The sequence below is a fragment of the Solanum stenotomum genome, chromosome 12, assembly GCF_019186545.1.
Source record: "Solanum stenotomum isolate F172 chromosome 12, ASM1918654v1, whole genome shotgun sequence".
Taxonomy (NCBI): Eukaryota; Viridiplantae; Streptophyta; class Magnoliopsida; order Solanales; family Solanaceae; genus Solanum; species Solanum stenotomum.
This window is the reverse complement of record NC_064293.1, coordinates 31,504,061-31,565,230: the sequence shown is the minus strand read 5'-3', so window position 1 is coordinate 31,565,230 and position 61,170 is coordinate 31,504,061. Positions and strand designations below refer to the sequence as shown.

Genomic DNA, 61,170 nt, shown 5'->3' with positions numbered 1-61,170 from the left:
TGGTGGGCTATTGTTCATGTAAATAAAATCATGTATTTCAAGAGTACTAAGTCCAACCAATTCCAAAATCCATATAAATCAGCCCACCAACAACATACATATATATAAATCAACCTTCATAATTTGATCATGGAAGCATGAAAACCATAAACATCACATAATAATTCCATTTCATGATAATATGCAAAATTGACCATAATAGGGTGTGTAGTAGTAATTCCATACTTCAAGAGTTCATAAATAACCATAAGGACTCATAAACTTGAAGTAAAAATAGAGGATAAATGGTTGGACTTGTGGAAAGGAAGGTTTCCACAATCAAACCCACATACCTCAGCTTTGGAGAATCCTTGATGAAGATTGGAATGGAGAATTGAAGCTTGAGATTGAGTCTTGAATCCGGAATTAGAGCTTGAGATGTTTGAATTTGGTTGAAGATCTTGGTGGAATTTTGGAAAGGGCTTAGAGAGTGTTTTTGAAGTTAAAAAAAATGACTAAGTATGGGACATTTATAAAAAACGTCCCCAACCCGCCAAAAAAAAAAAGCTCACTGGAAATTGCAAATCTGCACAGACAGGTTTTACGAAAATGGTCATAACTCCCTCATCCTAACTCGGAATGAGGTGAAACCAAGTGCGTTGGAAAGCTAACTCAGAGAGCTTTAATTTAATAGGTTGTGGCCCTTCCAGTTTCTTGTGTGCTAAGAGATATGTCCCTTTAAAATTGACCCTCCAAATCGCATTTTTTGCGATTTTTGAATTTTGATACCGTTGCTCTAAAATTCGGGTTAGACCCATTTCCCACTCAATTTGCCCCCTGAATAAGAATATGAAGTCGAATTTCTAAAATCATGCACGAATTTTGAGATATATGGAAATTACAATTATAGGTGTTTCCGAAGCACATATTCGGACATTTTTGGGGTCATTTCAGAAGTGGTCAGTAACTTCTTTGACCATCTCTTACTGTGGTGCCACAATTGAGGTGAGATGAATAGTATGCCAAGCAGCAGAATCAACATTTATCTGTGGTATCCTTCTACTATATATCGGGTTTTCAAGTTTTTCCTCATCTCATCGATCTACTGCAATGGTGTATTTGAGATTCACAAAAGAAATTATTTTTCAACAACTAATCATCATGTATCTTATCAATTTTTTGGCAAATTTGAATCTGATTTGAATGATTAGTCGATGAACATGAGACGATGAATAGAGAGGAAAAAAATGAATTTTGAACTTGTTGATTCCGGAAGAATTTGCGTCTGATTGAATTGTTTGAAGCTAGGAGGATTTAGAAGAGAATTGAAAGAAGAAAAATTGAATTTTGAATTAATTGAAGATGTTACCATTTGAGAAAGATTGACAATAAATTGATTAGCGTGATTTAGGGAACTCACATTCAAAATTGATTCCCTTTCCTTTAAAAGTGTAACTGAATTTGTTTTAATGTATTGGAATTAATGTATCTGACTTATTTGCTATGTATCTGAATAGCACTGATTTTGAAGGAATTTTCGTAAATTGAAAAAAAGTAGGGATAGAATGTAATTTAGATCTTTACACTATGGGATTTAGGTAAGTTATACTTTTTTTTTTGGTAAGTTTATACACATTTTGAATAGATCTGTCAATATGGACTAGCCACCTCATCCGGGCTAACCCATACAGACTTTGAAATTTGACGAGTCAAGCCAGACTAGCCCATTTTTGGTGTGGGTCAGAAAATGGTCAGCGCAACCCATACGTAGATGGGCTACAGGCTTGCTGGGCCAACCCTCTTTTCTTAAAAATATATTTGTTATAATTTTTTAAATTAAATTATAATTTAAAAATATTATCATAAATATTGACAAGATAATATTACATGATGTTAGTGTTACTACTTGTTAATCAAATCCACAAATAAAATTATCTTTATAATATTTATTAAGTTTGATTTCAAGTAAAAACATAAATAGCTAAATAAAAATATTAACTTAATTGTTTTCCAATGATCATAATAAAACACAAACACTATGACAATATTCCATAGGCTACGGCTAGGGGTGTTCACGGTTTGGATAAAAACCGATCCAAATTGAAAAATCGAACCAAACCGATAAAATAAAACCAAATTTATTTGGATTTGGTTTGGTTTGGTTTTAGATTTTTGAAAGCCGATAGTATTTGGTTTGGTTATGGTTTTATTCGAAATAAATCAAAGAAATAACCGAACCGAATCGATGAATTATATGCATATATTTTATTAATATATATTTTTAATATATTATTTTTATAAACAATTTTATAGATCTTATACATATTTTCATTAAAATTTCTTTATAATTTACTTATTGAAAGCAAAAATGTCCAAGATGAAACATTTATCTTATTGATTTCACGTATATGAGTGTCTATGACAATTCTTTGTGGGACTGAAAATGTTATTGTCTCTTCTGTCTAGATCAATATAGTGAATTTTGAAGCTTTATTGATAGTAAATTTAGTGATCGAAAGTTCAGTAATTTAAGTCATTCTAACTATTTTTCATTTTGAATGGATTGTTGTCACTTTTTTCACATTTTGAATAAATTGTTTCTTTTATTTTTGTGTATGGTTAATAACCGAATAACCAAACCAAACCAAACCGAAACCGAAACCGATAACCACCAAACCGATAAATGTATATTATATTATATTTGGTTTGATTTGGTTTTGATAATTTTAAAACCGATTAAGTTGGTTTGGTTTTGGTTTTGATCAATAACCGATCCAAACCAACCCGTGAACACCCCTAGCTACGGCCTATTTAGTAATTCCTAGAAATTTTAGGAAATTTTTATTTTATGTAGTACATATTTCATAAACATAATTTATATTTAAATTGTAATATTTCAAACTTTAAACAGATTTTGAGATTAGACTCTTGTTATTTTTAATACTCTATTTTATTTTTATTTTTTAATTAATTTTTATTTGGCCCACGAGCCAGCCCTATCTATATTTCTCAAGCCCCACAAATCGGCAGACTTATTTAGGCCGAGCTAAAAAACCCTTTTCTTAAATAGGCTCCAAAAATCATAGTCCAACCCTATCAAATCACGGATTAGGCCAGACAGGTCCAATGGACCTAGCCCACATTGACGGCTCTAATTTTGAAGATGTTTGGATTCATCTTTTTTGTTTTAAAGAGACATATAAAAGTGAAAATAGACCAATAAAAAATAATTAAGAGAGTAAGCTTTCTAAACTTTATCGTATGTAATATTTATTAGACCTATCATATTAAGTTGACATATAATAATACATGAAACGCTTCGTAACAAGTTAGTTAATTAGGAATATTTGAAATACAGAAAGATAACATGTAACTTCATGTCCATCAAAGGACTTCGAGATGCTAATCAACAAAAAAGAATACGAAAAATTCAAAAAGAACTCATATACGAAACGAAAAAAACTTGTGTAAAAAAAAATTCTCCATAACAATAGAGATGTGAGATTCTATAAGTAACTTAGTACAATCATTAAAATCTATTGAAATGAAATTCAAAAAGAATACAACTTAGTCATGATAAAAACAACTCTAGATTAAGTCTTGGTTGAGCTATATATAGTCAAAATATATGAATGGACTAAATATACATGACTTGTTAAAATCACCACATCAAATAAAACAATTAATGGGAAATCAATCAATCAAACATTCAATTTTTCCAAAATTATTCCATCAAAAGAATCAACCAAAAAAAAAAAAACTTCTAGAAAAGGTGAGGAGTCTCATCAAAAGAGATCAAGGTAGTCAAGTCATTTTTGGGTTGAATACTGAGTGTATTTTCATCAAGCAACCAATTCTCTAAGATAACAGATAGTGGCACTTCCACATCATGTTCATTTTCTTCCCTCTTTATTTCAATTTTAATAGCCTCAGGGGTTGCTGTTTGAGACAACTCATCTGAACTTGATGATTCAAATGACTCCAAACCAAATAGTGACTCAAATGCTTCCATCAACCCCATTCCACCTGTTCAAACAAATAGTAAATCTTTATTTAAATAGTCGATTGAATTTACTGTTTACTTTTTTTTTAGTCAAGATATAATAAATTATACCTATATTATGTATAGATCAATCATACACATTATTATATGAAAAGTACTATAAATCAGCAATGCTAATTATTCAAAATATTTAGTGTTTGAGAGAATCTTAGTTATAGAAAAGTTTTATTGTTACTAAAATCCATTGAAATGTTGCACTGAAAAATATCCAATGGATATTCCATAGATCTTATTGTTAAATCGGTGAGAAAATAAAAATTAATAACGTTTCACATGAAAAAAATTGAAAATAGTATTTCAGTGAGAATCTGCTTTCCACGTACTATATGTTTTCCCAATGAACTAGTTCGGTGGAAAAATCATATTTTATAACAATAAAATGTTTCAGTGATTCGCGATGGAAAAGGTCTATATTTCTAGTAGTGATAAAAACAAAACAAATTGAAAAAAAAATAAAAAGTCATGTGCTCTATGACTTTAATTATGTGACAGTTTAAACTTTTAAATAAGATGATCACGTAATTCAGAACTCACCTTTGCTTTCAGCATTTGGAGTCCCATCACATGAAGATGAATCAGTTGTTGCAATGTTGTTGGATGAAGTTTTTGAATTTTCAGAATTATTTGTGGAAGAAGTACTTGATCCCATCCATCCTTGTAGCAATCTAGCTATATTTTCAGTACTTGATGCATAGGTAGTAGTTGTAGAAGAAACTTGTGGATTTTCTTGTTTAATATAATTGTGTGGGCTTGTTGGATTTTCATGTGACAAAGCATTATGTAAAGCCTTTTTAGCCATGTTAATATCAGCTTGAAGTGTCCTTTCCCATTGTCCCCTTGAAGTTGATGAATTTGAAGATGATAAATGAGTAAGCCCATTTTCTAAAGAAAATAGATCATTTGATCCATGGCATTGATCTAATTGATCAAGCTTCTTCATCTTTTTCTTTAGATGAGTATTCCAATAGTTTTTTATGTCGTTGTCTGTTCTCTCTGGTAGATACGAAGCTATTGCAGCCCATCTGTTCCAAGGTCATAACAAGTCAGAGCGGAGAAATTAGAAATTTCCCTAAATTATTCATATTTTTTACTTAAACAAACAATTTAATTTTCTGACAACAGATTCAAAAGTTTCGAACTTTGTACCAAGTGAAATAAATACTAAAATAAAATTAAAGGAGGTAAGTCGTAACGCGAAATGTTTTACACTAAAGATCAATATGTCAATTGAAGATCTAGAAGTAAAGAGAATAATAGTTGGAATTTTGTTTCAATAGATGATTTCAGGATATTAATGCGTTCAGAATGAGTGTGATCTTATCGTACATACTATACATTTTAATTTTTAAATATTTAGGAGTATGTTTAATGTGTTGAAATTAATTAAAAGAAGTGATTAAGAGCATATATACTTGTTTCCTAAAAGTGCTTGAAGCTGGATAATCATTTTTTCTTCTTGATCTGTGAAGTTACCCCTCTTTATCCCTGGCCTAAGGTAGTTTGTCCATCTTAGCCTGCAGCTCTTGCTACACCTACGCAATCCTGCAAATCAAAAATCACACACATAAATAAAAATAAATCCTCATTAATTAATTAAATACTCTTAGTCAATTTTTTAATTATATATATTAGTGATATCTCACCTAATTAAGAGTGTATTACAAACTATGTAATAATCATAAATAACCTAGTTCTCTTTGGTTCTTATTTTCTTTATGATTGTTAATCAGTAGAACTAGGAGGCATAATGAGTTTGCCTATAAAATCGATTATTTTAGAGGTATATATTGTATGTATCGCATCCTCTTGATTTTTTTTCGGGTGTTTACTTTTTTTTTTATCTAGATCCCCTTTGGTAAAAAATGATTCTGGCTCCGCTACTACCTTCATATAAGGACAAATTCACATATCTAGTGTGTCATTTAAAAATGTAAACATAATATATATAAGTATATAGAGTTAGATAGAAGGAAGAATAGAAACCTGTTTTAGTGGGAAGTGCCCTCCAATTGCCTGGACCATGTTGTTGCACATAAGAGACTAATATTATATCTTCTTCAGGAGTCCATGGTCCTTTCTTCACTCCTACTTTATCACAACAAGGGACTCTACCCATTGAAACACAACTTTTTTTCTTTTTTTTGCCTTGTTTGTGGATTTCAACTTTTTTCTTCTTTTCTTGGAAAAAGCAGAAATAAGTGTCTTAAAAGGGCTAGGGTTTTTATTTTATTTTATTTTATAAAGATTAGTGAAAAGGGTGAGAGTGCATTCAATGGGGACTGAGAAAAAGTCATCAAAACCGCGTGGTATTAAATGTTAACATTTACTTCTGCTTTTAATTAGCAATAGTAGTAGTAGCAACACTTTCTATTCTTTTACAGAAAAGGGTCAAAATTGCCCCTGAATTATGCGAACTACACCACTTATACCCTTCATTACATTTTGGGATCAAAAATACCCTCGTAGTTATCACAGGAGACCAAGAGTTAACACCCTAATTTTTTAGTGACGTGGCAAGCCACATGGGACTAATCCCTCCACCTAAGCATTGCCAACTAAGATTCACTACAAAAGAATTTGACTTTTAGTGGCGACAAAGTCGCCACAAAATCCCAAAATATTGCCACTAAAGGTTATGAGTGATTTTTAGTGGCGACTAAGGCTCCAACAACCATTCGCTAGTAAAACCTATTTTTTCAACAAAAAAATATGATAATTAATTTTCGATTGCGACCTAATTTTCTAAAATAAATAACTTGCAATATTCATATTAAAAACATCCAATATTATTACGAAAAGTAATCAAAATTACTTCTCGATTCAAATCTCCTACTCTATATATATATAATGCATCATTGTACATTTTATACATTTACATATGACATAAAAATAAAACATATAGTGTCTTCAAACTCCTACTTAATCGATATCATATTTGGTTTTTTAAAAACAATGAAGAAAAAAAACACAAAATTAGAATTTAATGTTAAAAACTTTTAGTGACGATTTTCTGGGCTTTTGTGGCGACTGTTGTTGCCGCTAAAGGTCTAGTTCTTTTGTAGTGAATCCTAGTTGGCAACGCTTAGGTGGAAGGATTAGTCCCACGTGGCTTGCCACGTCAACAAAAATTTGGGGTGTTAACTCTTGAGGGTATTTGTGGTCTCTTAGGATAACAGCAGGGGCATTTTTTATCCCAAAATGTAACGAAGGGTATAAATGGTCTATTTCATATAGTTCGGGGCAATTTTGACCCTTTTCCGATTCTTTTACTACACCCCCTGCTTCATCAAGTAAAGCTAGTGGGGGAATCTAATTAGTAACTGTCTCGATTCGAAATTTTGAGTCATGATGATATCTATTACAATTTATTAGTAGGTAAGCCAATTCATATCCGATAACTGGTAAGTAGAGGTGGCAATTTGAGCTCATATTAATGAAATGAGTCCATTTTATTCATATTTAATGACTTGAATCACTCATATTTTAATTGGTTAAATATGAGTTTCAAGCAATTTTAAGAGTCTCTACAAATATGGTCAAAATGGGTTAAATATGGGTATCCATATTGACTCATAATAGATCACTTAGTTTTCACTTCCACTCAAAATTCTTAATTGTGCTAAAAAAATAAAAAAATAAATATTAATTTTCAAACTTAATTGAAAAAATAGATTTTTTTTTTGTTTTTGAAAAATAAAAAAAATTTAGGAGTAGGTTGGTGGAAGGGGGGCGCCCTGGGGGTGGGGGGGGGTGCCCAGGGGAGGGGGTAATTTATTTTTTTTTGAAAAAATAGATTTCTTTTGTTTTTGGAAAATAAAAAAAAAATAGGAGTCGGTTGGTGGAAGGTGGGGGTTCCCGGGGAGGTGGTAATTTTTTTTTAAAAAAAAAACATAATTTTTTTTGTTTTTGGAAAACAAAATAAAATTAGGGGTAGGTTGGTGGAAGGTGTGGGGTGTGAGCGGTGCCCGGGGGAGGGGTTAATTTTTTTTTTGTTTTTGGAAAANGGGGGGGGGGGGGGGGGGGGGGGAGGGTAATTTTTTTTTTCTTTTTAAAAAACAGATTTTTTTAAATGGGTTAGAACCATTTTACCCAAACCATATTTGACCAAATCAATATTTACCCATATTCTATTTGGGTGATTTGTAATCCAAACCATTTTTGCTCAATCCATCCAAATTCGATCCAATCCAACCATTTGCCACCCCTACCGGTAAGGACGAGTAATAGACATATCAGGTAGAAACAATAACCAACAAGAGAAAATTGAAACGATCAAACGAAAGCAACGGAAAATAAAATTAATAGAATATAAACAACTCAAAGTAAAATTATAGATCCAATCCCACAACCACGAATCTGCTCCAAAAGAGACGACTGAACTCAGTGACGGAGCCAAAAATTTATTGAAGGGTGTGTAAAATTAAATACACACTCATAATAGATAGTAACATTTAACTTTTGTACACCAAACAATTTTCCAGCAAAGAGTGTGCACCGTACCGGACTACCCTTCGCCTAAGGTGGCTCCGCCCCTGACTGAACCTCAACATAGGCTAGAACTCGCCTGGGATCCGAAATATCAAGTTGAATCATCCTATTGGCTAAATATTGAATGTCTAAAGCAAAAGGTCGCTCTGAAACTGAAAGAACGCAATAAAAAGAAAATGACCTGGAGGGTCATTATTTGTTAATAAGTGTTTGATTCTCACTTTATAATCCTCTCCTTCGTTTCCCGATCTCAAATCGACTTCAGCCGATTTAGGTCTGCTTCTTGCACTTCATTATATTTTGATTTGTATGAGCATGTTTATGGAGATAATTCAAAGTTAAAGTGTTAAGCTTTCTACTTTAATTTCTAGGATGTAATGATATTGTATAGCATTATCTTTTTTTTATTATAGATCGATTATCAAATCTATGTATTAAAAAAAATGCAAGTCATTTTGTACATTATGGTTGTAGCAAATTTGATTACAAGGCAGTATAGGGGAGTACAAAACATTAATCAGGAGGCAGGACCCTCCACAGTCCATTTAATGAATATGATAAAAGGATAAATACTGAGCATATAACCTTTTAAAATTATTTGGAGTGTTACCCACGACCATATTTAATTAGCATTAATCCTCAAAAAATAATTAATGATGTATAGAGTAAATCCCATTACTTGACAACATTTTACATCCTTGTTACCTTTGATTTAAAGGATTTTTTCACTAAAATTTGGTGTTTTTTTATTTTTGAATTTGCGTCCTTCCGCCATAACAAGTAGAATATGAACCATTATATATATATATATATATATATCATCACTTCAATCTTATTTCTGTGTATATGATTAAAAATAATTGAATTAATTCATACTACCGTTATTCAACAAATATTTAGATTTAAGAAAAAATTAAAAAAAAAAGTAGCTTGATTGTTTTGATAATAACTCAGACACCACTTACAAAATATTATGTGTACGCTACAAATTTATCCTAATTAGTCATTAGATCGAATCGAGCATTTGAAATTGAAATAAATTGAGCAGCGAAATTAGCTAAACATTATTAGTGGTGGTCCATGATTGTGTTGGTGCATCAAATTACAAAAATTGAGATGTCACAACTTGGTAAGCTAGCCACATTTAATTTGCCTTGTCCATCTTTTGCATTCACTATAGCAAATAACAATATATGAAGTAATTGATTGCATCAAACTTATTTTCTTTTTCTGCTTTCATTTTCAGCATCTTCATGTATAGTAATATTTTTAATTAAAGTATGATCGCTCATTGTATGTTTTAGAAAACATACACATTTGTCTGTCTACTTGTTTTGAAATATAATGTGCCCACACAATGACCTCAATAATAAATATTGTGTGCCCCAAGTTTTAGTATTAGATAGTGACTGAGAAGGGTACGTAAGTACAACAACAATCACGGTTAGAAAAACAAGAAATTAATGATGATAAATTTTTGTAGTTGAACAACAAAAATTTTATGCTAATTTTATTATTTAGAGCTAGCTATGGATTAAATTGACTTAACAAAGGATAAGATTTTGTAGCAAACAACAAAAATCTCATTTTAATTCCATTTAGCTATGAATTAGAGAGGGATTATGACAAAATTTATTTAGTTAGGAGTTATTTAGCTACGAATTAATTGAGGATTAATGATAAATTTTATAGCTAATTTGATTATTTGATGTTCTTTAGTAGTGATAATAACAAAGCAATATATTAAGATTTGTCCTGAATTTCCTATTTTATTTGGATTCTTCACAATTGTGTTTTATTTCAAAAATATATATTTGATCAAAAAGTTTTCTGGTTGGAAAAAAGCTCTTTGATATATATATATGTTTATCCTTTTCTTAGAGAAGAAATTTTGGACGTTTATAAATAGAAGATTTTTTATTCTCATACAAGAATATAATAGCATAAAAATGTAGTCATGTAGAGTAGTTGTTTAAAGAGTTGTTTAGAGAGAAATTTGACTAAACTCATACGTAAAGTCCTTTTTTAAATACTTCTTGTCTTCGTTCAAGGTTTGCAATTATTAGATTGCGCATGACGTCCTTATTATTTCAATCCCAACAAGATTCCATAGAGTGGAGTTTGAAGAAGGTAGAATATATGTAGACCTTACAAAACTCTTCGTAGGTTGGGATTTAAATGTAATTATGATAGTTTTTTTTTATTAACAAATCAGTAACTGATTTTTTTTTTCCGATTTGGCTCAATTTGATCTAATTTGTTACAACCCTAATTCCAGGATCTATTCACATGTACCAAGTATATATATGTGGACCTTGAACAATTTTATGTCAATCATTGGGCCTCTCTCACTTTCTCTGGTGATACTCTATAAAACGAATATTAAAAAATGAAGCCCATCTAGACCTATCAGATTGAAAAGAATTCATGTCTAAGAGAATATACTTATAATATATTAACCAAAAAGGCTTTGTGAGATGTGGAGAAGTCTATAAACTTATTGAACCTTCATATATAGTATAAAGTATAATGTTTTTGTTTGAAAAATTCAACTATATTAAAGAGCTCAGGCCAGCCAGTTTGGATTGAATCTGTCACGTAAGCTTATATTTTAGACTTCATATGTTTCACATTCACCAATTAATTATTTTATGTTAAATAGATTGAAATGATGAGCCTTGTGCTTACTTTTGTTATAAGCAACACATATTTTTACGAGGAAAAACAAATAAGTTCAAAATGGATGGCTCATGAGGTGGATTGACTTTTGGTTATATATTTTAATTGTGATTTATTAGTTTCTTGAAAATGGAATAGAATTTAGGGTTTTCAAATTTTGAATAATATATTATTATTTTTAAATAATTCTATAAGGATTGATTCAATCTTGCATGTTCGGTATACTTCTGCATTCAATTGTGAATATGACATCGTGTAAGTTTCATGCATATCTTTGTGACTACACTAGCTACAAGTCTTCATTGGTTCTACGAATGTTCAAAATACTATATATATATAATAATAAAGTAAGATTTGACCTATATATGCTGTAATTTTTTCCTCGGAGGAATGTCTAGCTGGACACCGTAACACCAACATAACTTCCCCCCTGGTGTAGGTTAAATTTACAAAGCGTCAAAAGTTTCATATTCATGCCTTCATGGAATTGAGGGAATTCTTTCACTAGACACAAATTTAAACTTAGTCCGACCGAGTTCCCAACACCAACTTTGAAAAAAAAAAAGAGAGAGTTTTCTTAGTTCTTTATCTTTTGACAAATAATTTGAAAAATGTAATATGACAATTAAAATTAAAAGTAAAAGGAGTGAGTATTAGTTGCCAAATTTCAAGAAACCTATACCATAGTGTCAAAGACACTTGGCTTAAGAAAGAATATGCAACGTAAGCCCCTAATTCCTGGGAAACAAAGAAACGAAGAAGATGTCAACATTCACTTACCCCAATTTTCCCTTCTCTCTCAAAGAAAATATGCAGCAAAAACAGGGACTTCTCAACTGTCAATTCCCCATTATGTGGACATCACAAATTTCTCAAGAATAACATACTCAATTTCCCCTCATTTTCTACTCCTATATCTGTCCAATCCATGAATTTTCACAGTTAGGTTGAATTTCTACGTCCAACTAGTCTTCATTTGCTTGAAAATCTTGAATGGGGTTTGTTGTTTCTTCCCTCTCCGCCTGAATTTTCGTATTGATCAAAATTCCTCTCTAATCTTAATCACACTTCTTCTCCTTTACTTCTCTGAATATGGCTTCTCTTTCTCATTTCCTCTATCAAAATTTGTTTTTGCCGCTGGCAACTGTATTTGCCTTTGTTTCCCTCTATTTGTCTCCTCTGTTCAACTCCATCACCACATTTGTCCACAGGTATTTTAATTATTAGTCGCTACTTGTAAATCAAGATTCAATTTTTTTTTCCAATACCCTTTTTTTTTTTAATTTCATATCTTTGAATCACACAGATTAAGGTGGTGTAAGGCTCCATTAAACAAGAATTCAGGTTTTAAAGATGACTATCAGAGAGTATATGATTTTCCAGAAACAGAGCAGCAGTTGGGTTATGAATCTGATGTTTTTAAGGATGTTTCTGAATTCCCAAATTCAGAGACGAAGGAAACAGAGTTTAATTTTACATTTAAATTCCCAACCTATGAAGAATTTTGTAAAAGCAAGGAAGACAAAGTTGAATTTGTTAGCTCTACATTTAACATCAAATCCCTAACAGAAGCAGAGGTTGTTGAAACAGAGGATTCGAAATTAGTTCATAGTAATATCGAAGCGATAAATGAGGAAGACAAAAAAGGGGATTTGAGTAATTTAGAGTGTGATGAACATGAAATAAATGAGGAAGAAAAAGTGGATTTGTGTAATTTAGAGTATGATAAAGACGAAACGGAGAAAACAGAGGAAATGAATTCCATGAAAGGAGAATCAGATACTCGAAAAGAGCAATTTCTGAAGGAACTAGATTTTACTGATGATTCTCTGTTTCAATCTGAAAAGGATTCTATATCTACTGATTCTGATACTGTATCAATTGGTTTTGATCATATCTGTTATCTGATGAACAAATTAGTCGATTCGTATAGTGATGGATTCTTGACAGATGAAGACTTTGGAGGCGAATTTGAACTTGATAGTGTAAACGATCTTGAAATATCAGAGGAAAATCAAGAATCTGATGCTGATGATAATGATAGTGATATAATGGAAGAGATAAGGAAATTAGAACAAGATCAAGCACCGCAATTTTTATCCGAGGATGATTTTCATGAAAATTCTAACAAGCTATTTGGTGATTCCGAGGACTCTGAAAATGTCGAGTCAAGAAATGGCGATGCAAATAATTTGGAAACGTTATGGGAACAGCAAGAATTGATAGAACAATTAAAGTTGGAACTTAGAAAAGTTAGAGACACGGGACTTCCCACTATTTTGGAAGAATCAGATACGCTAAAATGGGAAGATTTGGAGCCATGGAAGATTGATGAGAAGTTGCAACGCGAAGATTGTATGAGTGAACTTCACAAGTTCTACAAGAGTTATAGAGAAAGAATGCGCAAATTCGACATATTGACGTACCAGAAAATGTATGCAATAGGTCAGTAACAACTCTTCATGCATTACATTATTTTCAAGTTTTCTTCATAATTACCATGAAAAACATCATTCCTTCTCCTTTTGGTGTTCAGGCTAGCTTGAGCGTATTTTTTTTTTTAATTTCATTAGGTAGTTGTTTTCTTATATCATGATAGGTGGTACTTGATAAATTTGATAACCAAAGCTTAAACGTATTAAAAAAATCACTTGTAAGTTTTTGTCTCTTATGATATTTGAACCTTAGTCTCCCATGACTTTAAGCTAGTTCATTGGTTTGGGTAAATTATTGACCGGCAAGTAACTAAAGCTTAGGGCGATAGGAAAATAAAACCGCTTTAGTCTAAACTACAATTTGTCATGATTTTAACTCATCTATCACTAGATCACACCGTTGAATGTTGGAAAGATATCATTCCTTATCGTTGCTTTATTAGTTGGTGAACATATTACAATTGGTTGTTATTCATGGCCATCTTCATATTTCTTTGAAAGTAATTACGTTAAATGAATAGAACAGCTAATCTTTAATCATTCAAAAGTTTATAACCATGATCCATAAAATCTGGTTAGCTCTGCTGTCCAAACTCAGTACAAAATGAAATTTAAAGCATTGAATAAATGATGTATACCAGCAAACAAATGCAGGCACGTGCGAGCGAAAAGATATTACGTCAAAAAATGATTTTTAGTAGCAATTAATTAATAGCAATAGTGACATTGGATCTAATGACAACTAAGTAATGCCTTAATGTGTATATTTATTGCTGCTAATAGTTAATTTTGTTGTAGTCATACTTCCCTATTTTTATTATCCACTATGTGAAAAAAATATTCTTATATAAACATTACACTAATATTTTTACTTTTTGCATTAATCCATTTTTAAAAAGAGATATTTTATAAATTTTACAGGTTATCTACAGAAAGATCCACTAAAAGATCCATTTCAATGTGTGTCAAGGCAAAGACGTTCAGGTCCAAAACTAAAATCTCTTATTTCACAAAATATTAAGCTATTCAAACACAAAAGGCATAATGACAATATTGACCCTATGATAAAGTTTATCAAAGAATTGCAGAGTGATCTTGAAGTGATATATGTTGGACAAATGTGTCTTTCTTGGGAATTTCTACATTGGCAATATGGAAAAGCTTTAAGTTTATGGGATTCTGACCCTCGTGGTACTCATACGTATAATGAAGTTGCTGGAGAATTTCAACAATTTCAAGTACTCATACAAAGATTTATAGAAAATGAACATTTTCAAGGGCCTAGAGTTCAATATTACATCAAGAGTCGATATGATCTTCGTAATCTTCTTCAAGTTCCTCTCATAAGAGGTGAGTGTCTCAAAAGAGTTTTAAGTTGTGTATACTGGAAGTGTAAAAACACGATTAATTGTCAGTCTTATAAGTAACATGGTTTTATATTATCGATACATAAAACGTAAACTCTATTAATTGGGCAGAGGACAAAGACAAAAACAAGGGTAGAGGTAGAGAGAAAGGTGAATATTGCATTACAAGTGACATGTTGGTGGAGATAGTGGAAGAATCAATAAGAATATTTTGGCAATTTGTTAGAGCTGATAGAAATTGCTCAAGCATGATGGTGAAGGGTAAAAATGGAACACAACATCAAGAGCTTACTAAAGACTTGGGAGATTTAGAGCTTTTAATGGAGGTCCAAAAAAGTCTTGGAAAGGTAAATTCTTAGTTTTCAATTGATTCTCCTTCCGTTCGTCCTATTTTAACTGTTACTTTAGCTTTTTTTCATGCTCATTAAGAAAATAATAATTATAAAGTATAGTTTATAAAGTTATCTATTTTTTCTCTCTTAAATATTTTAGGTACTTAAAGTTAAGAGTATACTTGAAATCAATTACTATCAATAGTAAATTTTTAAAGTGACAATTATTTTGACATAGTTTCTTGAGGTGAAACGACAATTAAAATGAGATGTAGGGAGTATTGTCGAGAATGTAACTTAAACTAACCGTGTAAAGAATTTTTACATTATTAATGTATCTTAACATGATGTAATAGATAACTCGACTTATTTTTCGTAAATACTAGTCTCATGGTTATCCGTAAGTGATCTGATAGTGTAAAAAATCATTTATTTTGTCGACTATCGAGGTTAAGGTCATTGTCTTATTATTGTTATGGAATGCAGAAAGAGAAGAAACTCAAAGATGGTTTGAAAGGTGAGTGTTGCATTTTGAAGAGGTTCAAGAAGAACAAAGAAAATGATTCAGATCAAGTGTTGTACTTTTTCTCTCAAGTGGACATGAAATTAGTTACTAGGGTTCTTAATATGTCCAGGCTAACAACAGATCAACTAGTGTGGTGTCACAATAAATTAAGCAGCATTAGTTTTCTGCATAGGAAAATACATGTAGATCCTTCTATTTTGCTCTTCCCTTGTTAATAGTAGTCCTTATTTTTATAGCTTTTTTTTTTGGGTTTATTATGAGCATATGTCATCAAGGTCATATTTTGTAGAAAATGTGATGTTCTTTACTTGAGGTTGTTAGAGTGCCATTTTTCCTAATAAGACAAAACCAAGAGACTACTTGTGTTTGGGAAAAAAAAGTAGTAAAAATATTGTCAAGAATGGGATTTGAACCCATGCCCTTTCGGACCAGTACCTGAAACTGACGCCTTAGACCAACTCGGCCATCTTGACTTTGTAATTTATTATCAACACGTTCTTATAGTATTGTTTCTAGATCTATTAATGTTACTATAAACTAATTAAACCAAGGGAAAAAGGTCTGATATACCCCTCAATTTTGTCATTTGGAGTTGATATGTCCCTCGTTGTGAAAGTGACTCATATATACCCTTACCGTTATACAAACGGCTCACATATACCCATGCCGTTACAAAATGAGCACACATATACCCTTCATTCAACAGAAGTGAAAATATTAGTTTTAAATATATATTTTTGACTTTTAATTTTAAAAAAAATCATGTAGGAGTATATATGATCCTTCTGGCAAAGTTCAAGGTATATTCTAATCTTTTTCATACATAAATTGTTTTTTGACTTCTTTGATTATCATTATTTGAGTTTCTTATTCTTGTTTTATTTGTTTCTTTCATTCCTTAGGGTAAAGAAAAAAATTTAAAACTAATTTTTTTTGTGGCTATATTATAATTTAAAACTATTTTTTCGACAATAGTGTTACTTTAGTTCAATAGTTGTATTTGAAAAAAAAAATTGGGTCATCTATAGTAAATTTTACAAGAAAATTAGTGAAACATAAATAAATTTGACCATCAAAATAATAAATTTAAATTAGTCATTTAAAAAAAAAAATGTGTATGAGGAGGATTGAATATACCCATATGAGATTATATATATTTTTTAAAATAATTAAAATTAATTTTTTCACTTCCGTTAGAGGAAAATGGTATATGCAAGTCATTTGTATAATAGTAGGGGTATATCAACTCTAAATGATAAAATTGAGAGGTATATCATGCATTTTTCCCTTAAATTAATATATACGTAATTTTTATTTATTTACACATTTGATAAATGCAAAAATTGCTTATAAGTCGATATCGATTATAAGTTTGTCACCTCAACTCAACTTAAGTAGACGTTTGGTCATGCGATACCATATCACGATATGAAACTGTGAGATGAAATCAGCGTTTGGACATGCGATTTTACGCTGATTTCATCTCATGATTCCATATCATGAGATGTGATTCCATATTCTCCAAAAATCATGATATGGGAATTCCATATCATGATTTGAGATATTTTTAATATAAAAATTGATCCACAAGTTTATATTTTGTTAAAACAACCCCACATTTATATCTACTAACAATTTATTTCATATGTAAATAAAATTTATAATCACATCATTACTTTTAAAATTTATTATTCTCACAGACATAAAATTCATTATTCTCACCAACATATAGTCACTTTAACTCACACCAACTGATTGTTGAGTAATAAATTTGCGAGAATACCAAAGGACTGATGAAATATTTATGGTCTATAAGCATGAAAATATAGTTGCGGATGATATTGACCAACTAATGGCTCAAAGTAACAATGTTGGTTCGTCCTCTCGGTCACATGATTGAGAAATGCAAGTTCAACATGAGGAAATTGTTCGTACTATGTGGGAGAATTATATTAAAGACTAATACACTACAATGTTCAATTTTTTTTATTATTGAGTTAAAGTTAGATGAATCAGTTACTTAAGTGGAGAACAAATAGCTTTGTAATAATTTATTATGCGATTATAATTTTTTGTATATTTGGTAAGATTGAATAAACAATTGGGGTTATTTTAATAGTTTTACAACTTATGGGATTCTTATGTTTATGAGAAAATGTACAACACAAAAATTCCATATCGCATGTCCAAACAAAACTTCAATTTCATCTCATAATTCCATATTATGATTCCATATCATGATACCATATTGCATGGCCAAACGGGCCCTGAGATTTTACTCGTTAATAGCATTCTTTTTTGTTGGAAAAATTACTGAAATACACATCTTATGTTTTCCTTATTTCTAATATTCCCTTCTATTTCTAAAAACCTCTAAAATCTCTTATTTCTCTCCTAATTCTAAATTATTTTATAATGTATTTGAGCTAGTTTTTATTGTATCCGAGCTAGTTTTTAATGTATTTGAGCTATATATTATATATCCGGTTTATTTTAATAGAAAAGATGTTTATCAGCACCATTTTACCAAGCATACTACACCATATTTATCAATTTCAATACTTCTATAAGAGTCGCGAAGTACTTCTCAGCCTTCCAAGGAATTTGTATAAATACTATGCACACGTCGTGTAGATATATATGTAAGAAAAAAAAATAAGAACCTTATTATAAATTGATGCAAAAGAATTTCAAGGATTACTCATTTTGTCCTCCTTCAATGGTGACATAAAATACTTTACAAGTGATACATTCTGCTGGCAGCATATCCATGTAACATGCTCATTGCTCGCACATTTCCATTTTTTTCGATACAGATTGCTGTCAAAAACTCTTCAATTGTCATGAATCTTTTTCCTCTAATGCTATGCTCAACTCCAAGTTATCGTTGCCCCTACGGATTTTTAACCGAACTTCATCACCTATGTTATAGTTATCCAGGGCTTTATACAACTCTGCTTTACTCCTAACCTGCAACAGCATGAAATGTGTGCATCTCAGAAATACAGAATTGCTTAGAACAAGGAGGAACAAAAATCAATCATTGTTAGGATGATTCAAACTCTAGACCTGCAGGTCGGAAGCCTAGACGATGTTCATATCATCAAATTTGCACTAACAAAAAACTTGCGATGTAACATAAAACAGAAAGTCAGAAATTACTTACAGGTTTGTCATCCACTGCTTCAATAATATCGCCAAGCACTATATTTCCTGCAAAACCCCTGGTAGTAGGAAGAAGTCCCGCTTTCGCTGCAGGACTATTTCCAGGTACCTAAATAGAGCAGGAATAGATTCAGACAAAAGACATATCGTGAGTTTTACTCTGAAAGATCCTGTCTCCCCACTCCCAGGGTCATAGTGACAGAAATGTACCAGCAAAACCAGTGCTCCATTTCGAACATTAAGTTGGTTGGCAATCAGGTCTGGAGCAATTTCAATATTCAAACCAGCACGAAGAACCTGACATGCATAAGACATACATGTACGTAAATAAATGACCACTATATTTCAAGTGAGAATATGAAGCAATAGTCGCCAATACAAGATGAGATGTTCTGCAACAAAATGCAGATGAGGAGAATTCTGGAAAACCAGAAAAAAAGCTGACAAGAACTATAGAGCAACATTCATACTTTTCCAGATTGGATCAACTGGGGCACAACTCTCAACACAGTTGAAGAAGGGATTGCAAATCCAACACCTGCTGATGTCCCTGTTGTACTGAAAAAGAGTAAGTAATAGCAGGAGAGGATAAACTTTGAACATTCAATTAAGTGTTTCTTGTCATCTCCTCTCAATCTTCCGTCTAACACACACCACGATGGAAAAACTATTCACCTGTCTGAGTAAATATTGCAGTGTTGATCCCAATCAAGTTTCCTTTTGAATCTAACAAAGGACCTCCGCTGGAAAGGTACACATATTTATTCACAGAACAGCAGTTGAAAAAGAAAAGGGCAAAAGAGACCTTTAATGATTATCAGCATCAGAGGGAATGCATTTGTTACCAAGGGAAGTACAAGTTCAGAAAAATAAACCTGTTGCCAGGGTTGATGGCTGCATCTGTTTGAATTCCTCCACCAATGGTCACTCCAGTTTGACTATATATATCTCGATTCAGTCCACTGATAACCCCAACAGTGAGTGTATGATCAAACCCAAAAGGATTTCCAATGGCTAAACATTGCTGGCCAACTCTCAAAGAAGAAGATTCACCAACCCTTATTGGCCTCAACAGGTCTTCAGAAGCTTCCACCTTGCATTTCAAGATGTGAAGTCATAAGGTGTCAAAAATGTAAGTTTGAGTTAAAAAGAACAAAAAAAAAAAAAAAATGCCAAAATGCACATCAACAACTTCTATGCTGTATGCTAGTTCCTCAAGCAAATACAACTTCTAAATATATTGATTCCATATGAGTGTAAAAGAAGAACAAAAAATAGGGCATACAGCTCTTTCCTGGATGTGTAATCACGTAATAAATATAATGCTCTGGGTTTATTTTCCTCCATAGGAAGTATGATAATCGCAACCTCACCCCATTCAGCTGTTCCACCCAATTTTCCAATTAAAGCACTACACATTATAGTGTTATTCTCACCATATCTAACCACCTCTCTCTCTGACACTCTTTTGCTCTTATCATTTCTTGCAGCTCATTTCACCCCACTACTATCCCACTGTAAGATTGCTCTACATATATCTAGATGCCTTCCATCTCACCTTTTTGAAAGACAACAAATTTTCTGTGGAATATGTGGACAAATAGGTTGATCTTTTTGTTCGGTAAGAATCAACTGAAGTTGTTTTGGTAACTTTAAAACGATTATCAACCATTTTAAGTAAATGACAATCACAAGAGGCAGATGTGGAAGTGGAGATCAACACACAATTCATCCCCAAGAGAGGAAGCTTCAAGTATAAGGATGTGGGGAGATAAACAATGACGTCACACATCGTAATGGAGAGGCATAGATGAAATTGAGGTTCGCATCTGGTGTCCTATGTGATAAGAATGTTCCACCAAGACTTAAAGGTAAGTTCTACAAAGTGATTATCAGACCTTCTATGTTGTATGGGGTAAGGGGTTGGCTAGTCAAGAACTCACATCTTCAAAGGATGAAAAAGGCACAAATAAGGATGCTTAGATGGATGTGTGGGCATACTAGGAAACATACGATTAGGAACGAAGATATACGGGACAAGGTGGTAGTGGCGTATGTAGGGGACAAGATGCAAGACGCGAGGTTGAGATGGTTCGAACATGTGAAGAAAAGGAGCACAAATGCCCAGTGAGGAGGTGCGAGAGGTTGGCAGTGATAGGCTTAAGGAGAGGTAGAGGTAGACTGAAGAAGAATTGAGAAGAGATGACTAGATAGGACATGACACATCTTCAGCTCACCGAGGACATGATCTAGATACGAGAGGATGGAGATCGAGGATCAGAGTAGAAAGTTAGTAAGTAGTAGTGTTTTCTCTCTTTCCTGTGGGAGAGCATAGCTATAGCTTGGAGCACCTTATCTTCTCCTATTCTCCTTTTCAATAGTATTATTATTATTATTATCTAATTCTTCATTTTTTATCACTACGGTTCTTTTTTTTGCTTTGGTTATCTTACTATTTGTGTTGTCAATACTTTTCTTTTATTCGTATTTTAGTTAGAGCTTCTTTCACTCTGCATACACTCTACCCTCCCCCAATCCCACTTGTGGCCTATGGGATCACACTCGGTATGTTGTTGTTGTTGTTGTTGACAATCACAAGTCTAGTAAAACTCAAGCTACACCTTTCACTGCTTAGTGATACCAATGAAGAAATAGAATGAACAACTCAGATCAAACATTGGTTCATTTGCAACCATTTTCATGCATTCAAATATGTGCTAGCAAATTGCTTGCAGAAAAATACGATTTAGTGAGAGCATAACCTAAAACTTGAAGCTGGACATTTACTAGGATTATCAGGTAAAGAAAGATAGAGACAACAGGGAAAAGAAAAATGTAATAGGAAAAAATGACAATCAAACTATAGCTATACGAGATAAGAACAAGATGACATAACTTAAGCAAATGTAGCCCATGAACTTAAGAATTCTCCAGATTTTGACAAAATAGGATTCTGGAAATTGGAAATAATGCTTACCTTCAACACAGCAAGATCCTTGGCTCGGTCTGCACCAATTAATATACCCTCAAAATTCTTTTGCACCCTTCAGAAAGAAACAAAATAAATTAAAGAGAGTGAAGGCATAAGATGGAGAGCCATTAAGTATATGCTGAAAATGAATACAACTCACCCATCTGCAGCGAGAATATTAACGCGTGCAACTACTTGCCCACGGCTTGGGTTTCTAGAAAGGGAGTTACCAATCACTGGACATATAAAGAAAAATGTTTAACCAAGAATTGCACAGCCCATCCAACACACTGAAATTGGTTTTTGGGGTCATAGAATTCAATTCTATTTTTTAGATGAAGCCTTTATTAGACTCCTAAATGTAAGAAAAATTGATTTCCGACTTCACACCAAAACTTAGACAATTTGATTCTCAGACTCTGAACCCCATCCTTATGGGGATGCAGGAAGTATATTACACAAATAACTAATGCACTCAGGTACCATATTTGAAGTGATCTTACCATGATAATTAGTAACAATGTGGCCTTCTTTGTCCCAAATAACCCCCGAACCATTTCCTTCAGGAATCTGCCATTGTTTAAACATACTGAATGTAGCTGCTTTCAAACATAGATTATTTATCAAAGGACAAAAAGTGTGTTGGTTGAGGCACCATATGGATGAAGACAAAAAATCGGACATGAGAAACTTTATTTTCAAGACAGTACCAAAGCTAAATTACCAAAAAGCTTGATAAGCATAACACTGAAAATGGAAAAGTAAATGCTTGCACGCGTCTATAAAATTTACCTCAACCATACCAGTAACATTAAGCGTCGGTCTCAAGGTTACATCAAATATGTTGACAACACAGTAAGTGTTCTTCTCAAAGAGCTCAACAACTCTTTCCTGCCAATTAGACATGTACCAGATATACGGTGATCTATATATCAGAACATAACAAAAACAATAAAGAATAAGCTGAGCAGGTGATGATACTGAACCTCGGAAGGGAAAAGTGCTGCAGAAGGAAAAGTAGTAGGTGTAACTTGTTCAACTGTGACAGACGGATCCCCCAAAGCAAGTGCTGTATATCATATAGTATAGTAGTTTACATGGTGTTAACCCAAATAAAGGACGAAAACTCAACAACTGATAAGGAGGAAGCAAATTCATCATGAAGCTTTGTATTTTTTCAGCAGCCAACCACACAAGAACAGGGTCTTGCTCATTGGGGACTAGGGGGAAAGAGCTAGCTCAGTTGCATAACCACAGTTGGGTTCCCTGTTACTATAAACAATAAACTATACCTCTAGTTGGATGGAGTCGATATACAAATTCTCTATATCCATTCCACTCAATTAAAGCTTTATTTTAGTACTTTCATAAGGTTTATCACTATGTTATACTAACCTACCGTAAACACTCCTCCTTTTCCTGGTAGTGAGACAGGCTATGTTTTGGAAGCTCACAAACAACCAATATCTTTCTCAAGAAAGGAAATTCAGAATACAAGTAAGGAGCTGAAATGCCAAATATATGTGAGTACAAAACCCAGATTGATCCAACAATTGTGAGGTCCAACACACAATTCAAGTGCTGGCGTTTCAATGGCAATAAGTAAAAAAAAGGAAAAGAAAAAACAGTAAGAACGTGCGAACCTGACAAGTACCTTGAAGGATGATAAAGTGAATACATGAAAAAGCTTGTTAACAACATCCTCCGTGTGGCAAAAGGGAGGCTTTTCCGTAGTTGCTCAATCAAAGAATTGCCATTATCTCCACCAATCCTGTGACATTACCATGACAACAACAAAAAAAAAGGGTCATGAAATCATGTGCTAATACAAGTATTGAGTGAGTACTTAATTTTAATGAGCAACCTCTTAAGTTTAAACTGATAGATACCAAACTTTGAAAGTATCCTTCAACAAAAATTTTGACTTCACCACTCATGACCCATTTTTTTTTCATTTAAATGTTATACATATTCATCTAATTAGTCAAAAATCTTGTCTTTTTTGCTTATTAAACTCATTGTATAGTAAAATGTAGGGAGTCCTTTAAGTCTAAAAGGATAGATAATATGCGTACCTGGGAGTGAAAGCAGAGGTAGATGGAGTAGAAGTAATGGGATCAGCAGGGCAGACAGAGGAAATGCTATCGAAGCAGAGCTCTCGACGGCCCAAAAATACAGAGTTATTGAGAATGGCTGGTTGATTTGTATGCGGGTGAAAAGGTGTTTTTGCGTTAGATGATACTATTATCACTTCCATTTTATTATTATTCAATGGAAGCTTCAAAATTGGGGAAGAAGAAAGCACAGAGCAGATAAAGAGTTGGGACTCGACTGGGATATTTCTTCTCCTATTCCTCTCTCTATATTTTACTCTCTCCCTTCACTTTTACTGAATAGGCAATAGCTGACCTATCTACTTTACTACTTACTGTTGGGAAGAGTCTCGAATTCGAGTTTTAGATATATTGGTGTTCTAATGCAAATTTCGGATACGGGCCCGGCCCGGGAAACTGCCAGCCTCAACTTAGGAAAAATCTTACCCAAATAAAACATAGGAAACAATAAACTATTCCACTTCATGGGTGAAAGTTTGATTACCCAGATTGTAATCCTTTCTCCATTTCTCCTTCCTCTACCCAATTTTTTTTTTAATAAAATAGGTTGAGTAAAAATGCTTCTATTCATAATCAAGGTAATAAATAATAGGGATAATTGTACAGAATGACAAACTTATAATCTAAAATAAATGGAGTAGCGTTTGATTTAATTGCACCCCGTAGCAAACGTTTGCCAGTCGCCTCTCTCCCTCCAGATTCTCGCTCGCCACTCTCCCTTTCTCGCTCGCTCCCTCTGTGCTCGCCTCTCTAATGTAAAATTTATGTTTGTATAATGTATAATTTATGTTTGTATAAAGCGAAAGAAAATTGTATATACACATGCAAATACATATATATTCGTCTTATACACTTATAATTATACAATACAAATATTCTCCTGCCCAATTTTCTTTTTCCTTTCTTTCTTTCTCGTTTTATACAAACACAGATTATACAAATATAATGTATAATTTATGTTTGTATAATGTATAATTTATGTTTGTATAAAGCGAAAGAGAGCGATTTTTGATATACAAATATTTTTGTCAATGATTTATACAAACGAGAGGCTAACAATAATTTATACAAATGGTCTGCCAGCGAAATTATACAAATCTGAAGAGGAGCCAACGAATTATACAATTGTTTCTTTTTGTATATATTGTATAGCAAAATAGACATAGCTTTCAATTTTATATGTATAGCGAATTATACATATATATGTTTGTTATGGAGCGCAATTATGGCTATAACATACAAATATGATTTTTTTGTTTGCTATATGTGAAAGTTGCTCTAAATAATATCCCACTTATAATAGAAAAACACAACTTATGCGTGGAATAAGAGTTTGTTTGGCATTACTTAAAAAAGTAGTTTTTAAAAAATTAAACTTTAGTAACTTTTAAGTAAAAAAATTAATTTTAAAGTCATTTTAAACTTATTTTTAAGTTATTTTTAAATTTGTCGAACACTCCCAAAAACTAAAAATAATTTAAAAGTAGGTTTAATCAACTTTTAAGTCAATCCAAACAGGCTCTAAGTCATAATGTGAGTTGGTTTGCTTTTTATTCTTTTGTTTGTAAAGAAAAAAAAAACAATCATGTTTTTTCTTCTTCATCTACCTCTGTTTTTACATCGATAATATATCTCTCTTTTTTTTCAGTATAATTTAAAGTGATTTTTTAAGTACAATCGGTTTTGGCTCGAAAAGCTGATAGTAAAAGGTTAAAAGGTGGTGTTTGCAACAAATTTTAAAATGATAGAAAATAAATTATAATTATAAAAAAATATGAAAAAATAAAAATAGTTTGTTGATAAATAGTGCGGTTACAATTTCTTTTCTTTCTTGATTCTTCTCTCTCTTAATATTTCTCCATGATTTGAGTGTCTTTAGTGGCGTATTATGATTTAGATTTCTCCGTGAGGACCGTTAGTGACGTATTTCTCGAACTATGATGATTTGAATCTGATCTCTTTATGAACATTTCATAAATTTGCGTATTCAATATGCCTCTTGAAAGGAGTATAATATCCTTAAATAGGCATAAACTAGGGTTCAGGATTAAAATAGCCTCCAAAAATTCTAACTGGAATCAAATACATCTTGTAGAGTCCCCACTAGAATTGAACACGTCTTACAAGTTACATGGTCTCACAAATTTTTAATATCTTTAGTTGGGTTTCCTTTTGTTTTCTATTTAGTTTCTTTAGAATATATTCATCATATATCCTATTGCTTAATCATTAAAGTACGAAATTTTACCTTTTTTATAAAATTTATATGAAAATTTATGCAATTTATGTCACGAAGTGGTGTTCAAAATTACTCTCATTACAGATACAATATGCAATTTTTTTTTAATTTTTTTTAACTGGTGTTTGATATTTATATTAAAAATCGATTAAATTTAAATTTATATTGAAAAGTTTCATATTAGAGATTAATTAGTCACTAACAAAAGTGACTTGTAGCCAGGGGCGGATCTATGGGTAAGGGAGGGGATGCCATGGCACCCAGTGAACTCGGTTAAAACTTCGTATGTATATGTGTGTATATATATAATATATATTACATTTGCCACCCCCAGTATCAAGTACGTGCATGGTGCCAGTGGTGAGAGGTCATGTGTTCGGCTTCATTGTAAAATCTTATGCTGCAGCAAAGATTCGAACCCACAAAGCACTATTATTAGCCCATCTGATATCAACAGGTATCAAGTTGTACAAGTAATAAACTTGATTTTGGCTAAACATTTTTTGTTGTAATTTTTAGTGATTTTTTTTCTCCCTTTTCTATTTTAAGCATAAAATATATTACGTACTTTTTTGTTTGAAATTTATGTGACACACTTTCTTTTTAGTCTATTCTCAAAAATGTTATCTTTTTATTATTAAAAATAATTTAGTTTTGAATTAATATTTTTACTTTAATTAAATAATTTATAGTCACACAAATATTTAAAATTTATTTTAGATGATAAATTTTGAAGGTTGTATTTAGGATGGGAGAGTAGTATTTTCCTTCTTTCAACTAATTCTTTCTAGCTCTTCTCTTTGCCCAAATTTCAGAAACTCGATAATGAATTTCTCTTACTCTTTGTTTTACTATTTAAATCATTTGGATACATATGAAAAAATAGTTTGGATTATGAAAATTTAAATCTTTAGGTTTTAATTTATAAATAAAATACATGTTATAATGAATGATAACATAAAAATCATATTGAAATCATATTTGATTTTTGTTTGGCCTCTTTAGATTGTCAGTTGGTGTGAGCCAATACTTCATCTCTATTATTGAAATTATGTATGTGAAATTCTTCGACCTCTTTATATTTAGTTTGTTACCTAGAACTTGAAGTAATTATAAATATAAATAATTATATCATCAGTAAGTGTTTTTAGAATAAGAAAACTTGCCGAGTGCAATTATAAATGAATGATATATTTATTAATTTATTTTATATTATACTAATATTATTGGGAAAAAAATATTCTTTGTACAAATTATCTTAGTTTTTTTTTTGTTGGATTTATTTATCCTCATAGACTGAAAGGATGAATAACTGAACAAATTCGTCCCAAGTCGCTATTAACAAGGCAAAATAGGTTAGTATTTGATCGATTTGATGAACATAACGATATGACACCCACAATCTCGAAATCCTGGATCCGCCTCTGCTCATAGCTGATAGGATACAAAGTAAAATGACCGAAGGTATATTTATGCATTAGATCAAATTTAGGGTTGCGTATCGGTTGGTTCAATTCGGTTCGATTTTGAAATTTATCTATTCGACTTATCGATTATCGGTTTGTAGACATGCTAAACCATTATAGAACCAGATATTGACTTATCGACTATTGATCATTATCGATTTGATTGTCGGTTTAAGATTTTACACAAAAAAATAAATGATTGAAAATCACTTTTAAAAACACAGTGACAAACCAAATATTAGTAAGAATCCTTAAGTATTTTATTTTATTCATTCTATTTGTCCATTTCTTGATAGATGGAGTTTACTAACCGGTAGACTGAATTTACTATTACTGTCAAATAATAATTATTTATTTATTATCCTAATATTTAAAACTTCTAAATTAATAATAATAATAAAAAAGATATTACATGTTTACTTATTTATAGTATGTAAGAACTCCTAAAAATATTTCTTATTTGAATTGTATTAAAATCTAGACATTAAAACTTTCAAATCAATTACTACAATTTTATTAAATTACAATAATCTTATGGAAAATTACACAAGGAGAGCTTTAACTGTATCTGCATCAGAATGAAAATAAAAGGACATATCACACGTATCACATAAGGAGCGCTTTACTATATCTACATTAGAATGAAAATAAAAAGACATCACACGTTTAATGAGTAGGTTTTAATTTTATTTTTTAGTTTCATAACAAGGAAAAAAATAGGTCCTTGTATAATTATTGTTTCAAATGAAATTAAAATCATAAAATTTACTAGTAAAATTTTTTGAATCTCAAAATTCTGGGATCTAAAACAAACACTTTACTAATTTCAATACACCAACAACTTCACCATATATCTTCATGAATGCACACAACCAGGGACGGAGCTACAATCAAGCAAGGGTGACTTTTTGTCGAAAAATTATAGCGTGTATATAAATAAAATATTCATAATTATTTTGGGATATTATTAACAAATGAACACACTTAGTCCCAACATGAGTTGACAGTATAATCATTTAAGTCCTTGTGTGGCCAGCGGTTTGATTCTCGTTGCTTCCATTTTTTAGCACAATTTTCTTCAAACCCAATTATATTTTAGGACAAAAATTAAATGTTACTTTCTAAGAAAAGAAAATGTCTCAACAATTCACTTAATATGTCAAAAAAATGTCTTAATAATTCACTTAATATGTTGATGTTCTAATGTGGACTTCGCACATCGCATGGGAAACAAAAAAACTATTTTACTACGTTACTACTATAAATTGATGTTTAAAAATATTAAGTATTGAATTTATTTTTTAAAAAAATTAATGCTAAGAATAAAATATGAAAAAAGATATTCTTTTTTTCTAATATATAAAATGACAAGTAAAAAAAATCTATTTTAAAAATAATAAACCAATAAAAATGAATAGATGGAGTAATAAAGAGTAAAACTTATCCGCACCGGGTGTATACACCAATCCAATACATGCATGTCATGTGTTTAAATTTATAGTTCATTTTACTTAATCTTAATTAATTAACATGTATTTTACTTTATTAAATCACATAATAATGAAAATTACATTAGTTTACTTTTACTTTGCATGCCCTTTAATAATTAATATAAATATATTATCATAATATATATACTATTCATGTTCAAAATACTTCATTTTAATTAAAAATAATCTGATCGAGAAAATATAAAAGTAAACTCAAATGTTTAGTATCAATTATTTCTTCTATTCCAAATTTTATGATTCACTTTTCTTTTTAATCAATTTTATAAAGAATAACATATTTACATATTCAGTAACAATTTGAACTTCATGTCAAGTCAAACTACTTTTCTTAAAAAATATGCGATGCATCTTATTTGTAACACAATAAACCAAACAATATAATTAATCGAAAAATAATATCAGAAAAAACTAATCCAAAAATACTAACCTCGTCACAGTTGTCTTCAAACCAAACAGCATCTTATCTTATTACTAGATAATGTTGCCCGTGCTATGCACGGGCCCAATAATATAAATGGTATGTTTTGGGGCTAATAATCGAGTTTTTGAAGCGATTGTTTGCGTGGATAAATGAATAAGTTTTTTTATCACAAACTTGTACTTTCTTTGACGTTATTTAAGGCATAATAAGACTACCACACACAACATTTTTGAAATATTTTATGTTGTCAATTATCATGATTTATAGTATTTTTACGATAGATTCACTTCAAGAATCAGTGGAATTTTTTGTATTTTTTTCAAAACATATTTTATGTTGTCAATTATCATGATTTATAGTATTTTTACGCAATTTTTAAATATAAAAAAAACTTAAAAAAATAAGACAAATAAATTAAAATGGACCCAATATATGTTATTTTTGTTGTCTCAATTTATGTGACAGAAATGAAATTTGGAGAGTCATCCAAATTTTCATTTTTTAAAAAAATATTTTAAGTTATTAATTATTGTGATTTATAATATTTTTATGTAACTTTCAAATAACGTACATTACTGGTCACTTTGTCCTAATTTATGTGATATGGATAAAATTACAAAATTAACCCTTTTAAAATGTCTTTCAGATATTTTAAGTTGTTAATTATTATTATTTATAATACTTTTTTGGTAATTTTAAAATGATATGTATTATTTTTTCTGTCCCAATATATGCGAGTCTGATAGAATTCTGAGAGTCAACCTATTTTATTATATATCTTTTAAATATTTGAAGTCATATGTAAATGATTTATCTTTTTAAGTCATTTATAAATAGATCAGTCATTTTATTTTTTTTTGTGTTTTTTTTAATAAATATTTTAAATTGTCAATTATCACGATTTATTGTATTTTATACATAATTTTTAACGATAGATTAATTTGAAGAATCAATCGAATTTTTTTATATGTATTTATTTTTGAAATATTTTATATTGTCAATTATCATGATTTATAATATTTTTATGATAAATTAACTTCAAGAATCAGTGGAATTTTTTGTATCTTTTTCAAAACATATTTTATGTTGTCAATTATCATGATTTATGACAAATAAATTAAAATGGACCCAATATATGTTATTTTTGTTGTCTCAATTTATGTGACACAAATGGAATTTGGAGAGTCATCCAAATTTTCATAATTTTTTTAAAAATGTTTTAAGTTATTAATTATTGTGATTTATAATATTTTTATGTAAGTTTCAAATAACCTACATTACTGGTCACTTTGTCCTAATTTATGTGATATGGATAAAATTACAAAATTAACCCTTTTAAAATGTCTTTCAGATATTTTAAGTTGTTAATTATTATTATTTATAATACTTTTTTGGTAATTTTAAAATGATATATGTTATTTTTTCTGTCCCGATATATGTGACCCTGATAGAATTCTAAGAGTCAACCTATTTTATTATATATCTTTTAAATATTTTAAGTAATTTGTAAATGATTTATTAAGATAATTTTTAAGTCATTTGTAAAAAGTAGAATGTCCCATCATAAACTCCCTTTTATTATATAGTAGAATACTAGCAGTTGTACTTTTTTTTTTTGTTTCTCACTCGGTGTTCGATATCCACATCAACTGTATTTAAATTTACACTGAAAAGTCTCATATTAGAGCTAAAACGCACCCTAGTAAAGGCAATTCCGTATCACAGGAACTCAAACCCAAAACATCTTAATTAAAAATGAAGGAGTATTTATTACTACTTCACCACAACAATTGTTGTTGCAGTTGTGCTTTCTTTTGTATGGCACACCGCACATGTATATCCCTTTTGTGGAATTTATTTTATTCACCTTTTAGTTTCTCGTTTGGTTGGTAAAATAGATCAATTTGAAGTCTATAAAACACAGAGTCTGTCAAAGGAAAATGTCATCAATTCATGCTTCTTTTGAATCTTGAAAAACAATTTGGAAATAAATAATTAATATTAAAAATAAAGCATGAAAAATATGTTTGTATGTTAAAATTGACTAGTAAAAATGAATTGCTGAATAAGTACTTTCTACATTACTCATTTGAGAGGCTAGTAATTTAGTTGAGACAAAATGCTTTATGTAATTAGTGTTAATGGTGTAAAACATGAAATGGTTTTTTTTTTTTCATTTATGTATACATCAAACCAAGTTAATTTGAAGAATATATTAGTCATTTATGTATCCTCAAGTATTTTATTTTTTACTTAACGTGATTCATTCTATTAGTCCACGATGAAGTTAATTGTAATATAAAATTAATTGAGTTACACGCATATAAACTCAATCACCACAATTTATATATAAAACACAATATGTACGAAAATATGCATTATTATTTTCTTAAAACTTTATATGCTATTTTCGCTCATTAATTGGTCGGTTCTGACAATTAGCTGTTGAAACTTTAAGTAAATGTTGAAAATATTTCAAATAATTTTTAAACAACAAATTTTCTGAGGTCATCGTAAAAGCCAACTTTTGTACAGATTTGATTTTACAAAACTAAAATCATTTTTTCTTTATCAAACAGCTTTAGTCTTCTTTCTTGTGATGATAAACGTTGCTGAAGATTTTTAAACCAAACAGTCTTTATAATCAATGTATAGAGGATTTTAGTAGCTTAGTTGATTGGCTACCTCCTACCCGAACTCCCACCTAGTTGGTGAGGTTCAATTTCTCATATTATAATCCCCTACCCCAAATAATGAGCAACTCAAAAGCTCCTAGACTCATCTTAAACCTATCATATTGTGGAGCACCGTGGTGCCTCTTTAACCAGATTACTAAAGAAAACCGCAACTTGCCAATCAAATGAGGCCAGGATTGAAGAGTTTTGGTGTATCAAAGGCATCTACTATATCCGTCCCAGGTAAATCCACCAGCAGTTGGCTAGCTACGAAATAGTTCTTTTTTTTTTTTAAACTGTCTAATCAGATGGCAAAGGTACCTATGAGTTTGATTATGCAACAAGTTTTAACGTTATATTTGACATCAATTTGAGCAAAGCTTAGAAGAAGGGATAAATTAAAGAGCTAAGGGTGAGTTCAGCCATCATCCTCATCTGCCTCATCATCGTCGTCGTCGTTATCCTGATAGAGAGGAATAAAAGATTAGTTTAAAAGCCCATTATATAAGATGTCATAACCAAACTTCAAATGTCAGCGCATTTTCAAAAATAGAGCATATACAATATCAATTAAAAGCATGTATATACCAAAAGGAATGAGATAAGCATTTAGGTAATTCATTTTCAATCTCAGATATATAAATTACATAAAGCCTTCAAGACAGATTTTGCAAATATTAAACGTAATTATAGATGTATATCACTAATTTGACTGTTGTCTGGATAATATAACTCCTTTGTGTATGATACACATACATGACATGAGTGGCAACTTTCTAGCAATTCAGCACACCTAAAATTCATATTTCATCTACACATGGCGGGAAGTAATGAGCTAGTTTCTGGTAAGGTAAAGTCACCTTTCCTCAGGAGAAGTCATACAAATAAACAATTACGTATTGCAAATGCAATTTTGTAGCTTGGAGCCTTTTTACTTCTATGGAAGGTTGGACCACATATATGGGACTCCAAGACGTTTTTGTCCCAATTTACCCTGAAATCCCCTCCTTTCAAGTGGTAAAAGATGAATACATGTGTTTAAGAATAATGTCAATTCTCTGTCCTGGAAGCATAAGGCTATAAACTACATTTGAAAAGTGTAGATGTCTTCCCCTAATGCCTCAGCTTGCCCTCGTATTACCTGTTACCTATGTCCCACCACTTTCTTTGGTATGTGCTTGTGTCCTTCCAAGGTTTTAATTAATCGTCAGATTGAACGGTACTATGACCATCGATTACTAAAGCAATCCAAGACAGCTGAATTCACCACAGTTGCATCAGTTTCTATTTACCATTACTAAAGTTGTGTGGTTCTGGCTGTAGCATCTTGAAGGGAACGGTTGTCATTGGAGTCAAGACACAATAGTAGTTGTGAAAATCCAAGGCCTAAAGAAGCTCAGATCCAAATTGGCCAGCTCAAACACTAAAATGTTTAGGGGATAATTATGCATCTCTAGATGTTTGTTTCATGACATTTGCACCATCTATTATGCAAATAAAGGTTTCTACTTTTAACAAGGAACAGTGAGATAGGAACGGACCAAAGGACAGCAATAACATCACAGTACATTTAAGTGATTTAACCATAAATAATCAGAAGATCCAATAGGTTGGTCAGAAAAGCTTATAGCATAAAACCAGAAGGTCCAAATCAAGCAACTTCAAAAAAGACGATGGTCTAATCTCATCAATATTTACCTCTTCATCTTCATCGTCCTCGTCCGTGTCCTCGTCTCCATCAGAATCTTCTTCATCAGCTTCCTACAAGCAAAGAACAAATTTCTCTTAGATTGAAGACGGGAAGAAGAAAGGACAATACATCAGATAACCTTGAAAGAAAAGGTAAAATGTCACTACATTGTTAAAATATTTCAGCGGATTAGGCCATAAGTCCTCCTTAATTATCTCGCCCACCTGCAGTCACAGGGAAACATATTTAATATCTGAAAGAAACTGGATTTTTAAAAGCTTATGTTTGTTGCACTATACAATGTATTCAGTTTCTGATAAGGAAATCAGAGAAAAGACAAAAGATAATTTATTTCATCAATAAATCGTTACATAAGTTGCCATATGATTATGAACTCATCAAATGATTAGCAATGAATGCAACAAAATAAATAATTTCAAGCAGTCAGATACAACAATTACCTCATCACTAAGCCCATCCGCAATGTCTTTCAGCTGAGTCTCAGAAAACCAACTAAAAAAGCTGCATCCATCAGCATATGGTTATTGGTGATATAATATACGGTTAGTAAAAGATCTCAGATACTTCTTCTCACCATATCAATAGAAATTAGACACATGCTAACGTTTTAGAAATTTAACCAAGCAATGTATGGAACAATTATCAATACATAAAAATAATTAAAAAATAAATAAATCAATACATAAGATTTTCCTTCCTTGGTCAGATTTTCATTTTCCTTCCAAATCTTTTCTTGAATAATCTTTGTAACTACTCAAGACTTTGTTGTCAAAATCAGGGAGCTTCCTACCTCAAAGCATGGAATTAACAATCCCAGAAGGTCAGTTATATACTCGAGAAAGTGAATAACAATTACCTGTCTTCTGATGCTGGCCGCTTGTTCCCTTTCATCTCAGGATTACCACCATAAGCCGCACCCTTCAAATTACAGTTATTCATCAAGTTTCCATGGAAAAGGAGGCTTCTAACACATAACAAGTTACACAGAGGTAGCCATTACCATGCCTTCCTTCCACTTAATAGCTGTACCAGTTATCTTGGTTGATCCTTCATCAAGGAATGTATATGTCTTGACCAGTTTTGTATCTTCAAAATAAGGATTTGGTTTGAATATCTGCAGGTTGAAAGAAAAAAAAAAATAGAAAGTCAGCAGCAACTTGTTGCAAACACTGTGAGATGATATAAGCTGCTGATGCATATTTAGTACAGCCTTCAAGTAAGGAGGAGTGTTTTCAAAAACAAAGAACTTACAAAAGTAAGGGAATAGCCGGATGTCACGTCCTTGAAATCCTCCACATCAAGAGAATCTAAGTACTTGAAGATCTAAATCAAAGGAAGAACATTGTTAAGAAAAGAAGATACCATCCTCACATAATATATCTAAGAACAATTTAAACAACAGGCACTATAATAAGGCTATATCACAAAACATTTAAGACATTCCGAAGGAAGTCCTCTAACACAAGTGAAGTTGAATAACATGTCAAACCTTCTGATCTTCCACATTCAAAAGCTCACCAAGTGCAGGGTGACTCAAGAACTGCATAGACAAAAGTTAATTACAGATAAAAATTGTCATTATCACTCAATTTTCCACTACAGGGATGCTAATTGAAATCCGGAAAGATATTGACTGGACTTACGGCAGTCACCCAAAAGTCAGGAATTGATTTGATGAGCTCATTTCGTTTCTCGTAAACAGGCCTCCTTATCTCATTATACTTCTGTTCAATTTCCAATACCTCCTCACTAGCTTGTTCATTCACCTGCACAATGCAAATAAAAAATGGAAGGTCATAAAAAGATATTAACAGCATTTGCTAAACAAATTTAGATGCAATTGAGAACATCAAATTGATAGGTACTTGAACCAGTTTTGTTGAGACAGTAACTTTTTTATACTATTATGTTGAGCACACAAGGGAAGCAGAATCTCAAAGAAGGTGTATGGGTATAGAGCTAAAAAGAACTGGATAAAACTATACTTCACGTGAATTGTCAGGGAATGAACTAAGTTCTTACCCCAGAGGCCCAGACCCAATTAAAGTGAACAGCTATGGCTGCTTATTATCGTTAGTAGGTGTTTTCTAGCTAGGCCACCTTATGGACATGATAACACATTTTGCAGTGATCCATAAAGCACAAAAATATGTACTTGCCAAAAGAGATGTGTATATGTACTCAGAAGTTTGGCACATGTCAATCAGTCAATGACGTGAGCATTGGATACTTCAAAAAAACGTTTTGGAAGGTCGGGATCAAAAAAACCACTGCCAAATGCTGGAATATAACATGTAAATTACACCAACTATTATGCCTCAATCCCAAGAAATTGGGGTCAGCTTTATGAATCTTCATTGTCCATATTGCATCATCTGAGCTCATATCAGTCCAATATTATATAAATTAGAATTACACATAAAAAAGCAAACAGTAGAAGTTCTCTAAATTCATCTACCATATAAATCTTTGATAGAACTAGAAGACTCATAAAAAATATTGGACTTGAAGCAAACATACTAAATAATATACCAGAAAAGATCTCATTAAATATACCAAAAAAAATATATAATAACTATCTCAATTTGCAATTATACACACCACAAAGTTGGGCACGTGTTAAATGGATCACAGAATAGGGCCGAGTCAAAGTATGCTACTATGTCAGACACACGAAACAAAATCTTATATGATTTTAGTTCCAGACTTGCATCAATCAACTAAGTCTCAAATCTCAATCCTAAATTTAAACTAATGGATCTCAAGAATTATGTCAATGTCCAATAGGAAAATAAAGCATAACTGCTAGCCTTCAGGAATTTCTCAGTTATCCCATATAAAAGAGGGAAATGAATCAATGAAGCATCCCATTCATCAATTATCAACAATCATGTCCATAAGCTCTAAACTGAACTGATTTAGATAGAAAAGAATCAGACCACTTATCAGTTATTAGCAATCATAGTTCATTACATGATTTATTACCATCATAAGTCTTCACACTTTTCCTGTAGATTTTTTCCAAACACTACGCTGTTCTTTTCCACAAATGAATTGGTCTTGCTAATTGTTAATGGGTCAAACTTGCTCGCTTTTCGCACCTTTAATTCACTAGATGGATTCCCTCTCCTTTCTGAAAAGACGTTACTTTCTATTTCGTTTTCTTATAGACGTATTGTGCAATTCATCTATCCGTGATCCAACATTCAATGTTTATTTCGAAGTCACTTAATACTTTGTGATGGTTTCCAGAAATCCAAATAGCCAAAATTTAATATGGAAGTTTCATTCAAACTCTAAGAATATAAAGTGCACTGTAAATTAGAGGATCCCTTTGAGTGTGGCCAACAGTGGATTAGCTGAATATTGAAGCTAGCAAGCCATAATGAGTGATATCTGACAGATTTCTATGAGATGATGGGATTATGAGTTATTGAAGAGGAGACAAGAAAATTTGGTAAGGAATAAAAGAATAAATGACGAGAGAGAAATTTAGGGGAGAAGGAGATATAAATACATGGAGAATCAGATAGTGTTAGTAACGCATTGGTTGGCTGTATGGATTGTAGTCTTTTTATGTCGTTTAGGGCAAAGTTAGCTCATGAGCTAGCTTTTGGGGTTGAGTTACGCCCAAGGTCCATCTTTTGAACTGATAGTAATCTCTAGCAAGAGACTGACAATTTATTATACTCCTTTTTATACTACCACCATCAATAATGACACGTCATAATTAAATCAGGACTCAGGAGCGCTAGCAGCAGAGATTATGTGCCTAAGTGCCTTAATGTTTTGGAAAGGATCCCCTTTCGCTGGTGAAGTGTGTAAAATCTAGCCATATTTAAAGGCTACCATTTGGTTTAAGAAAACCAACTTCAAAGATCTAGAACTAAACATCAGCCCTTCTTTTGTTCCATTTAATCCATCACGTCACCTTAAGAAGTTAACAAGTGTACCCTAGCAATAAAACGCTTCTTGTCTTCTCCCTTTGTAACTTACACTAAATATATTTTCGACGCTAAGAAAAAACAAAAGGACAATTGTTCAACTAATCATTTCCAATTACAGAGGAATTTAATACTCCCTCCATCCCAAAATAAGTGTCGCTTTTCCCTTTTAGAGAGTCAATTGGATTAACTTTTTAAGCTAAATTGGACTAGATCAACTCAATATCATAAAACTAAAATTTAGATACTCAAAAACTATATGGGAAGTACTATAAGTTGCAATTCTTGTCATGTCAATATGATCAAAACACACATTTTAAAAAAATTGATCAAAGTTCACATACTTTGAATCTTGAGAAGCAAAAAAGCAACAACCAATTTAGGACGAAAGGAGTAACAAACTTCAAATTTTATCTTATTTTTTGTTGATAACCATGGTATTCAAGCCATCTTCCACGCATCTCAACCAATTCCAAGGGATACCTGCTACTGTTGTGGCTATTCTTTTCTCTATTGTTTTTAACATGACTTATTCACTACTGAATTTTCTTTTCATTACCTAGTTAGAACTGTTTTACTTGAGCCTAGAGTCTTTCTAGAAGAGCCTCTCTGCCTTCACAAGACAACCACTTGCGGGATTACACTAGGTATGTTGTTGTTGTTGTTGTTGTACCTGCTACATCCCACGTACTAGGTAATTCTGTCCATCAACAAACTTCAAATTTTCTCCCTTCTTTACACTTTGAGCTCTACTCACTCTACAACATCTCCAACAAAACCTAAGCTAATCGCAAATCCCCAAAAAAAAAAAAATGATCCTCTAATACAGCACACAAACTTCAGATTTTCTCCCTTGTTTACACTTAAATCTGTCTACTCACTCTACAACATCTCCAACAAAATCTAACCTAATCGTAAATCCCAAAAGAAAGAATGATCCTCTAATACAGCACACAAACTTCAGATTTTCTCCCTTCTTGTCACTTAAATCTGTCTACTCACTCTACAACATCTCCAACAAAATCTAACCTAATCGTCAATCCCAAAAGATAACAGAATGATCCTTTAATACAGCACACAAACTTCAGATGTTTCTCCCATGTTTACACTTAATGCTGTCTACTCACTCTACAACATCTCCAACAAAATCTAGCCTAATCGTAAATCCCAAAAAACGAATGATCCTCTAATACAGCACACAAAGTTAAGTTAAAAAGCAATGAACAATCAATCGATCAATCAATCAAATGACCAATCTGTTTTATTAAAGCAGAAACCTAAAACAAAATCTTTTCTTTCTCTAAAACAAGTGAAAGGGCATCGAAAACATAAATTTCAACAGTTCCCATAATGCAGAATCATATCAAAAGGGGTTGAAAAACTACTAAAACTCCACAATCAAACACTAATAGAAAAATCTGAAAATTTTAAACAAAAAACACAACATGCATTACAAAAAGTGTTAAAGATTAAACCTTTTCAAGTTCATCTTGAACTTCCTGAAGCTTCTCAATGGAGGAAACACCACCAGTATCAATTTGTTGGGCGTTTTCCTCAACTGCTGTCTTCAATTTCTTGGAATTGTCAATCACCATTTTTTTCAGAAACCCTAGAAGGAATCTGCTTAAACCCTAATGCTGAAGAAGAAAGAAGCGTGATTTTCTGTGTTTGCTCCAATCAATTTATTTGTAAACAGACCAAACTATACAAAGAATTTAATTTCTTTTTTTCCTCTTAAAGTCTTACAACATTCTCTGTCATCCTCGTATGTTAATTTCACCTGTTAATGTGTAACTGCCACGTCATAATAGTTCCAAATTAAGACACTGTTCATCAATATGACTAATTTTGTAAAAATGGTGTACTTTTATTTTGACTAGTTTTGTAAAACTGGTACTCTTATTTATTGTCCATTTGACCAATTTTGTAGAATTGAGTTAAGCTAAATGACCAATTTTGTTGAATTGAGTTAAGCTAAATGACTTAATAATTTATTTTTTTCTAAAATACATTTTTAAAATGAGTACTATCAATTGTAGTAACTTTTTCTGAATATCATATGACAAAAATTATATTATAATCAAAATTCATTGCGAAAGTGGATCAATTGAAATAGTGTGGTAGGCATACTAGTGAACATTTTGGAGCAATAAACGCGGCATTGTATGGTTATTATAGAAATAGAGGTATTACTATAGCATTTTTTAAAAATCTTTAAGTTGAAATTTTGAGTTTAAATACTTTAGGACAACGAAAAAATCTTGATGAATTAGATGCTACCAGGAGCGTATCTAGGTGGGGATCACCGGATTCATGTGCTCTTCCTAAATTGTATATATCAGTGTTATATAAATACTTAAATATAGATGTCTCGAAGTATAATTATAGTTGAACCTATAGTTGGTCAATTAGGACAAATTTATATCTTAGATCCATTTTTTTTAGGGAAAAAGGACAAATATACCCCGAACTATTGTAAATGGTATGCAAATATCCTCCGTCATACTTTTGAGATATTGGTGCCCCTGTTGTCTAAAAACTAAGCATATATACCCTTTATACTAATGGACATACACGTGTCATAATCTTATCCACAGATCCGACATTTATTAAATATCGAATCAATGGATAAGATTGTGCCACGTGTTTTCATTTAGTCTTCTAATAGAGTGAAGGGCATATATGCTCTAGTTTTTTAACGGCAGGGGCACTAATGTCCCAAAAAGTATGACGGAGGATATCTAAATACTATTTACGATAGTTTAGGGGTGTATTTGTCCTTTTTTTCTTTTTTTTATAATAGTTATCATTCTTTCAAAATTCTGAATACGCCTCTAGATGCTACTTACTAGTTTTCTTTAGTTTAAGTTATTTTGTTGTTTCTAGTTTGGGCTTGCTAGAAAGGTCCATAATTTTTTGCCTGACCAAGTGTGCTTTTCTGTTTAAAAAATGTGTTACAAGTCACTGCCGTGCAAGTTTCTGCTATTCTTTTTCAGTGAGGATGGCATGATATTTGCCTCAATTTAGGTGAGTTTGTTACATTCTTATGTACAACACGCAAATCCTTAAACAACACTGCCCATTAGTGCCATATCACTTGTCCTTCGTCGTCCTGAATTGAGATATTTTGATCACTTACAAAATAAACAGAAAATATTTTTTTCATATTAATTTTTGTGTGTATAAAAATGAATATACCTGAAAAATCAATTATTGGTAAAAACTTCACCACTATGTAGATGTGTTAGTTACCCATGTCAAAGCTATCATATTCACACGTGATTTAGGTATGACACATGTTATTATTATAGCCTAATTGCCAATAAAGTGAATAAAAACGGAAAACACTTTATTTCTTTTTAGTTTGTTAACAAAAGGGACATATTTTGTATTTAGAAATAATTTAATTATATTTTTAATGAAAAATTTATAGTCACGATTTTTTTATAATTTATTTAGATCACAAATTCAACAAAAAACTTTTTAAAACTTTTCACTCAATCAAACACTCTTACATGCAGCATCCCTGATGGACCATATAATTTCGGCCTAAGGTAATTACATGATATCCATAAAAATCGAGGTCTAGTGGCTTTAACCCATAAGGCCCATGGTTGGATTTAAAATGGAAAACTAAGCAAATACCCCATAAAATCAAAATAATTACAAATAATAACCCTTTATATTCATATCCCACTAAATAATTACACTATATATTCCTAACTAATTTTGCTTATTTGATATACTAAATTATTATCATATAATGTATTGTTATCATTAAGGTAGATAATTTCGATTAATTGATACTAAATCAGTATATATGTATATTGTATTTGTATCATTAAGGTTTCTTGTTCAGTCAATGAATATGAGTATATATATATATACTTTTATAGTACAATTGACTAACGAGTAATTTCTGAACAAGAAACCTTAATGAGATATATATATATATATATATATATTTATTTTATTATATAGAAAGGTGAAGACGACCAGGACGACAAGGGCAAATCCGTAAATAAGCAAAATGTACAGCTTAATAGCAATTGTACTTCGTGCATAGGAAGTACTGAAATTCCAGAAAAACCACCCAAATTCTAGCATATTCTTAAGGCCAAGTGGCTATCCACACATTGGAAGAGTAAAACAAAACACACGGACTTCTATAAATGTAGGGTCCATTATTGTCTTCAAAGTTATCACAGTAGTTTTCTTACTTTTTTTAATATACTAATAAACTTATAACATTAAAAAATCATATAGAGTACTTTTTTTTCTTTTTCTTAAAGTAGTGTAACATTCAATCTACTCAATTGTTGTATGTTGTTATTCCTTCTTAAATTCATAAATAATTTATATTCATCATATTTACGAAAAATAATTAATTTCATATAAAAGGCTATTATATATATAAATATACACACTAGACACAACATTCCGTATTAGCAAAAACATAATATTATATATCTTTTAAATTTTTAAGTTGTTAATTATTATGATTTACAATATTATTTACGTCAATTCAATATATATATATATTTGAATTTGGAGAGTTGGTCAATTTTTAATTGTTTTAAATATTAAAAGTTATTAATTTTTGTATTATATATATTTTAAATTATTAAGTTGTTAATTATTATGATTCACAATATTATTTACGTCATATGTGATACAAATAGAATTTAGAGAGTCAGTCAATTTTTAATTGTTTCAAATATTAAAAGTTGTTAATTATTGTATTATATATCTTTTAAATTTTTAAGTTGTTAATTATTATAATTTACATTATTATTTACCTCAGTTTCAAATAATGTATGTTACTTCATCTATCCTATTTATGTGGCACTAATCGAATTTTTGATTTACAAATACAAATATTTTCATTGAAATTTCATTAGTTAATTGGTTGTTCAGTGTAATTTTTCTTTCGTATACAATTAATTGAAACTAATTGAATATAACACAATAATGGGTTAAAAGGAAAAGATTAATGGATAGTGTCTTAGTTTTAAAAATCAACTTTCTTTCCATACACTACTTTATTTACCCTAGAATAATATAAGAAATTTTCAAAAGTAGAATTCAAAACTAAAAAGGGTCACAGTTCCTTTGCACATTTAAACTCCAAATCATTTTTATTTTTTTGGTATTTATCCGAAATGTTAAATAAATCATTTAAATTATAATTTCATATAGCACATAGTAGAAAGCACAGAGCAATATATCGTCAACATAAGCCAACATCTAATATGACCTGGATAAATTTAAAAAGCATTACAAAACTTCTTACAAAATCTAAAGAAATTAACTTAAGCTTCATATTATAACATTTATCATAATATGCATTAAATATAGGAAACTGCGAGACCAACATAAATTTAGATGGTTTCGAAAAGTTAAAATATGTGCATTCACACACTCAAATTAAAATTGTTTAGATGAATTTAAGAAAAGTAGACAAATTGTCATGAAATCTTGAATTATTATAATAGAAAGGTAAAAAATATGTGAAATCGCATGTTCAAATTAATATTTTCTTAGAAGAACTTAAGTGGAGTACACAATAAAATTGCCATAAAATCTTGAACAAGAAACCTAATGATATATGTGTGTGTGTGTGTGTATATATATAGGGTTGAACCTGCGTCTCCTGTTGGGAGTCTGTTTGACATATATTTGAATTTAATGTTATTATGATATTGACTCATAAAATCTTTATTTCTTTTTGCCTTAGGTGTAAAGTTTCTTTTAGAATTATATTCTGGTTCTTGTTCTTCCTTTAAGGTGTTTGATCCATCCCCTTTAACAAAGTTTCCTTGGGGTCCTTCAGTATCACCTTTGTTCATATTTTATTCCAAATAAAAACAATCTTATAAACCTTGCCAAAGGAAAACCTTATTTTCACAATTTGACTGTAAAAGTAGATTTTGGCAAATAAAATTAACGGAAGAATTTATCCCATTAACAGCGTTTAGTACGCCTAATGGACACTACGAATGGTTAGTAATGCCTTTCGGATTAAAAAATGCCCCTCAAATCTTTCAAAGAAAGATGGACAAAATATTTTCCGAAAAGGACTTTTTAATTGTCTATATAGATGATATATTAATATGTTCTGACACAGATCAAAAACATTTAACTCACCTGAAAGAATTTTCAGAAATATGTTTGAAAAATGGAATTATCCTAAGCCAGAAAAAGGCAAAAATAAATAAAAATGAAATAGAATTTTTAGGAACGATTCCAAATCCAAAACATTAAAGGAAAAAATCCTTGACATTGAGCTTCACAGACCGGAAGCAACTGAAGAAATGTGGAAACTTGCTTGCAAATTTCTAGATCATGAACATTTAGCACATGATGAATCTGAATAGAGTCTCAATTGAGAACAAACAGCTGTAAAAGCAACAATGTAGATAGTCAAAAATAAATAAATAAATAAATAAAATAATTTTTAAAAAAATAAATATATATATAATGAGCAATTTCTGAACAAGAAATCTCAATGATATCACAACAATATACATATATTATTATAGTATCATTGACTAATGAGTAATTTCTGAACTAGAAATCATAATGATACCAATACCAATATATATATATATATATATATATATATATTTAGTATCAGTTAAGTGAAATTATCAGCCTTAATGATACCAATACAGTATATTATACTGATTTAGTATCAGTTAAGTGAAAATTATCAGCCTTAATGAATGAGGGTAAGAGCTATAATTATTTATGAGAGAATGAGTATTTCATAAATTACTTTGGATTTAGATATGAACTTTTAATTATTTTAGGTTAAATGGCTCATTTATGTAGTTTTTCCATTAAAATATGGTTTGACTTGTACCTATGTTGTTTTATAACTATATATAAAATATTATATATACTACTACATATGTTAGTACATATTATTGTTTTCATACACTATTTTTAAAGAAGGGATTGCAGAGCTAGACTGATTGTGAAAACAATAAATAATGGCCTTTGAGATTTCACTCTGTCCTAAATACTCGATCGGCATTATTACTAATATTAGTTGTTGTTTTTTTAATTTAAATTTTTATTTCATATTTCATCTATTCAAAGGTCTGAATCACGTAAAATTATTTTATTGAAATCGTTTTCTTAATGATTCATACAAAACCTCAAAATTATATTGCATATAAATCAAAATGTTATCTTGTATCTAAGAATGTAGAAATGTTTAGACCAATGTACTAAGAAAAAAAATGTTAAACCAATATGGATCATTATTATATCATTTTATTAAAAATCCTAACAAAAAAATCCTGATCAGAGATATATATCTGAAAACTGTGATGAATTTATGTGAGATATTAAAGTTAGCTTTTGACATGTGAAATTTAGCAGCTAACAAGATTAATTTATTTTTATTATCATAATATAGCGTTATATGTACACCTTAACTAATTCTACGAGCTATTGATAACTTTCCATCAACAGATGCAAAATAGAAATGCAAATTTCTTTTTTTTTAAAAAAAAAAAAACATAAAGTACTGGCTAGAATTTAGTGTAGACCTAATTAAAAATAGTAGCATGAGACTGTAACCACGTTGTTAGTCTCTCCCTAACATTGATATCCTTATAATATATTGCTAACCATATACAACATTTAATTAAGTGAAATACACACTTTCAGTTCATCCTCTTCTCAAATTAAATGAATTATTGATCATGACATTATTTAATTGCCTATATGTTACCTTAAATAATTTATAGTGCTATGAGGGTTAACATAATTCTTAAAATAGCCCGAATGAAATATATTTCTCAAGTAAATGGACAAAAAAACATAGTACTCGTTATTCAATTAAAAATTGCATGTGCTTAATTTATATATTATAAGAACCAAAATAAGAAATTATAAATAATTAAAGAGCAAAATTGCTCCTATTTCTAACTTAGTTAATGGTGAACAACTACAGAATATAGCAAATATCAATTTATATTCGATGTATAGAGCTACATTTTTTGGATATACTTACTTATTAATTAGCAAACTTAATTAACCATGAATTGTCAAAAAAAAATTTAAAAAAATTATATGTATTTAAATAATTATTAAATAGGAAAGATATCACTACACACCTAACAAATGCAATATGCACGTTTTATGGTGTTATGTTCCACATACTTACCTTATTTAATATTTTTCTCTTTCAATATACATGTATCAATGTCTCTTTTTGTTATTTTCCCCCCAATTTTCTTCTAATTCAAGATCATTTGCATGATTGTAGGAACGATTTTTGTGATTCATCTTTAGTGGGTATTTTCTAATTGCATTTTTTTCTCGTTTATATGAAGTTTATATTTGTATACATGTATATGCTTCTCGATTTTCGTAGGGTTTTGTTTGAAGAAGTTATTTTCACCAGCATTCAAATATACAATTTTGTTGGATACATAAATACATTACATAGGTTTGAATATATACGTATACAACACATCTATTTTTTAAAAAAATTCACTTTGATACAAATGAGGTAATACATGAATACATTTCGTTCTCTTGATACACACATATAATTGTATTTAAATGTTGAACACAATGAAATACATATACATTTGAATACTTGTTATTTTTTGTGAATTGTCCAATTGGAAATACAAGTGCATTTGGATACATAAATACATTACATAGATTTGAATGTATACACGTATACAACACATCTATTTTTTTTATAGAGTGAAATACATATTCATTTGGGTAATTATATTGTAGTATAGTTCATTGTCATTTTTTTTCTAGATTGTCCAATTGTATTAATCTATTAACACAATTGTATTGAGCAATCTTAGGGATATAGTTATGCTTGTCATGGAGTTCGCGTATTTGAAATCAAAACAAACAAGATTTATTCACAATTACAATAAATCAATTTATATAAAGAAATTTATGTGAAATACCTTTATGCTTGGACAAGAACAATAACAACAATGAAACTTTTTGTACGATGTATCCAATTTTTTTAAAACTAATTGAAATCCAAAAGTATATGCATTGACTATGTAATCAAATACATGAATACATTTTATTCTCTTGATTACACATATAATTGTATTTGAATGTTGAACACAATGAAATACATATACATTTGAATACTTGTTATTTTTTCATGGATTGTCCAATTGAAAATACAAGTGTATTTGGATACATAAATACATTACATAGATTTGAATGTATACGTATACAACACATCTATTTTTTTTATAGAGTGAAATACATATACATTTGGATAATCATATTGTAGTATAGTTCATTGTCATTTTTTTCTAGATTGTCCAATTGTATTGATATATTAACACAATTGTATTGAGCAATCTTAGGGATACAGTTATGCTTGTCATGGAGTTCGCGTATTTGAAATCGAAACAAACAAGATTCATTCACAATTACAATAAATCAATTTAACTAAAGAAATTTATGTGAAATACCTTTACGCTTGAACAAGAATAATAGCGACAATGAAAATTTGAATACAATGTATCCAAAAATTTTTTAAAAGTAATTGGAATCCAAGAGTATACGCATTGACTATGTAATCATTAGTTGTTAATGTTGTTGTGTCGTAATTTGACTATCTCTAGAAAAATCACTTTTTTGAAATATTCTAAGTATAAAACAATTTGAGGAAAATACTTAGAAAAAGAGCCGCCACTTAATTTTTTAAAGGAATTAAGAAAACTTATAATTTTCAAAGATTTAAACAGAAAAAATCATTTGAAAATACCAAAGAAGGTTCGGGGTTCAATTTACACTTCGAGAAGGGTTTAAGCATTCGAAGTGCCCGCTAACATGCGGTTGACCTGCGACTTGACTAAAATATATTTGACTATTTTTTAGGAAAATAATGATTCGACATAAAAATAACGACTTACAATATTTGATTAACTTTAAGAAAATGATTAGATAAATGACGCATTTCTATTTTCATTTTTATTTTTAGAGAAAAGGGACCTAAAATGAAACATTTGACTCGAAATACAAATGATGGGAATATTAATAAAACTAGATTAATTAGAATTTATTTAATTCATTTTAAAATAACTTAAACCAATTTAATATATTAAAGCATGAAAATCATTTCGAATTAATTGTAAAATAAAAGTTTTAACTAATATTTTTTGAGAAAATGACTAAGTATTTAATAATAATTTATATTATTAGATTAACTTTGAGAAAATAGTTAAACAAAGAACAATTTTTATTTTTCAAGAAAATGGGACCCTATTTGAAACAATTGAATTAGAAACAAGTACTTAAAATGTTAACGAAACTAAATGAGTTGGTTTTTATTTGAGTCATTTTTGGTTTATGAAAAAACTATTTTTAAACTAACAAAAAAAAAATTTATTTTTTATTATTGTTATTTTTTTTTTATTTTTTTTTTGACTAAAGATTATAAATGAAAATACAAGAGTTGATAAAATAAGATTTGTTAGAAACAAAACAACACAGAGAAATAGCTCGTCTTTTGGGGGGTCCAACTAAGTTGATTTACGAACATAAAGTTAGAGTTAAACAACAAACAATAAATAATCACAATTAAATAATTAGCGAATAAGGGAGAAGTTTGAATTTGGGCCCCCTTTTGGGCCCATTTCGCTGCAAATTCTGGGGATTTTACTCAATCCCGTTTTTGGTATACATCAGCTGTATATCGGTGTATATTGATGTATACAACCCTTTTTTCTGCGTTCCGGGACCTGTACATCAACTCCAAAGACTTGTTCTTCAATTTCTCAAGGTTGAATGACTCGATAAAAGAATTTTAGGCCTTTATGGCCCATCCGAAACATGAAGTGGAGAAAGATGGAGTCCAAGGGGACTCGGATGGTATCACATGGAAACAAAGTAAAGAAATAAATTAGCAGGAGCAAGAAGAATATATGGCATTCAGACTATTAACAACAATTTATTGTTCTGGTAAGTGAAAGATGCAAGCCGGAATTTACGCTCTATAGTAGCGACACATAATGAATTAGTTGGATTATTTAAAATTACTAAGGCAAGGCATAAAAGTAAATACCCAATGAGCAAGCTAAGAGTAAGACAAATATTTATCCTCCACTTTAAAAGTAAACTCGCCTAAACTTGAACATTACTCACAATTAAGTCGATAAACATTAAATGTATTTGCTTATGGGGACAAGAATTAATTACCGAAGGGAATTGGAAAGGACGAAAACAATAATGTCATAAGAGGAATAAAATAGGAAAAAAAAACTTAGGCCCTTAATCACAAATATTCAGCTGTATCTACATTTAAGCTACGTCTTCACTAGACGAAGGGAGAAATTAATTACACTAAGGAAACAAGCTACATTAAGCATGTGGTTTCCTAATGAATAAAGAAAGGGAAAAAAAAATCTCAATTTTAACATGGAAGATAACACTCATAAGGAAACTTTATTAGGCTAAATAATAATAGAGAAATATAGATACTCAATTTATTAAGCAACCTTCAAACCACACGGCTAATTGAAACTAAACCCATATAATTACTTTCACAAAAAACTCAATCATACTAATAAACAAATATCATTGCATCATTTCTCAATATTATAGATAAGTTATTATCAAAAATTTCCACCACTAATTAAGTGAAAACATTCCAAGTGACATCTGATAAATGCACAGTAATGAGAAAATGTTCCATGGACCAAAGGAAAAGTGAATATGGTAATACAACTAAGTAGATGTTTTCAAGTTAAAAGGGTAGGAAACATGCATTAGAAAGGTTACATTTAAGATGCTCATCAAGACCCATTTTTAGACAAAGCATAGTTCAACTCCTCAACTCAATTCATGAACACACATATAATCAGGGAACTTGATAAGAAAAATTAAAAAAAAAGAAGTAAAACCCTGCCACATAAGCTCACTAAATAATGCTCCTGATTTTTAATTTAAGACTCACTGTAGCTACTCCCAAATATTCTCAATCCAACCAAGAACCAAACAAACTACTAGCTTGATCAAATTAATAATTAAACTCGAGAGCTCAAAGCAGTACAATAGAAAGAAATACATAATGAATAAATTACAAGACACATGGGAAAATATGCTGAGAACATATTTGCTTAACTTAAGCTAACATGGAATCGTATTCACTTGCTTCTATAGCAGGCCACAGATTTCAAAGAAGTGTATTAACATAAAAAAGGGTTATTTAAAGGAGGAACGACTACAATGTTAAATAAGATTTCCAGATTTTAACTAGTGAGTAACAAACCGAGGCAGCCCATTTCGAGACCTTAAATAGTTAATAAATAAATAAATAAATAAAACCAACAATCAGTGTGGACTACAAACTTCTATAAAAGATAAATACCAATATCACAAATTGGAATCCAGATGGTTAGTAATATACTAATATCAGAAATTTTTCTCTTTTTCTTTTTTCAATTTTTAAGGCATGATTGAAATGGTGGGCAAGCCTGAGCAGTGTCCTGGCCTGTTGCCTATGCATTTCGAGTAAGAATATCACGTCTTTCTCATCATAACAGTGTTACTCTATGTAAAACTTCATTTAGTTATTTATAAATTATGCATTTAGAGGCGATTTAACAGTGAACCTATGACCCAAATTAAAACAAGACTAATTTGAGCTACTAACATAACATCATGGACAGCACTTCAAGCTACAATTATACTCAAATATTGATATGATGCTGATGAACAAGGTAAGGATGCAAAGTGAGAAGGGCGGAAGATAATGATACGCTACATAAACAGGGAAAGTGTGATAGAGCTTAAACCAAAACAACACTTAGCAAATAGATTCAATTAGTCCTATTGAAATTTAAAGAGTTGTAACCAACATACAAAGCAATGTAACCCACAAAGATACTGCTGAAACAAGTCTGAATTTTCTAATTAAGTAACCATTAATTGAATCCAAAATGAGATTTAGAAATAATTCTTACCTCTCTCGAAGCAGCGACTGGACGACAACAAGTTTGAGAGCAACGATTCCTTTACCACAAACTTCAAATAGGGACGGCAAATTAAGAAAATCCAAGCGTCGATCCTCTCGTAGCTTAGATTCAGGAAGTTAGATATGAAATTTTCAAGTGTGTAAGTGACTATTGTCTCAGAACTAAACTCAAAAATCTCCTCCTGCCCTTTTCACTGAAGGGGAACACGAGCCTTTTATAGAGGAGGTATTAGGGTCGAATTGGGGGATTTAGAGAATGAAAAATTGGACGAGGGCAAGGGCAGAAACGGAAATTACCATCCAATCTTCGATTCAAATTTTCCCAAGGACCGAGGAACTGCTGCTTGTACAAGATTTCAACCAAAATCCCCCTAAAATCCGGATGACAAGATCAATGTGGGCGGTTGTTGCAGAGAAAGCTGCTGGAGTTGTTCACGCGTCACTATTGCTATTGAAGCTTGTGAACGTTGTTGTTCACGCTGCTATAACGTTGAGAATAGCTGCTGCCAGCTATGATGTTGAGCTGAAAATTGACGCTGCCTCTGGAGTGTTTAACGCTGGACAGCTTCTGGGTTCTTTTGAGCAGAGATTTGGGCCGGGTATGGGGTTAAAAAAGTGGGCTGGGAGGACTTTAGAAAGTGTTGGAATATAGCATATTGTATTATATGGGTCGGTTGGAAATTGGGAGTTGGGCTTGGAAAATTGGATTGGAAATGACCCAAAATTGGACTATTGGATTAGTAAGCAATTGACTAAAATTGTTATTAAATAATAGTCAAATGCATTTCAATTATAGCCGAATATAATTTAATTGGTGAATTCGGCTAAATTTTAAACAAGATAAGTTAATATAAATTAAATAATGAGCTTCTTAATCTCAACGAAATAAAACAATTAACTTAATTATAAATTAACTAATTCAATTACAAAACTAATTTACTCGAAATTATAACTATAACTTAAAGTAAATTAATAAAATATTTAACTAAAATGTAAAATCTTTTGTGATGATTTTTCAAATATTTATAAAATATACTAATTATACACACACACACACACACATATATATATATATGTATTGACAAAATTTACATAAAGAAACTCGAAAAATATTTTGAATTTATAACAAAAACTAATTAACTCAAAATTAGCCATCACTTATATTTAAAATATAATTGTTATTTTTTGACGATTTTCGAATAATCATAAAATATACTAATCATATACGTAATTATGTAAAACATATACATCATCTAAAATTTATGAAAAGTGATCAAACTATTTAAAAATCTTGCAAACTATTATATTTTTTTGGAAATTTTATAAAACTAATTATTTTAAATCATTTGAAATTGAAGAAGCTCGAAATGATCAATTTATATTGTGGATGGTCAAAATTGGGTGTCAACAACGGTCCCTCGTTTGATTTGGATTGATGAAAGAAATTCAAGGCAAACGAAATTGACAAATCCAGTTTTGACCGAACACATCTTCATCCTTTTGGAAAGGTATTTTGGTACAAGCTTTAGGAATTATGGCCGAACCCGGAAATTGGGTTTCCTACATATCTCAGGTTATATGAGAATTCAGGTCACTTGTTGTTTGATATGCTTGATTCGACGCACGATTTTGAAAGAATCCAAGGTCATCCCGATGTCGGATTATGAAGATACCGGAATGCTTGGGAATAAGATTTGAGAGCGAATATTGGAATATAACCGGGTTTCCACATTGATTTTGCCTACATATCCCTCAACCTAGGGCATCAGGCTGCTTGTAGTTCGACTCAATGGGTTGAAAAGGAAATCTATTATGCGAGATAACCTTTGGTTTCGGAGAAGAGACAAAATAAATTGAGTGTGAAAAAGAGGCTTGCAACCTCTTAGTCATGAGTGTGGCGCGCTTCACACCCATAATTAAGAACTTACACGGACATAATTTCCAAAGCTCTTGGTACATTGTCACTCAGATTAGAAAATTGCTTTCGGTGAACCCAAAATTTTTCAGATGCAAAATAGGAACTGACCAATCCAAGAAAAACCCACATGCCTTCTGATAGGGGTGTGGTTTGATTGTGGTGAAAGTTGTTCCTCTGCTCGCGTCCTAAGAGTTTGACACTCTTCTTTGGACTATGTCCCAGTTCGCTGCTAAGAAAAGGTTCCACGTTGTGCTGCATCCTAATTGATGTCGTCCGCACCTGTGGTTTGTTTTGAGAATTCATCCTCTTGGATGCTCTCAACAAAGACTGAGATAAAACTCATTAGCATAAAAATGCAATTCAAATGGGAGACAACGTCTTTTACCGTGTTGACACTTAATTGTTCTCCTTGAACATTTGACGTCAACTCTATCGGGTTTGACGTGAAGCAAATAAAGCTTGTGTTTTGTATTTGTAATATAATCTTCAATGCACTCTTTTTTTTTATGACGAAGTAATTAAATAGGCAGATGTAATATGTTGATAGTTCTCTTGATGTCGTTGTTGATGGTTCTCTTGATGTTGTTCTTGCAAATGAAAATGATGTAGCCGACGTTGATTTTCTCGCGATGCATGAATCTTTCTCTTGCGATGCATGAATATTTCTCTTGCTATGCGTGACCCATTCTCTTGCTATGCATGAATCTTTTTCTCGCGATGCATGAATCTTGTCTTGCAATGCATGAATCTTTTTCGCGATGCGTGACTTTTCTCTCGCGATGCATGACATTTTTCCCGCAATGCATGAATCTTTCTCTTGCAATGGATGATTTCTTTTCTCGCAATGCATGAATCCTTATCTCTTGCAATGCATGATCTTTTCCCGACACGCATGAATATTTTCTCTTGCTATGCATGATATTTTTCCGCGATGCATGAATTCTTTCTCTTGCTATGCATGATCTTTTTTCGCGATGCATGAATCCTTTTCTCTTGCAATGCATGATCTTTTCCCGACACGCATGAATATTTTCTCTTGCTATGCATGATATTTTCCTGCGATGCATGACATCTTTCTCTTGCTATGCATGATATTTTCCCGCAATGCATGAATTATTTTTCTTGCTATGCATGATCTTTCCCCGCGATGCATGAATCCTTTTCTTGCAATGCATGATATTTTCCCGACATGCATGAATATTTTCTCTTGCTATGCATGGCTTGTCTTCCGCGATGCATGAACCTTTTACCCGCGATGCATGAATCTCTTTTCTGATGATGTCATCCTTGGTACCGAATGAAGATGATGCTTCACCAGACAACACAGGTGATCTTCCGGGTATCTTTCGGGTGGCAATGTCGTCTGAATCGACAATACAATAAAAATGACCCTCGGAGTAGTGGTATCATATCATTTGACAATACGATATAAATGACTCTCCGGGTAGCAGTATCGTCTTATTCAACGATACAATATAAATAACCTTCAGGGTAAGAATATGACTATCATATCTGACAATATATTGCAGATAAACGTCTTTCAGGTATCTTTAGTTGCTGGAAAATAAATAAAATTTCTCACTTCGAGGTTTTTACTTGTCACCACTCCGAACATAATCGTATGTCCATTATGGATTTCGCCTTACTGGGAATTTGAATGAAATAATGCTATCCATATTCCTAAATATTTGATATAAGAAACATAAAATATTTCCTGCATCCACCAAAAATTGTCAATTTTGGGGGAGCTCCCCGCCCTTTGACTTCCCCATATTCATTGAATGGATGAATATGTTGATGTTGGGGTAAACCTATAAACCTGTATCCACAGAAAAATTGTTAGTTTAAAAAAAACGAACTAATCTGTGTTGATCTCTTCAGTTGTTTGCTCCTTGTCTGACTATCTTCAGTTGATTTCTCCGATCTCCCATTTCTTGATAGATAAGACAAAACATTTTTTTTTTATGCAAATATGATTGAAACATGAAGGAAGAGTTTTTTTTTTTTTTTTTTTTTTTTAAGGAAAATAGATTTTCAAAAGTAATGTTTGGAAAAAGCCACTGCCAAGTGTCATGTCACGCCATGTTTTAATGAACGTCATTCGGGGTTGGTGTTTTGAGATCTATCTGATAACTTGCTGGGAAGTATTCAAAGTTGTTCCAAACTGTCGATGAGCCTATTGAAATTTTGAGGCCATCTCAAAATTTCTGTCCCAGTTAACAGTCTTGGCTTATCTTTAACCGTTGGTGAGCTATCACGGAATTTTTGAGATCTTCTCAAAAATTCTGTCCCAGTTGCAAATCTTAAAGTAACTTCAGTTTTGATTTTGTTGGAAAGATCTTCTTCTCGAGAATTTTTTGAGTCCCTCTCAAAAATTCTGTCCCAGTTTTTATTGTAAAGAGAAATAGAAATCCTTACGGGAAATATGACCGAGCCGTTGTGGCGCCTACGTATCCCGTTGAGGCAGGAATCAGGTCAAACGTAGTTCATTACAAGAGGGATAAAATTCTAAACAAAGCAATTACAAGCAAATAGAACGATTACAAGAGAATGATAGGAATACAGACTGAAACTTCACACGTAGTATCTCTTGACAACATCTGAGTTGATCGGTTTCGGCCATTCAGTACCATCCATCTCTGACAAGACTAGGGCACCTCCGGATAACACTTTGCGAATCATGTAGGGTCCTTGCCAATTTGGTGCAAATTTCCCTTTATATTCATCCTGATGAGGGAAGATGCGCTTAAGAACTAACTGATCAACTTCAAATGTCCTGGATCTTACTTTCTTGTGAAAAGCACGAGTCATTCTCTGTCGATACAATTGACCATGACAAACGGCAACCATTCTCTTCTCATCGATCAAGGTTAACTGGTCAATCCGCTTGCGAACCCATTCAACATCATTCAATTCAGCTTCTTGGATGATTCTCAATGAAAGTATTTCCACTTCTGCAGGTATAACTGCCTCTGTTCCATATACTAGCAAATATGGAGTAGCTCCAATTGATGTTCTGACAGTTGTTCGGTAACCCAACAAAGCATATGGCAACATCTCGTGCCAACCTCTGCGATTTTCAATCATTTTCCTCAAAATCTTCTTTATGTTCTTGTTGGCGGCTTCTACAGCTCCGTTCATTTGGGGACGATAGGCGGTGGAATTTCGGTGAATAATCTTGAATTGTTCACATATTTCTCTCATCAAGTGACTGTTAAGATTCGCTCCGTTATCTGTAATGATGGATTCTGGTACTCCAAACCTACATATCAGGTTGTTGCGAACAAAATCAGCCACAACTTTCTTGGTCACCGACTTATATGAAGCTGCTTCTACCCACTTGGTGAAGTAGTCAATGGCAACCAAAATGAATCTGTGTCCGTTAGAGGCGGCTGGCTCTATTGGACCAATGACGTCCATGCCCCAAGCCACAAACGGCCAAGGTGAACTCATAGCATTGAGTTCATGAGGAGGCACCCGAATCAAATCACCATGCACTTGACATTTATGACATTTCTGCACAAACTTGCAACAATCATGTTCCATAGTCATCCAAAAATAACCGGCTCGAAGGACCTTCCTTGCCAAAGTGAGTCCATTCATGTGAGTACCACAAACTCCGGCATGTATCTATTCCAAAAGCTTTGCAGCTTCACTAGCATCAACACATCTGAGAAGACCCAAATTTGGAGTCCTCCTATAAAGGATTTCCCCACTTGCAAAGAAATTGAGGGCCATACGGCGTATCGATTTCTTTTGGTTGAGCGTTGCATTCTCAGGATAAGTCCCGTCCTCTAAATACTTCTTGATGTCGAAATACCAAGGCAAACCATCTGGTTCCGCTTCAACATGTGAACAATGAACAGGCTGCTCTTTAACCTCTATATCCAAGGGATCAATATAACTTGTATCCGGATGTTTGATCATTGAGGCAATGGTGGCAAGAGCATCGGCCAACTCATTTTGTGTTCTGGGAGTATGTCTGAACTCAATCTTGCGAAATCTTTTACACAACTTCTGTATATATTGCACGTATGGTGTGATTTTTGGATTCTTCACGGCCCATTCCCCTTGAACCTGATGAATTAGCAAATCAGAATCTCCAATAACCAGCAACTCGTGAACATTCATATCAATTGCCATCTTCAGACCGAGAATGCAAGCTTCATACTCAGCCATGTTGTTCGTGCATTGGAACCGGAGTTTAGCCGCCATAGGATAATGCTGACCGGTTTCTGACACTAAGACCGCTCCGATTCCTTTCCCTTGATGATTCGCCGCTCCATCAAAGAACACTCTCCAACCAGGGTACGCTTCAGAAATATCCTCACCCACAAATGCTATTTCTTCATCGGGAAAATAAGTCTTGAGCGGTTCATACTCTTCATCAACTGGATTCTCTGCAAGATGATCAGCTAAGGCTTGTGCTTTAATTGCCTTTTGAGTTACATACACAATGTCAAACTCACTCAAAAGCATTTGCCATTTAGCCAACTTTCCTGTCGGCATTGCTTTCTGGAAAATATACTTCAACGGGTCCATCCTGGAAATAAGGTATGTGGTATAAGAGGACAAATAATGTCTCAACTTTTGAGCGATCCAAGTCAAAGCACAACATGTTCTCTCCAAAAGAGTGTAACGAGCCTCATATGGAGTGAACTTTTTGCTCAAGTAATAAATGGCTCGCTCCTTCTTCCCAGTCTCATCATGTTAACCAAGCACACATCCCAACGCGTTATCCGAGACTGACAAATATAGCAATAATGGACTCCCTTCTCGTGGAGGGACCAACACCGGTGGATTGGACAAATAGTTCTTGATGGTATCAAAAGCAGTTTGACATTCTCCGGTCCACTTGGTCGAGGCATCTTTTTTCAATAGCTTAAAAATGGGCTCACACACCACGGTGGATTGAGCTATGAATCGGCTGATGTAGTTCAACCTTCCTAGAAAACTCATCACCTCCTTCTTTGTCTTTGGAGGAGGTAATTCTTGGATCGTCTTGATCTTAGAAGGATCAAGCTCAATGCCCCTTCGGCTGACTATAAATCCCAACAACTTGCCAGCTGGCACTCCAAAAGCACATTTGGCGGGATTTAACTTCAAATTATATCGGCGTAGACGATCAAAGAATTTTCTCAAGTGAGTCAAGTGATCCGAACTCTCGCGGGACTTGATTATGACATCATCTCCATACACCTCGATCTCTTTGTGAATCATATCGTGAAAAATGGTCATCATAGCCCTCATGTAAGTCCCACCGGCATTTTTAAGACCAAACGGCATCACCCGATAATGATATACACCCCAAGGCGTGATGAAAGCTGTCTTTTCTGCATCAGGATGTGAATCCTGGTGGTAACCCGCATAACAATCCACAAATGACTGCATCTCATGCTTAGCACAGTTATCAATGAGGATGTGAATGTTTGGCAATGGAAAATTATCTTTTGGGCTAGCTTTGTTGAGATCTCTGTAGTCAACACAAATTTTGATTTTTCCGTCTTTCTTGGCGACCGGAACAACATTAGCTAACCAAGTCGGGTACTGCGTCACTTCCACTACTTGGGACTCGATCTGCTTTGTAATCTCCTCTTTGATCTTTAAACTCAACTCAGGCTTAAACTTCCGAGTCTTTTGTTTTACTGGACTGAAATCTGGATTGATCGGCAACTTGTGGGACACCATATTCGTGCTCAGCCCTGGCATGTCTTTATAAGACCAGGCAAATACATCAATGTACTCCCTAAGCAAACGAACCAGGTCTCTTCTTTGGGCTTCAGTCAGATGGACACTGATTTTGACTTCTTTGACGCATTTCTCATCTCCGAGATTCACAGTTTCAGTTTCTTCAAGATTTGGTTTGTGTTGATTCTCGAATTGTCGAAATTCATCAGCAACATGTTCGGGTACCTCATTTTCTTCTTCGTATTCCTTACATTCGTCATCACCTACTTCATTTCGTTCACTCGGTCCATGACATGACATGACATTGGCAGGTTTTAAATTAATATTACTGAAATCATAAATAAACAAAGTTAGGAAAGTAAAATATAAACAGACAAATAAACAAATTTTCAATAAAAGAGGCTTTTCATTTAGATTGAAAGACAAGCACAAACTTTGGTCATGGCCGAGAGCCATCACAAGAGAATTTAAAAGTTTCAAATAAATAACAATTGCATAAAAGGCGGGTCTCGGGCCTCTTCCGGACTACCACCATTTTAAAAAATAGCAAAAACACATGTCCTTTCTACCCAGATGAGCGGGAAATCAGGAGTGGTGTGGAGGTCCAGTTCTGCAATTGCTCATCAGGTTCTGCATCACGGATGCCTGATGTCCCTGCCTCTTCCTCGATGACCGCATCAATCTCCTCAAATAGGCCCCAGATTCCTTCCCCGAGATCACCATTGTTGACGTGTTCTTGCACCGGGAATGACTGGTACAGATGAGGAATTGGCCTGGCTAATGCTTGATCAACATTCTTGTTCTTCATCTCTGCTTCGTCATCTGTTGGGATATATCCCAAACCAAACTTCACTCCTTTGGCGGGGATTTGGATAGGCTCGACAATTCCTTGGAAATGTTTCCCTAACCCGAAATCTGGTTCGAAACCATTCTGGAGCATGACAGTAGCAATCATTTTGTATACGGCAGGCATAGAAGGCTGTGGAGCCAAGTCATCATCGGTGGCATTTACCAGCTCCACCGTGTAGAAATCACAACCTCGAGAAACCTCGTGAACGACCGGCGCATACCCATCGGAATGACTCCTCTCACCATGAATGACCAATTCCTGATCCTTCCAAACAAATTTCATCAATTGGTGAAGGGTAGAAGGCACAGCCCCAGCCATGTGGATAAATGGCCTTCCCAGAAGCAAATTATAGCTGGTATTGATGTCCAACACCTGAAACTCCACATTGAATTCTGCAGGCCCCATCTGAACATCCAAATTTACTGCCCCTATCGTGTCTCTTTGTACTCCATCAAAAGCTCTCACATTGACCTGGTTTTGTTGAACCTTTCCCAAGTCGAATTTCAGCTGCTTGAGAGTTGAAAGCGGACATATGTTGAGACCGGACCCATCGTCGACCAAAACACGATTTATAACTTTTTCCCGGCACTTGATGGTGACGTGCAGAGCTTTGTTGTGCATCCTCCCTTCAAAGGGCAACTCTTCGTCACAAAAGCTGATTCGATGTCCCCGAATGACCTGGTGTATCATGGCTGCTAGATTGTCGCCTTTAGTACCCACAGGCACATAAGTGTCATCCAAAGCTCTCATCAAAGCCTGTCTATGCAACTGTGAACTCATCAATAAAGCCCACACAGAAATCTGAGCTGGTGTCTTCTCCAAATGCTTCACAATTGAATAATCTTTCGGCTGCATCTTCCTCCAGAACTCTTCGGCTTCAGCTTCACTGATCGGCCTTTTAGTATGATCCTTCTTCTGCCCCCCTTGAGCTAACTCTTCAGGTGTGTAGCACCTGCCGGATCTGGTCATACTTTGGGTGGCAGCCGTTTCAATCACAAACTTTGGTTGGGTAAGAGTTTCCCGTGGCACCAAGGCAACAGCCTTCTCGGGTGTCAGAATCACAAACTCTTTCTTCTGTTTGATGCTTAATGAAGCTACAGCCCTTTCCAGTTCATCAGGAGCAATCGAAACTATTGTCTTCGCCACGCACCAGTCATCATCTATCTCTATCATATTGATAGTAGCGCCTCCATGATTTGGCAAAGGATTGTTATTGACATTGGGCGCGACTGTCTGAAGAGAGACCACGTTCTGGTCAATTAGGTCTTGGATCTTATGCTTCAGGTTGATACAGTCCTCGGTATCATGACCAACACTATTAGAGTGATACGCGCACCTCTGATCAGGTCTGTAAAACTTTGAGCTAGTGTCAACTGGCTTGGGCCCCACTGGATGAATATATCCTGCCGCAGTTAATCGATCGAACAACTTTGTTCGGCTTTCTATGAGCGGAGTGAAAGCTCTAGCAGGCTTCTTCTCAAATCTAGGACGAGATGGATCGTAATTGCCTTGTTGAGGGGGAGGCATTTGGCGATAATTTGGAGCATTCGGACGGGGGGCTTGATATCTGGGATATGAGTTGGTTTGGTAGTTTGGTTGTGGAGCTTGGTAGTTCGAGGGGGTATTTTGGTAAAGTGGGGCTG

General features: G+C 32.3%; 4 protein-coding genes and 1 non-coding gene across 6 annotated transcripts; 1 reads left to right on the top strand and 4 right to left on the bottom strand.

Moving 5' to 3' along the window:
• Positions 1 to 3,610: 3,610 nt before the first annotated feature.
• LOC125849276 (myb-related protein 306-like) lies at positions 3,611 to 6,226 on the bottom strand. The gene is made up of 4 exons (XM_049529331.1): positions 6,026 to 6,226; positions 5,455 to 5,584; positions 4,577 to 5,064; positions 3,611 to 4,005 (listed from the first exon to the last, which is right to left on the bottom strand). Exons 1-4 carry the CDS (start codon positions 6,156 to 6,158, stop codon positions 3,743 to 3,745), a joined length of 1,014 nt encoding a protein of 337 aa, XP_049385288.1. The 5' UTR covers positions 6,159 to 6,226; the 3' UTR covers positions 3,611 to 3,742.
• A 5,747-nt stretch (positions 6,227 to 11,973) lies between these two features.
• Positions 11,974 to 16,100, top strand: LOC125849456 (uncharacterized). 2 transcript variants are annotated; one of them, XM_049529540.1, is made up of 6 exons: positions 11,974 to 12,420; positions 12,516 to 13,654; positions 14,566 to 14,628; positions 14,725 to 14,994; positions 15,123 to 15,358; positions 15,830 to 16,100. In XM_049529540.1, the coding sequence occupies exons 1-6, from the start codon at positions 12,302 to 12,304 to the stop codon at positions 16,082 to 16,084; spliced, it is 2,082 nt and encodes a 693-aa protein (XP_049385497.1). In that variant the 5' UTR covers positions 11,974 to 12,301; the 3' UTR covers positions 16,085 to 16,100. The 2 variants fall into 2 exon arrangements, with proteins under 2 accessions (XP_049385497.1, XP_049385495.1); XM_049529538.1 differs by having other exon boundaries at positions 14,566 to 14,994.
• Positions 16,101 to 16,261: 161 nt separating this feature from the next.
• Positions 16,262 to 16,342, bottom strand: TRNAL-CAG (transfer RNA leucine (anticodon CAG)). Its single transcript has one exon. It is a non-coding gene; the product is annotated as a tRNA-Leu (tRNA).
• A 2,177-nt stretch (positions 16,343 to 18,519) lies between these two features.
• On the bottom strand, positions 18,520 to 24,327 carry LOC125849108 (protease Do-like 8, chloroplastic). Its single transcript, XM_049529125.1, has 13 exons — positions 24,081 to 24,327; positions 23,649 to 23,776; positions 22,992 to 23,074; positions 22,798 to 22,896; positions 22,509 to 22,575; positions 22,166 to 22,241; positions 22,012 to 22,078; positions 19,910 to 20,127; positions 19,710 to 19,777; positions 19,505 to 19,584; positions 19,245 to 19,331; positions 19,036 to 19,143; positions 18,520 to 18,839 (listed from the first exon to the last, which is right to left on the bottom strand). The coding sequence occupies exons 1-13, from the start codon at positions 24,260 to 24,262 to the stop codon at positions 18,711 to 18,713; spliced, it is 1,392 nt and encodes a 463-aa protein (XP_049385082.1). The 5' UTR covers positions 24,263 to 24,327; the 3' UTR covers positions 18,520 to 18,710.
• Positions 24,328 to 32,690: 8,363 nt separating this feature from the next.
• LOC125847794 (NAP1-related protein 2-like) lies at positions 32,691 to 39,812 on the bottom strand. Its single transcript, XM_049527490.1, has 10 exons — positions 39,562 to 39,812; positions 35,786 to 35,908; positions 35,632 to 35,682; positions 35,394 to 35,465; positions 35,143 to 35,256; positions 34,999 to 35,060; positions 34,583 to 34,643; positions 34,289 to 34,345; positions 34,130 to 34,192; positions 32,691 to 32,894 (listed from the first exon to the last, which is right to left on the bottom strand). The coding sequence occupies exons 1-10, from the start codon at positions 39,679 to 39,681 to the stop codon at positions 32,850 to 32,852; spliced, it is 768 nt and encodes a 255-aa protein (XP_049383447.1). The 5' UTR covers positions 39,682 to 39,812; the 3' UTR covers positions 32,691 to 32,849.
• Between the last annotated feature and the right edge of the window lie 21,358 nt (positions 39,813 to 61,170).

What these genes read in the sequence shown, in the direction of transcription:
- LOC125849276 (XM_049529331.1), bottom strand. Translation starts at nt 6,158, where the DNA reads ATGGGTAGAGTCCCTTGTTGTGATAAAGTAGGAGTGAAGAAAGGACCA. An exon ending in GGCACTTCCCACTAAAACAG is followed by an intron (nt 5,585 to 6,025) that starts GTTTCTATTCTT and finishes TTTGATTTGCAG; the next exon opens with GATTGCGTAGGTGTAGCAAG. An exon ending in TCCAAATGCTGAAAGCAAAG is followed by an intron (nt 4,006 to 4,576) that starts GTGAGTTCTGAA and finishes TTGTTTGAACAG; the next exon opens with GTGGAATGGGGTTGATGGAA.
- LOC125849456 (XM_049529538.1), top strand. Translation starts at nt 12,302, where the DNA reads ATGGCTTCTCTTTCTCATTTCCTCTATCAAAATTTGTTTTTGCCGCTG. An exon ending in CCAGAAAATGTATGCAATAG is followed by an intron (nt 13,655 to 14,565) that starts GTCAGTAACAAC and finishes TAAATTTTACAG; the next exon opens with GTTATCTACAGAAAGATCCA. An exon ending in TCAAGTTCCTCTCATAAGAG is followed by an intron (nt 14,995 to 15,122) that starts GTGAGTGTCTCA and finishes TTAATTGGGCAG; the next exon opens with AGGACAAAGACAAAAACAAG.
- LOC125849108 (XM_049529125.1), bottom strand. Translation starts at nt 24,262, where the DNA reads ATGGAAGTGATAATAGTATCATCTAACGCAAAAACACCTTTTCACCCG. An exon ending in TGCAATATTTACTCAGACAG is followed by an intron (nt 19,585 to 19,709) that starts GTGAATAGTTTT and finishes TCAGTACAACAG; the next exon opens with GGACATCAGCAGGTGTTGGA. An exon ending in ATGGAGCACTGGTTTTGCTG is followed by an intron (nt 19,144 to 19,244) that starts GTACATTTCTGT and finishes TGCTCTATTTAG; the next exon opens with GTACCTGGAAATAGTCCTGC.
- LOC125847794 (XM_049527490.1), bottom strand. Translation starts at nt 39,681, where the DNA reads ATGGTGATTGACAATTCCAAGAAATTGAAGACAGCAGTTGAGGAAAAC. An exon ending in TTCAAGATGAACTTGAAAAG is followed by an intron (nt 35,909 to 39,561) that starts GTTTAATCTTTA and finishes TGCATTGTGCAG; the next exon opens with GTGAATGAACAAGCTAGTGA. An exon ending in CGGATGGGCTTAGTGATGAG is followed by an intron (nt 34,346 to 34,582) that starts GTAATTGTTGTA and finishes CTGTGACTGCAG; the next exon opens with GTGGGCGAGATAATTAAGGA.